The 70,736-nt window shown below is 42.2% G+C and overlaps 6 protein-coding genes across 8 annotated transcripts; 3 read left to right on the forward strand and 3 right to left on the reverse strand.

Moving 5' to 3' along the window:
• The first annotated feature begins 14,489 nt into the window (after nucleotides 1–14,489).
• nr2c2ap (nuclear receptor 2C2-associated protein) lies at nucleotides 14,490–16,527 on the forward strand. Its single transcript, XM_079158316.1, has 5 exons — nucleotides 14,490–14,533; nucleotides 14,733–14,823; nucleotides 15,322–15,427; nucleotides 15,584–15,651; nucleotides 16,390–16,527. Exons 1-5 carry the CDS (start codon nucleotides 14,496–14,498, stop codon nucleotides 16,510–16,512), a joined length of 426 nt encoding a protein of 141 aa, XP_079014442.1. The 5' UTR covers nucleotides 14,490–14,495; the 3' UTR covers nucleotides 16,513–16,527.
• A 280-nt stretch (nucleotides 16,528–16,807) lies between these two features.
• rfxank (regulatory factor X-associated ankyrin-containing protein) lies at nucleotides 16,808–19,416 on the reverse strand. Its single transcript, XM_079158315.1, has 9 exons — nucleotides 19,219–19,416; nucleotides 19,012–19,116; nucleotides 18,803–18,913; nucleotides 18,040–18,105; nucleotides 17,832–17,932; nucleotides 17,612–17,737; nucleotides 17,422–17,488; nucleotides 17,270–17,350; nucleotides 16,808–17,163 (listed from the first exon to the last, which is right to left on the reverse strand). The coding sequence occupies exons 2-9, from the start codon at nucleotides 19,109–19,111 to the stop codon at nucleotides 17,111–17,113; spliced, it is 705 nt and encodes a 234-aa protein (XP_079014441.1). The 5' UTR covers nucleotides 19,112–19,116; nucleotides 19,219–19,416; the 3' UTR covers nucleotides 16,808–17,110.
• An 86-nt stretch (nucleotides 19,417–19,502) lies between these two features.
• borcs8 (BLOC-1 related complex subunit 8) lies at nucleotides 19,503–24,038 on the forward strand. 3 transcript variants are annotated; one of them, XM_079157726.1, is made up of 6 exons: nucleotides 19,503–19,643; nucleotides 19,855–19,967; nucleotides 20,679–20,743; nucleotides 20,834–20,941; nucleotides 21,755–21,846; nucleotides 23,291–24,038. In XM_079157726.1, the coding sequence occupies exons 1-5, from the start codon at nucleotides 19,607–19,609 to the stop codon at nucleotides 21,822–21,824; spliced, it is 393 nt and encodes a 130-aa protein (XP_079013852.1). In that variant the 5' UTR covers nucleotides 19,503–19,606; the 3' UTR covers nucleotides 21,825–21,846; nucleotides 23,291–24,038. The 3 variants fall into 3 exon arrangements, with proteins under 3 accessions (XP_079013852.1, XP_079013853.1, XP_079013854.1); XM_079157727.1 differs by having other exon boundaries at nucleotides 21,782–21,846; XM_079157728.1 differs by lacking the exon at nucleotides 23,291–24,038 and having other exon boundaries at nucleotides 21,782–22,420.
• Nucleotides 22,460–25,694, reverse strand: tmem221 (transmembrane protein 221; the record flags this gene model as incomplete). The annotated part of the gene is made up of 3 exons (XM_079157725.1): nucleotides 22,460–23,004; nucleotides 23,853–23,938; nucleotides 25,393–25,694. The coding sequence occupies 3 exons, from the start codon at nucleotides 25,692–25,694 to the stop codon at nucleotides 22,460–22,462; spliced, it is 933 nt and encodes a 310-aa protein (XP_079013851.1).
• Nucleotides 25,695–30,172: 4,478 nt separating this feature from the next.
• On the forward strand, nucleotides 30,173–40,115 carry mef2b (myocyte enhancer factor 2b; the record flags this gene model as incomplete). The annotated part of the gene is made up of 9 exons (XM_079158360.1): nucleotides 30,173–30,271; nucleotides 33,988–34,068; nucleotides 36,169–36,372; nucleotides 36,579–36,707; nucleotides 36,932–37,121; nucleotides 37,951–38,099; nucleotides 38,240–38,354; nucleotides 38,835–38,946; nucleotides 39,803–40,115. The coding sequence occupies exons 2-9, from the start codon at nucleotides 34,015–34,017 to the stop codon at nucleotides 40,113–40,115; spliced, it is 1,266 nt and encodes a 421-aa protein (XP_079014486.1). The 5' UTR covers nucleotides 30,173–30,271; nucleotides 33,988–34,014.
• A 4,573-nt stretch (nucleotides 40,116–44,688) lies between these two features.
• Nucleotides 44,689–50,578, reverse strand: tmem161a (transmembrane protein 161A). Its single transcript, XM_079158318.1, has 11 exons — nucleotides 50,497–50,578; nucleotides 49,822–49,925; nucleotides 49,644–49,727; nucleotides 49,308–49,399; nucleotides 48,953–49,109; nucleotides 48,440–48,655; nucleotides 48,123–48,266; nucleotides 47,890–48,003; nucleotides 47,570–47,744; nucleotides 47,337–47,433; nucleotides 44,689–46,716 (listed from the first exon to the last, which is right to left on the reverse strand). Exons 1-11 carry the CDS (start codon nucleotides 50,497–50,499, stop codon nucleotides 46,412–46,414), a joined length of 1,491 nt encoding a protein of 496 aa, XP_079014444.1. The 5' UTR covers nucleotides 50,500–50,578; the 3' UTR covers nucleotides 44,689–46,411.
• Between the last annotated feature and the right edge of the window lie 20,158 nt (nucleotides 50,579–70,736).

Raw genomic sequence — 70,736 nt, forward strand, 5'->3', positions numbered from 1 at the left:
TAAGGGCCCAGTTGTTATTGTCGTTTCATTTGATCAAATTCGACCAATGTTAGCGTCAAGAGAATTCAAATAATTGACTACTGTGATATGATCTCTGTGTCTTTAATATTGTGGCTACTCTTTTGTAACTTTTATCCTAAAAGCACAATGTTAAAATTCAAAATGAGGAGCTTTTTGCATGTTTAATGGTTCAAGAACACAATCACACACAATGCGTCTAAGAATCTGTTAATTTTCCTTCCATAGCTCACAGCTGTGCTACGTGAATGTGTGTGTGTGTACGTCATGCAGGAGACAAATAAATAAAAAGGTAATTGAGGCTTGAATTGTTTTTCCTTAAAAGCTGCTGCTATAGAAAAGCCCTGCAGCCCTGAGTCCTTCATAAGTGTTAGTAGAACCACTAACACAATGTGACGATGTACGGGGCTGTGAAAGACTTTCTACAAACTACATCACAAATATTAACTTCAGGAAATATTTGCGCCTTCTGGACAAATGCTGAATAACAACAATGTTGATAACTGATTCGTTGTTAGTCATTAATTAAAGCAACAAAAATGCCAAACATTCTCCGGTTCCAGCTTCTCAAATGTGTAAAATAGTTTCTTCGCTCTGTTTTCTATGAGTGCAAACTGAATATCTGAACAAAAGATACAAAGACATTAGAAGACGTCACCTTGAGCTTGAGAGTTCGATGTTTTACCCACAGGTAAGTCTCCCAAATACTCCTTTGAGCCTAAATGTTCGTATCAATCCGATAACTGTAGCCTAATTATAACTAATACTATATCTAATATGAAAGGTATACTACTGGTAACTATTGTAGTTTTCTTACGCAACTACTGGACAAACTGTTATTTTATGTAACAAATGTACTTATTTTAACCCAAACCACCATCTTTTCCTGACAGAGCATTCATTTGAAAAGAGACTTTGCATGTAACGAGCGGAAACGGACACGGCGTCCAAAACTGACGTGGCACCAAACCCGGAGCGTCATAGCTTGAAGCGTAGGACCGCTGACCGAACGGCGGTTTTGACTTGAGTTGGAAGTGAGAATGTGTTGTTGCGCGTCATCCCTCATCTCTCTCTGTTGCCTCATGTCTTGCCAGCTCTCGTCGATCACTATCTAATTAAAGCAAAAATGGCCCAAAAGCTCTTTGAATTCAATTACTTTCCCGCCTTGTATGAAGCCATTGTTCATGCCTCAGTCTGTTACACAGAACGAAGAGCGGTTCTTGGAAATGACGTACCTTCACGGTGTTTTTCTGCATCACAAAAACAAACACACCTGTCTGCATTTGAAGGCAACGCACGCACGAGGACGAGCGGGACGCTGGAAATCTGTGTCTCTTAAGTGAGATTTGTTCTGCGTCTGAGATAAGCGAGCACCATTCAGCTTACTGGCCCTCGTAAGGTTTTTACAGGGTGTACATGAGCGGAGGGAAATGGCCTGTGGTTTAGGTGATGTGGAGAGGAGATAAGAGACGTGAGCCAAAAGAATGCCATTACTTTCCTCCGGGAGCCAATCATTTGACAGAGTTCATTGAACATCAACATAATAAAATGTCTGCTGTTCGGTAGTTACTGTTTTTATGGCATTTTGGTGCTGTGTGATGGTGAAGAGAGAGAGAGACACAGCAGAGATATGAGAGCGAGGGAGGACATGACAGGAAGCTGGTATTTGAGCTCTTTACAACAGAACTTCGTGTGATGCTCGTCTTCTTCTTTTTGGATCCTTCGGGAGTTTTCGCAAAACGTTATCACCGGCGCTATCATCGTTCCAGTTTACAACCGCTCTCTGTGTCGCAATGACCATTTACGTGTTAGTGAGCTGGCTTTAATATTAAGGCACACACATAGACGTGCTTCCCTCTGAACTACAGCATGAAGCTCAGGGTCTGCAGAGATGAAACTGCAAATCCAATTTCCCTTTATAATCTTATTCGCTGGCGAAGAACGTGGAGTCTGGGATGGTGATGTCTGCGGCTTACTGGGGACTAAGCACATTCTTCACTGCTTCCTGCAGATGTGAGGTACATCAAGTTATTTCTTCTTCTTTTTATCAATTTACCACATCCACCATCTGGTAAATGGGCCGTGGCTGGCAAATAAAGCAGTTTATTTTCATTTGACTGAGTTGGGAACTTATTTCTACAGATAGAGAGAGAACCATATTTCACCAGCAGATCTCAGTCCTGCTTGACGTTGATGTATTACTTTGGTCTCGAGCATTCCCGTTCACTTCTCCGGTAATTGCATTTAGATTCCAGCACCTGCATACTGGAAGAAAAATCTGAAATGTGAACAAACCAGAAAAATACAATTATCCCGTTTTTTGAAAATGTGCCCGAGGGGGCTCATATAAGATAATCCCGTCTGAGACGGTGTTTGATTGCAGGAGAGTGACACTGATAGAGCTCACGTCGACACAGATCATTCATCGTGAGCTGTGCTCGAGGAGAACATCCGTGGAAATCCAGTCTTCACTGTTATATACGTACACTGTAGATGTGTTCCTTCAACCTCTGCCAATCTAATCTAACAGAAAGAAACGTCACGCGTCGAGCAATAACAAGCCGAGAAGTATCTGTAGGAGTGCAAATCACAATTATTTTGATTATTTACTGTAATTACTTAATTTCTAAATAAGGCAAATTAAAATACTCTTCACTTATGTAAGCAAGAGGAGCACAAAGATCCAAACCCACCACCACAACATGTTGGGTGTAAATGTTGTGGTTGCAGCGCGAGTACTCCTGACAGTGAAACGCGCAGCCAACTGGATTCAACGCAACGCAAAGAGACGCACACGCCGTGGTGAAAGTAATGAGCCGCTCTCTCGTTGATCATTTCCACTCACACTCTAGATGACAGTCTGGACCCTTTTGTTTTTTAGCACTTAGAAATCCTCTTCCAGCTTCATTTAGAGAGAGAGAGAGGGAACAAAAACACACACGACAGAACACAGGTTTCCACTTAGAGAGAGGAGCAGAACCACATCACAGAAAACAAGCAAGAATCACGCCTGAATGTTGGAGCGTCGCGGTGTAATGCAGCGTAATTAGTACACGTGTGTACATACTGTGTACAGACTGTGTACATCGTGTGCTTTCAGATGAAACCTGAGCAGAGCTCACTTCAACTGACTTGCACACATCAGAATCACTGTGCTAAGTGAATGCAATAAAGGAGTTTTAGTAGACGTGGGCACACAGATGAATCACATTCTAAAACATAGAATTTGAAAATGGCACCCGCCTTCAAGATGCATGTTTGTCATTATCAGTACGCATAAAGATAAAGATCTGCAGCTTTTACTCTAAATGCATTTTAAATGGAGCATTATTCATCTCTAGTGGTTGTGGTAAACAAATAAACAAATACTGAAGCTACAAAATGTGTCCTTTGATGACGAATGGCCGACTGACCGCGGACATAAAGTGACCGCCTGAGCTGATTGAACATTTCTAAAGTAGAAAAATTCACGAGTATTCCCGCAGGAATATCCATTTGCTCCTTCATATTCTGTAAACGAGTGGTGCATTAGTGTGATCAAAGACTAAACAGCGGAATAAACTCTCTGTTCTGCTTTGTAATGACTGACAGCAGCAAAATACAGCTAAACAACCTGACCTGCCTTCTCAAATAGAGATGCGAAGCCTTTAATGTGGCATCTAACGGCCATATTAATCTTATTCCGTCTGCTTTCCTGTCACTGTCGGGTACCGCGCCACGCAGCAGGCGTTTTTTTATAAGAAACCATAAGTGACGTAGAAGGCTGCAAATGAGTTCTACTTGGCCAAGCAATTAAGTGAACGGAGCGTCCCTCTGCGCTCCTGAACGCCTCACTGCACCAGTAACTAGGTTAGTTGTGCTGCTCGTGCAGTACAGTAGATCTCTGCAGGACGGCCTGAGATGGATTGATCTCTCTCGGTCTCTGTTGGCCAATCGCAGAGCTCTGCAGGTGGCCTCACCTGATCGTGAATGATGGCCCAAGAGTTGCTGCTAGCCAGCTCTGCTGGGGATATATACGGACGAGGGGGTTGCTTTTCCCTCTCAGGGTGATGATCTAGCTGGTAGGACAGTCAGGGATCCTCTGGAAGTCTGATTTAAAAGACGTGGAGTCTACGGCTATGACTTATCTATGAAATCATCTCTTACAATCTTAGAAATGATAAAAGATTGATGATAGAATAATGCAAACTCATGCAGATAAAAAGCCCTTTACGTCATTGTGAAGCTACTAGAAGTTAAACATTTCATGTTTTAGTCCGTTTTACCTTCACAATGCAGCACTGCATTTGAAGAGACGATGCTAGCACCGTTAGCCAGCATTTAGCCGTTATTTTGGGCTCCCATTCATCGTTTTTAAACCCCGCCTTCCCATTCATTATATATCCAACTCTCTCAACACACATTTACAAACCATTGCTTCTAGCCAGACTTTCACAAACCTAAACCTTCTTAGCCCAAAACAAGCTGGCAAGCACACTAACTTTAGCAAATAAACCAAACATGCTAACAAATGTAACACTCTACAACAGTTTGGAACAAGTTGGGATGAAAGCAACGTCACGTATCGAACCTGCATGTGACGTGACATCATAACCGAGCGCAGCCTGTTCAAAACACTCACGTCTATAAATCACTATTTGAACATTAATATGATCCTGAACTGTCTATCAGGGAGCTCTGATAGACAGTCTAGTAGTTGATTCTCAGCTAAAGGAAAAAAGGAGAAACACAAGATTTTACTTTTCTCTCTCATATCTCCCGCGTGCTTTGAATTACTGGAAAATTGGTCAACTGTTTTCCAGGTTTTCCAGTACAGTGCTGGAGCTTGATTACTTTTATAAAGGGTGTCATTCCTCCTTTTATCGCAGAGGGATTTTCCACCCCTACCTGGTCTGTTTGGTATCACATAGGAATGAGCAATCAGACTGCACTGGCACCACGTGTGCTCGTGGAAATGAACACCGCTGCCTGCTCACTTGCACATGCTCCAGGTCATTTTTATCACAACCTTCATGAGCGACATCTCCCGAACAGTTGCGTAATGTGCAACGCTCCTCCAATTTAAAAATGTGCTTCCTTTGTGAACACGTTCAAATGGAAGCACTCTCCTCCACTAGCTTAAACATTAAAAGGACCTAACGGAGACAGAGAGAAGGAGGGAGAGAGAGGGGGAAGATAGGGAGAGAGATGGAAGGAGGGAGGGAGGGAGGAGGGGACAAGAGGGAGCTGTTGAGTGTCTGCTGATGGGCTAACTCAATTTCAGGGAACACAATGGAGCCAGAGGCTGATTTCCAAAAGGTAAATTGTCATTCTGAGCAGTACGGCACCTGTCTGGTGAGTTCATCTCCCGTGCGGCGGGTGTACTAGGGGGAGGAGGCCGGGACCAGAGGAAGAGGTCCACATTATGAAGGAGGAGGAGGAGGAGGAGGAGGAGGAGGAGGAGGGGGGGATTCAAAGTGAAACTGTTTGAAATGCGTTTAAAATGCATTGAAAGGCTCTTATGGCTGCCATTGGAATTCATTCAGAGAGACGCTCAATTGGTTTTGACCGGATTGAGTGGGTGAACGAGTGAATCGACCCAGACAATGATGCTGTTGCCTCGGCGACGAGGACCGAGGACCCCGATCCCCAGGACTTCTGCCGCCAGTCCTTGTACTCTCAACCCCCAACACACACACACACACACACACACACACCCATCCTCCACCTCTATTATTTCTCCATCTTTCAGACTGTGGGTGTACCCCCCCCCCCCTTCCATGCAGCGCTCCAATTACAAAGCTGTCTGCACAGATTAGAGAGGCAGCCCATGTGACAGCAGCTAAACACTTCAACATGCACGCACACAAACGGTGCCGCTGTGCAAAGCAAACGGGACATCTTCTCACCCCATCAGCCTGAAGACGTGTGCACACGTATATACGTCCTCCTGACTGCGCCGCTCTGTAACAACTCACCCGACACTCGCGGCGACGCGTACGTCTGTCAGCACAACACACCTGACCCCATCGACTGCACACACACACCTACACACACACAACAAGCAGGTGTTTGCCGCTGCTGTGTGTCACATCTGGGAAGAAACAACAAGCGGTAATGAGAACGGGAGCTCCTAATTGAAGGTGCCATCTTTTTTTTTTTTTATTGTTGTAGAAACAATTTGCCAGACTACGCGCGACGTAGCTGTGAACGGTTTTCCAGCTCTGACCTCTGACCTCGCAGGTGCTCCGATGCTGAGACGCGGCGTCAACAGAGCGAGCTAATCTTCTCTGTCCCCCTCATTCCCTCTCCTGTGTCTTATCTGCTGCATGTGTGAGTTACTGTCTGGTGCTCGAGTAAAACTATTTACCTCATTTGCCCCTCAATTTCTTTAACTCCGTACTTCTATGTTTAATAAATCGTAAACGCAGGGAAAGCTTAATGCTTCTGTTATCGGTTCAGAAGGAGGTAATCTTTCATTCCTTTTTTGAATTAGTGTGGTGTTATTATTGCAAAAGGAATAGCTTTCCATGAAATATATTATACAGACATTTAAAGTTGATGTAACTTATACGCTACTTTCTCTTTTTAACATGCCTTAAATTCCTTGTATACCTGAACAGCTGCCAGGGCTGTGTATTGGCAGGAATCTGGCAATTCAATAAAATCGATACAGTATCGAAAAAAATAACATTGCGATACTTTCGATATTTTCTTACACCCCTAATGTGTGTTTTCTCGAGGCGTTTCATTTACCAACTGACTCATTTCTGTGGTCCTCTGATCGGGTGATTCATCTTGCATCTATCAATGTATGTGGAACTACAGTGATGCGTGTTCATTTCCTAAAAGTTTTGTCTGAAAAGTTGCATTAAACCCGTATTCATTATGTATTTTTTGTTGCCACTTGGAAACAGAGCAACATGCTGTAAACACAACATGACAGTCATCACCTTATTAACTTGTTAAGGGGCTAACATGTTAGGTTGCTAACACGTTCAGCCCAAATATCAGCATTCATTCTGTCATGTTTCATTCCGTCATGTTTCATTTTGTCATGTTTCATTCCGTCATGTTTCATTTTGTCATGTTTCATTCCGTCATGTTTCATTCTGTCATGTTTCATTCCGTCATGTTTCATTCTGTCATGTTCCATTCCGACATGTTTCATTTTGTCATGTTTCATTCCGTCATGTTTCATTTTGTCATGTTTCATTTTGTCATGTTTTATTCCGTCATGTTTCATTCCGTCATGTTTCATTTTGTCATGTTTCATTCCGTCATGTTTCATTCTGTCATGTTTCATTCCGTCATGTTTCATTCTGTCATGTTCCATTCCGACATGTTTCATTTTGTCATGTTTCATTCCGTCATGTTTCATTTTGTCATGTTTCATTTTGTCATGTTTTATTCCGTCATGTTTCATTCCGTCATGTTTCATTTTGTCATGTTTTATTCCGTCATGTTTCATTCCGTCATGTTTCATTTTGTCATGTTTCATTCCGTCATGTTTCATTCCGTCATGTTTCATTCCGTCATGTTTCATTTTGTCATGTTTCATTCCGTCATGTTTCATTCCGTCATGTTTCATTTTGTCATGTTTCATTCTGTCATGTTTCATTCTGTCATGTTTCATTCTGTCATGTTTCATTCCGACATGTTTCATTTTGTCATGTTTCATTCCGTCAGGTTTCATTTTGTCATGTTTCATTCCGTCATGTTTCATTTTGTCATGTTTCATTCCGTCATGTTTCATTCCGTCATGTTTCATTCCGTCATGTTTCATTTTGTCATGTTTCATTCCGTCATGTTTCATTCCATCATGTTTCATTCTGTCATGTTTCATTCTGTCATATTTCATTCTGTCATGTTTCATTCCGACATGTTTCATTTTGTCATGTTTCATTCCGTCATGTTTCATTTTGTCATGTTTCATTCCGTCATGTTTCATTTTGTCATGTTTCATTCCGTCATGTTTCATTCCGTCATGTTTCATTCTGTTGGTCGTGCTTTGTTTTGATCTCTAACTCCTGAGGTAAACATCGTGCTCTTTAGCATCTAAATGCTTCACTGGCTCGTATCTCATTTAGTCTGCCTGATGTTTAAATGCTGGGCAGGTAGCACACGACCGGCTAATCAGACCTTTTATTGTTGAAAACAGCTCAAAAAGAATCAGTTAAGCTGCAGGACGTGAAATCAAAACAAAGAGCTGAAAAACACTCTAACACTTTGTCGTGATAGAAACAGAAGAGTTGGGTGACAGCTGTCTGAGAGCCAGTGACATATATATGAGCAACGCCTTTCAGTTAAGCACACAACATTCATTTTGTCCCACAGTTATAGAGTGTGTGGGTCTTTTGAACATGATAAAATGTATCTCTATCTGCTCTATGGAGCTTTATTATAGAACAAGTAGGCCAAAGCATCTTTATTGTTTGTATCATGTATTTAGTCATAATGATATGAGGTGTTTAAAAGGATTCATGGACAATTTATTGTCATTATGCAACACAGGGTTGCACAACGAAATGCAGTTGTAGCCCATTTGCTACACCAGAAAAACATGACAAACAACAAAGTAGTGTGTTCTTAGTAGTGTTGGCTACAACTGCGTTTTGTTGTGCAACCCTGTGTTGTATAATGATAATAAATTGTCCTTGAATGCTTAGTAACACGGCTCAACAATAACTCTTAAAAGTTGTTGCCAGGCATCAGCTTTTGGTTGCCGATAATGAAAATATGGTTACCACTTTTTTACCACCTTATATTTTGAGCAATTACAATACTATGCAGTTGTTCTATTAGATAATTAAAAGATATTAAATAAAAACAGGATATTTTGCCTCCAAAGACCAATTTCCTCCTCGTTTTTTGTTGAGATTCATTTGGTTCTTTGTCAGTTTAATATATTTGCACATTGGTTGCACATTTCTCAAAACGGCAACCTGGCAGCTGTTACTGCCGAGCCCTGTATAATATGAAACAGCCTAAGATATGTCTTGTAGCCTTCATGTTATGACAAAATGTTGGATTCAAATATTTAAAAAATAAAATAAAACAAAGTGTGTGTGTGTGTGGGGTCTATATTTACATGATGCACAATATGAGTGTATTCATGCATTATTATAAAGCATTATTTTTGCATTTTTACAGAAAAATAACCACAACATACCAGTATGTATTAGCATGAAGTGAGCGACTACTCTTTATACTGCTGCTATAGACATACAACCTCAGTTTCACAGTAGCTGGAAGCCTTTTTTATTCTGTTGTAAGTATGGTTGTTTCAATCTCTCTCTCTCTCTCTCTCTCTCACACACACACACACACGCAAACACACACACACACACAGTTTTGATTTTTCTTCCTGTGAAGTTCCATCCGCAGAAAACAGAATCTCGAGAAAAAGCTTTTAGGCGGAAATTGAGTGAATAATTAAAAGCGTGTACCTCAGCTTGTTGCTAAGACAAGTGACTTGTACATTATCACTAATGGTGCAAGTGGAGACTGTTAACAGTCTGATTCAGCTTCTCCCGGTGGTGGACCTGATTTATAATCAGCAGATAAATAAAGTTAAAGGGATCTGCACTCTGGGGTTCTGCCTCATCTGACATCAAGCATTTAGGAAATCTAAACAACATCGTCAGCCGCCCCCTCACCCTCACCGTCAATGATCCAGTGTGACATGGAGAACAACAGCTGACTACAGGTGTTGAGTGATCTCTGACGGTGTACAGTGCGTTGCCTCGTCTTACCTTGAGGAAACCGGGGGGGAGGAGGGTCGGCGATGCGCTGCTCTGATGCTTGGCTGCTCATGTTCACGAGGTGTGTTGCTGCGAATAAAGTGGGACAAGGCGATTAAGAGGATGGGCGGTGGGGTCAAGCGTGCAGCTGCTCCGGCCCGCTGGAATACAAAGTACGAGGATTAGCCCTCCGCCTCGTCCAGACGGCTGGAGCTGAGGAGAGCTGAAAGCTTGATGTGTAAGACCTCAAAGAACATGTCTTCAATGCCGCTGCTACTCTATGTAACACGCGTGTAATTGCAAAAAAAAAATCACACCTTTGACAATTTGTCTGCTTTTGTTCTAGTTCAATAACCTGAAAAGGAGTTCCCTCAACCGTGAGATCCCCCCCCCTCATGATAAATCCCTGCGACCTCGCCAGTAAAATGATACGCTCTGGCTCTGCGAGCGGCCTCCTGTGAGAGGCCTGCTCGTGCACCGGTCGTTACCCGAAGGCACCGTTTCCCCCCGCTCGGTTCATCGGAGGCCTGGGCGCGACCGTTTGTGGCGGCTGAGAGGGGCGAGCGAGGCATGTCCTGCGGGCCTCCAACCACATCATGAGCAAGCAGGGGATTCGGAGTGCTCGAGCGTGAAGCAGCCGCGGCCACACTTCATGATCCCTGCCCACAGTCGGGGATGCAAAGCTCCGGGGGGGGGGGCAAAAGAATTGCATTTCCTACATGCTGTGTTCAGCTATACAATATAGGAGTGGGCAGAGACCTGCATTTGCAGCCTGTTTCCTTCAGGCAGCACAAGTATCGTGTTGCTATATCTCATCTTTGTAAACAAGTTCTTAATAATTCACACCAATATATGAAGCTGGTGGTCTGTATTTGCTTGTGACATCCTATTTGCTCGGATACAAAGTGTATTCTCTCTGTGGTTCTGCAGGCAAAGTGCGTCCAACCTCTCGGACACAACGCTAAGTAATTACGCTCCAGTCGTCCATCAATCTCTCAGTAATTTAAAGCTGTGAAAGCATGCATGTCCACCTACTGCCTGGGAGAACAACACGAAACCAAGAGGAGAGCGGACTCACACAAACAGAGCCGCAGACAGCCAATCAGATCCGAGTGAATAAATGACACGAGATTGAGCTTTGTAATTAAGGCAGCGGAGCATGTTGTGCATTACGCTCTGCTTTTTAGCGATTTAATGAGAGAAAGCTCGCTCAAACTGGAACATTTCAACGTGCAGATGAGCGAGGAGCTCTGCCAAAGAAAAAACGGCTCAAGATCCCACGTTGATTGCTGCAGCGGTCGGCAGATGAGCCTCACGTTTCTGCCCATTTCCTGCTTTATTAAATCAAGTTGCACCCCAAAGAACGCCAAATGTTGTCTTCCAACACTAAATGATTTACGAGCACCGAGCGGCATCTTGTCGTTCTAATTTCCGACGTTCTCTACCCAGTTTGGAAAAGATGCTGCCTGTGGCCTGAGGCGTTTGAGCGTGTGTTAAATCATTAACCACAGCTAAGTGAGACATGTAACAGGTACAACTTCCAACAACCAAACTTCACAAGTTCATTGTGTCTTTGTTTAAGCCTCGAGGCGCGCCACCGGTGACTAGACCAACTACTTTCACACCAACTGACTCCCCAGTGGCCCTGGAAAGTTTCATTTTTCCCAGGCGGGCTTCTCCGAAATCAAACTAAACTACAAAGGAACTAAAAAGTTCCAGTAAAGTCACAGAGTCCGTTTGTCTCGTGGACCAAAAAAGGAGACAGCTCAATGTGCTCAATGTGCTCAATGTGCTCAATGTGCTCAATGTGCCGTGGTGCTGTGGTGCTGCCCCCAGCCAGAGAGCTGTGTCCCTCCACTGACAGCATCGCAGGCATTAATCACCAAACTCATTAAGACAATCTGCACAAGTGCCCACAGCTCATAAACTGTGGAATAGACCACTGTGACTCCTTTACCTCCGGAAGCATCCGCTTATTTACTTCTCCATCCAGCCAACCCACCCCTGCACCCACTTCACACGACACGGGGCCGTACGTCTGTTCATCTCCATCATCTCTATTCACGGAGACAGACGTTGGTTCTCTTCAGGTATCTGTGAACAATAGAGGAAAGCCCTCGTTTTTTTTTCAATAACGTTGGTGAGGAATTGCACTGAAATTGCCACCAAGGGTAACGCAGGGGAAAACAAATTGATTCCTAACACTTCTCTCGAGAAGAACACGCTCTTATTATGAATAAGAAATGAGCAATACATCTGTCAAGAGTGACCCTCATTCTGTTGCCCGGGCCTGAGAGGATCGCTGGAGGCAAACTGCAGATAGTGTAGCCTTAATGCTCAGGACAGCTCGCACAATAGGAACCAACTAGAATGGACACATTTTTTTCTCGTTGCTCCATCATCCAGGTTCAATGTGCGTATACGTTTCCAATGAAACAATATCTAATGGTCACATTGAGGCCATGAAAATGATTTTCAGCTCACACAGACTCTCCCAAAGCTCCATTAAATGGAACACTACTGGTGCAATCTGTTGCCATTACAACTTAAATGACATTACGTTTTGTTGATAATTAATACATAGCTTTTATCATTTTGAAGAGGCTCTTGGTAATAAGTGAGGGAGATGTTGCTCTGGAGAAACTGCTGCAGAGACTCAAGGAAAGGCAAAGAGGTTTTCGTTTAAATAAGACCAGTGTGTCTTTATTGACATAAACCTCTGAAAAGTAAAATAGCGACGCCATTCTCTCAGGGTTGACTGGTGCGGACTCAGACTTTTACATCCTTTGTACCTGATGGAAACTGAGTCACTGCAGCGAGATCCAAAAGCCAGCTGGGGTTAAGCTTAAAGTTAGGTTTACTCACCACTAATCCAGCGTCTCATGGGACAAAACCCCCGAAACTGAGGTGACAAAAAACACAAGAGAGCAACGGCAACCGGTGCGGTGAAAACGTGACAAAGGCGGCTGATTTAAGCCGTATCAGTGGCCGAGGTGAAGATAATCCGCTAACAAGCTCAGCGGGGAAGAAAGGACAGAAATGTCTCACCGTGACAAAGTTGACAGAGACTATTTAGAACGGAGACGTGAACAAAACCGGCTTTTCCACGAGACAACAAAAGTAATCATTGGAGACAAGTAATCAAATCCGTAGTGACAACGGCGACGAGCAAGGCCTGTAGCTTTAGGATTTTGTACCTGTGTGCGTGTGAACTCGACGTACATGAAGAAACTCAACACAGTGGTATAGAAACCTCACCAGCAACCAGCTTTTTGGCGGCGCAATTGCAAAGCAGACGTACCAGCGCACAAACATAAATGTTCACGACAGCGTTCGCCGACAATAACGTTAATATTGCTGTTGCCTGGTAGCTGTGTCCGTATGTTTTGAGGGGCAGGTGTGGTAACTTCCTGTGGTCTCCATTGTTTACCCGCCAATCACTCGACGGTGTCGAGCCATTCCTTTATTGAGCACAAAGAGAGCTAATGTGGGTTCTTAGTAGGATTGCTGTGCTCCTTTTGCAGCCCACCTTGGCCTCATTAGCAGCCCACGTGGGTTAAACACACCTGGGACCTTTATGGAGCCAGCACACAAGTCCCCCATGTGAGGCCCTCGTGGAGAGGTTTGGCAGCTGGAGCGTCCAAAATGGCAACGGGCCAGAATGTGAGGCACCTGGCAAATTAATTGTTGAGCCAGCGATTCTGATTAACAACTCTACAACACTCCCAACGACATACATCACGGCCACTCACATGTACGGTTTAAATCACAATCTAATACTCAATCAGACTTGACAAGGGGGACCGTAAAAAACAAAAACCTGCAGTATGAACCAACGTTGTGACATCAGTGCAAGGCTCACAAAGTCAAAGTGTGTGTGTGTGTGTGTGTGTGTGTGTGTGTGTGTGTGTGTGTGTGTGTGTGTGGTGCTGATTATGGGAGGGGTAAGGGGGCCAATCCAGTCATCCCCGGCCCCCTGCGCAATTTTCATGGAGGCTGGGTTTCATCAGGTTTTGTATTTTAGACCTATTGATTACCTGCAGTGAGGGGCACTGTGACAAAACCTCAGCAGGAGTTCTCTATCTGCAATAAACCATGCACACACACACACACACACACACACATTGGGTCTGCTGTGTTATGTCTTTCCCTGGTTATGAAAGAGAGATACAGAAATATGCTCACTATTAAAGGCAATGCTGGTAATGGTTTCTTTGATGGGATTATCCAATGTGCTGTGATTCAGCTCAATATACTCACAGCTTTATCTTAACACACATGTAACATTTGAATATGGATTTTCTCTCTATCATTCTGTGTGCTTCACTTGAAGTTTGCAAACGTGGAAGCAGATCGGCTCACCTATTGTTGGGCTCAGTATCTCCAGTCCTCTCTTCCTAATCGATTCTTTTCTCCCCCTGACCTTTGTGTCTCCTGTCGACAGGCGCGCAGGGCTAAATACAATAAATGCTAAGGAGAACAGCGCGTAGCACCTTACTAGCCAGCCTTTGGGCACACATAGTAGCAAGAGTCGAATTAAATTTAGTGTTTAATGCTCTTAAATATTCATTACGATCTGCCGACCGGGACACTTGAAGAAGATGAGAAGACTACCACCGTCATTCAACAATTTGGACGGTACGTGACTTCCATCTAGTGGCGGGAACAGAAACAAGCCGCCCGTTAACGACACTGTCGTAAAAAAAAGAAAAGTACAGAGTTGCTTTACGGCGATTTATAATTAAAAAATTCGACATGGCATCCTCATTGATTTGCAGCGAAACTCAAAGCAGGTAAAAATAAAGAATGATGTTTATTCATTAAGACGTAGTTAATGGACTTAACGCTCGTGTTTTAAACGGCTGTCTCTCATTAATACAACACAACACGACTCGTAGATGTTCTGCTGTAACACTATGTCAGCCTCCCTTTTAGCTAGTAGATGTGTGAACTGACAAATGGGATTTCTTTGGGGATTGTTTCCTGTTTCAGGGTGAGTTCAGTGATCAACAGAGACGTGAAGCAGTATGGAAAGAAGTACATGTTCGACAGCAACGAAGAGACGTGCTGGAACTCAGACCAGGTAGAACTACTGCTGTATCATAGTACACGTATTGTACTTTCCTACGTTCATTTCAAGTACTTTAATGCTCTCTTCACCGGTCTTCTAAAGTTCTCTTAGTATTTTTACAGTTAATATACAAGAAACCGCCATGCAATAGTTTTATACGAACAGGAAATGATAATAATAATTTCTGCAACTTTAGAATTCTTCAACTCATAGTCTATTCTTAAACCTTCTCCAGATGTGCACAATGTTTGTTTTTGTTTTAAAAAATGTACTAGTTGTTCCTGAATCTTGTTTCACCACCGTCCACAATTTGTATTAGTATTTTGCAGCTCCTTTTTTCCTGCATTGCATTGTGGGAGACTAGTGTGCATGGACAGCACGCTCAAAAATTAAACATTTGTTAGTATGCACAATAGCTGATTAACACTTATTTAGTCATATTTCCCATGTGAACACACTAGATATTCAAAACCTGATTAAAACTCTGCATCCGCATCATGTCTTTGACAGGGTGAATGTCAGTGGGTGTCTCTGGAGTTCCCCCAATCGGTCAAGGTGTCTGAGTTAAAGGTCCAGTTCCAGGGAGGCTTCTCAGCAAAAACATGCAGACTAGAAGGTAAAACTCACATGTTCTCCGACTGTAAGCCTCATCACAAATACGTTTCCTGATGTGATTATCCATCGCCCTCTCGTTTCAGTGTTTGTTTCTATTACAGACAAGGTGTCAGGTGTGGGAAGATAAGGTGAATGATTCTCCTCTTGTTTCTGGCAGGTTGCCCAAAAAATGGAGCGTTTACAGAGATCAGCCAGTTTTATCCAGAGGACGACAACTCTCTTCAGATATCCTTCTCTCTTACTGTGCAGCATTTGATTGATAACCCTGGAAAGGATTTTTATTATTTAATGCAAAATAGGGGAGTAACATTTAAAAAATGTAAACCTTTTATTTTCCACAACACAACATTATTTACCAGTAATCAATGTAGCTATATTTAAAGGTACAGTGTGTAGGATTAAGGGGGATCTATTAGCAGAAATATATTATGCATAACTGTGTTTAATCACCTGAAACTAAGAATCATAGAATGATCTCTGGCTCTCCAGAGGGCCTTTTGTGTTTTGTACGTTCCCTGCCGGCCACTGTAGTTTTCCGACACACTTTGAAAGGGAGGGGTGAGCGGAGGGGTGTTCAGTTGGTTGCAATCTGCCACCTCACCACTAGAGGCCACTAAATCCTACACACTGGTCCTTTTTAAACTATTCAATCAACTGCATTGATCATAATTCACAAACGCTGATCATGTGTTCCAAAAATAATCTTTAGGCTGAAGAAAACCACTATCAGACCAGTTTAACCAGATAGTCGGTATAATAGTAAATGCTATTCTGCTTTTATACGTTTAAACTCAGCCTGTCATCACCAGGGTTGTTACAGCAGCCGTACCTGTCACTCTACAAATAGCAGCGTGTTTCCTGTGTAAAGCTGTAGATGGTTCATAATAAGTATCGGACAATATTTGTCCTGGACATGCTTTTTCATTATCGCCATGCTTATCTTGTTCTTAACTCCACACCCACAGCTTTCCCATACAGGAGGCCTCTGCAGTGGACAAAGTAAAAATAAAGTTTGAGAATAGTGCCGACTTTTTTGGGAGGATAATTGTTTACTCCTTGGACGTCCTGGGAGAAAGAGCCTCGTGACCATTTTGTTTTTGTTTTTACATTCTGCTCGTGAGAGAGGAAATGACTCCTGAGTAAAGTACAGGATGCACGACGGTGTGGTGGCACTTAAGGGAAACACGTCATCTGTGCTGCCACCTCCATGAACTGATGTGAATGTGGCCTTTTTTGGTATGGATGCTCTCAGGGATCTGTCGAGCCATCTCACTCCACGAACGCAGATTTAATGAGTTTCTTGTGATTATTAAGAGCACTTGGAATCATGCTCCCTGTACTTATATTTTGCCTTTTGAGTTGAAGTGCCATTCCAGTGGAACACAGTATAAAAATACATTTTTATTAAAAACCTGTTCACATTCCTTTTTTTGTTGCCTTTCAGCCAAACAAACTGCATTTTAGTCCTTAGTACGTTTTTGTACATTACATACAATGGAAAGCATACAAATGGAATAAACTATAAAGTAAATATAGATTCCCCAGTGTCAATGTCTCTGCATATGCACCGATCTATTACAGTGCCTTGTTATTGGGACTGGGGTCTTGGTCATCTCACCACCGACGATCGCTGGTTGTCTGAGATCAACTGCGTCCGGCTGCTCTTTCCAGTTTTAAACTAGTGTCACGTCGGTGACTTGTAGAGTTTCAGGATATGGTCCTCCAGCACTTTCTGAACTAAGGAAACAAAAGAAATGAACATGTGGATTCAGCAAGACAATTTTACAGTAACCTTTTATGAAAAGAAAAACCTATTTGTCAGGTATAATAAGACAAGACATACTCTTTTTGTGTCCAAGGGCTACAGCCAAGGCCATCGGGCTGTACCCAGAGTCGGACTCAATCGTCATGTCTGCCCCTTTGGCTGAAAGAGAGGACAATAATTAAAGCATTGAAACAGAACTGAACAGGACACATCATAGACACGCAATGTACCTAAAAGTGCTTCTACACATTTGATGTGGTTCCCTCGCACGGCATAAAGAAGAGGAGTTCCACCGTTCTGAGAAAAATAAATAAAACAAAACATGGATCACGTTGTAGTTATATTTGACTGTCAATGCTATAACGTATTCATCTTGTGGACCTGTGATGACATGTCAGATGTAAAAGAAAGTCAATGTACCCAGTCAAAGGCATCAATGTCCACTCCATGTCTGAGAAGAGACTCCACAATGTCCACATAGCCTCCAGAGCTGGCCAGTGTCAGGGCGCTCTCTCGCTCTCTCGCAATGGTTTTGGGGTCTGCACCCTAAAGAAAAAAAATTGTGTTTAAAATCCCATAAACAGAGTGAGAGAGAGCATTCTGACACGTCTCTCTTGACGGCAGTCGCTCACTTTCTAACCTTTTCCAAGAGGAAATCCACCACCGCTTTCTCTCCGAACGCCGCGGCCCACATGAGCGGCGTGAAGCCACGCTCGTCCTGTTTGCTCAGCAGCGAACCGTCTGCAAATATCAAACGGGTCACGGCGCATCAGTGGGAATTTTTTTTGAGATTTAAAGCCCGACATTTGCATTCTGTTATACTGCTGGGTGACATCCAGATCTCTCACCTTTAGTCAGGTGTACAGCCACTTGTGAAACCTCGCCTTGAGCTGCCAACTGGTGGATGGACAGAGCTGGTGGAAAGAAAAATGTATTTGACTTCATCTGCTCAAGACAGTATTGGAGAGTAAACTGTATTTTACAGTAGCTTGCTGGTATTTCAACAACATTCATATTTGCATAGTGAATCAAGTTGTTTATTAAATTGTGTAGTTAACTACTGAAACTGCAAACAATTCTGGGCCATAATAGGAAAGGAATTATTTTTTTCTCTACTGTAATTGGACCCCCTTTTATTTCAATGCATTTGTCAGGGAGTCACCGCGCCATACTTGACCTTTCACCTTTGTGCAGTTATAAAGTCACAAGATGTCACAAAACTGACGAATAAGACAACAGGGCCCATATTTTTTTTTTTAGACCAGTGCTCAAGTCGGTCTAGAAAGGGGCAAATTAAATATATTTAGTGGGGTATTTTATTTATTATTTTGGTTTATGCATGACCTGTGAACAAGTGTGCACACAAATAAAATCACTTTAGCTTTTAAATTAGATTTTTTTTTTTTTTTTTTACAAAGTAGTTTAAACTGCTTTTTCTCAGTAGCTTTAGATAACAAAACTAGATGTATTACTACGGTAGCTTTGCTGTAGCTAAACTTCTTGTAGTTTGAAGTAATTAGTAGTTTCCCCAACACTGCTAAATACCATGACTGCTTGTGTTGCACACAATTTCACGTACTTTGCCACCAGAGCATCTCTGCCTGTACTCACCGTCTAGTGTTGCTGGGCGCATTGTAACCTCGTTCCCACGCTGCTTGTTGGTCAGAGTGGTTGGGTGGATGAACAAACCCTCTTCATCCACATCCATGTTTTCTGGAGACACTGTCCCAAGAAGACGAACCACAAACATGTCAGTGAAAGCAGTTCCAAACATCGGGTAACACATGTATATTAAAAGTGTTTTAAAAAGGCACGGATACCATTGGACCCCTCGTCTCTGGAGTCGGATGGACAAACATTAGCCTTAGATGACTGAACATGTTGGCCATCGGCAGCCTCTTCATCACCTCTGGCCTCCATGATCACTGCAACACAAACACGACACGAACTACTAAATAACCTGGTTCTCCCCTTAAGGAAAAAGTAGATAAAAGTACTTTAAAACGCCAGTTGCATTGTCCACTCACCACATAGAGCCACACAGTCTAATTTGCGCCAACTTCCTTTTGGCAAAACTGAAAGTAAATTGTTTCGAGTTGCACGACGGGTGTGTTGATGGCCATGGAAGTGTACCGAGGTACGCTAACGTTACTTATCGCTCAGTTAATTTGCTATTTAGTTAATATATTATTTTAACAAAAGAAACACGATTTGATTCGTCCCGTGTAACGTATCACAGCGTTCGGCACGATTTTCGAGGAAGAACTGATTTCTCATAATCGATTTTTCCGCCCGGAATATTATCGTGTGACACATGACAACAACAACACGGAAGAAGACAGAATCAGCTGACACGAGTCGCGTACAACTGCATTGTGTTGTTATTATTTCTGACTGATATAACCTGCCTGCACTATGGAGGACCAGGAGATGCAACTGAAAGTGAGACGAGGTAAACAAATGAATCGGCGAACAACTTACCTCATTGTTAGCTTGCAGCGCTGCAGTTAAGCTAGTAGCTAGCTTGTTAGCCGCTAAGCTACCGCTATAACGCCAGGATTGTGTTTACATCGTTGTTTGTCCATGTCCCATGATGCTGGGCGTTGTTTGTGTCATTTTTCTAACATGGGTCGTGTATTGTCTGCACGTCTTTGACCACACAGTGTCTGACAAATTCACGGAGAGCATGTACGTGCTGGCTAACGAGCCGTCAGTGGCTCTCTACAGACTGCAGGAACACGTCAGAAGGTCGCTGCCTGAGCTGGTGCAACACAAGGTAGTCATCCTGTGACATGTTGTTGGACAAAAAACTAAATAAAAAGCAAGTTAAAGGGGAAAAACAAACCAAAAAAAGTGCACAATATTCTATTACATTAGACACTGAGTAACATTACTTTAGACTCTGCTGCTGTTAATCACACCACTCTCACTTTATCATGTAATTTGTCTCCAAATGCTCTTCTATAGTTTTATTTTCTATTCTTATTTTAGTATATGCACCTCCTATTATTTATTTATATCACTTCCTCTCATTATCTGTATTTATTAATACCATCGCTCCCCAAAAACATAGTTGAACAACTCATCCACACCCTCATTTCCTCCAGCCTAGACTGCTGTAATCCATTAAATACTCGCCTAACGATGCAGCAGTTGCTACAGTTGGTGCAGAATGAAGCAGCAAAACTTCTCCCAAACACTCAACGTAGGGAACGTATCACTCTGGTCCTGCAGACGAATTACACTGGCCCCCCACTCGTGACCGTGTTCAGTTAAAGATTCTATAGATTATTTATAAATCCTGTTATGGTATGGCTGCGCTTTACATTTCAAAACTTTTAACCCCTTATTCTGTTCTGAGACCTCTCGGATCAGAGAATCAAAGAGTCTGGCATTTGTATATTTTTTCCAACTCTGAATGTTGTTGTTATACATTTTCCAGAATATTTGATGGTTGTATTTTAATTTTTTGCAATTCCTCACACAGACTGACATGCAGAGCTGGGAGGAGCAGAGTCAAGGAGCCATCTACTCTGTAGAGTATGCATGCAGGTGAGGAGAGGCCTACATTTCTGCTGTCAAGTCATGCCTGTTAACACTTTCGTTGATCTGTTGTTGTTGTTGTTGTTGTTGTTTCTGCAGTGCTGTGAAGAGCATGACGAACAGCAGCCTGTACTTCAAAAACATTGACGCCCTCCTCCGTCAAGCCATCAGCATGAAGGAACAGATTAGCAACTCTCAAGGACGCAGGTAGGAGGCAGCAGTGAACATCAGTGAGACCCGGTGTGTTACGAAGTGTAGGGAGGGGAACTATGAAAGCAACAAAATGTTCCAATTTAGATGTAGACCAACATTTGTACAGCGGCACAGTCAGTTCTCGTGGCTGATATCTAGCTCACCTCTTCCATATACGACACATTGTTATAGCTGCTTCATAGGAATGCACCTCCATTTTTCTAATCTGTAACCTTGAGGTTCCTGTGGGTATAATCCATTTGAAAAGGTTAATTGGGAAGTAATGGAACATCTATCAATGCCCTCATCTCTTAAGTGTTAGGGTTATACTTGTGCCTGTTGAGGGACAGTCATCATTAGAAGTCGTTTTTGAACACAATTATTGGTCCAAATGAAAAATAATCATTGACATAATTATTTGAACAAGCCAGATAATTCAAGGATATTATTTTTTTTGGGCCACACCACCCACCCCAAAAGTGTCAAAGATCCTCTTGTACTTTCACAGTTTCCCAAATCTCTGCATTATTAACTTAAAGTGAGAGACAAAAGTGACTCGGTTCTTTGTATTCATTCTTTGCAGCACATCATAGCTTTGTTCATATTATAACCTTTGTTTCAGTTTGTTTTATTTAATACGTAATAATATTTTGTATCAGTTCATATTTTGGGACATCAGCAAATATATAATTTTCTTTCAGTTTATGCCACTTTAATAGCCCAATAACTGCAAAATATTTATTCTTTTGTGGTTAATTGGAGCTTCATGTTTTCAGTTTTATTTGTCTTTGCTGTCTTTTTATTTCCCCCACTGACACCTGCATGAAGCTTACATGATGTGACCCCCTCTCCCAGTCCCCTTGTCTCTGCTCCACATGCCCCTTCCACTTCCTCATGACCTCTGGACTGAGGTGTCCAAGGTTAGTATTTCCTCCAGACGATAATAATAATAATCACATTCAGGCCTGTATTATGTGTTCGTTTACAGAAATGACTGAAATGTGCATTTAAAGGACATTTAAAGCTTTTGTAAACATTATTTTAATCTCCTTTTTAGGTCTTGAAAAACATCCTGCTTTCAATCTGAATTATATTTTCTAAAGTGTATTAATTGGTTGATATGAAATATTGAACAAAACATAACAAAAACTGCACATTGTGCACAAATATTTGGCAAAAAGCCACCATATACAGCAGGAGAAAGTATTCACATTATTACAATTAAAGCTATACGTTTTCCAGATTGATACTTGGGCAACACTGGTGAGTTTGAAATCAAGCTCATTCACCAAAACACTACATATTATTCAAGAGTTGTGCTCAATATGCTTTTTTCATCAAATTACAAATTCTTTATAATCCGAACAGGAAGAATCAGTTGATAAATGTTCAGTTAGGATGAACATACTGAGTAAAAAGGTACAAACTGACAGTTCTACATCTGTTTGAATCCGCACTTGTGTAAGCGGTCCTCTTGTGCTTGATGCTTAAAGGTCAGCAGTGTCTTTAACCACAAGCTCAGCTGCCTTCATGTCAAACAAGAGTAGAGTCTTTCGCGGAAATCCCTGACTTGCGTGCGAGGACGCTCCTCATCTCATTGTTGACCCCGTTCCAGGGTTTAGCCTGGGCCTGCAGTAGACCAGATTCAGTAGACAGGGTCCTGTGCATTCGGGAGCCACTGCCTCCGCTGCTGTAGCCGTCTTTATCGCTGGCGTGGCCCTGCGAGCCTCCGGCAGGAGAGTACTGCTGCTGCTGGTACTGCTGCTGTCTCGGGTTGCCATACTGAGGGTAGGAGATCGGCTGCTGGAGGTGAGACTGGCTGCGGTGCATCCGCGGTTTGTCCACGCCAATCTTGAGCTCGCGGTGTCGGGAGACGGGCGTGTTGCTGCCGCCGCCGCCGTGGTCGTTCTGGAAGAGGGTGTCGAGGTGGTCGCTGTGATGGTGCTTGGCACCGCGAGAAGCTTTGACCAGAGTGTGGATCACAATGACCAGTAAGACGAAGATCCCAGAGGAGAGTACGCAAGCGCTCGCCATGCCCGTCTCCACCTCAAATATGAGGAGCATAAAGATGGACATAGCTGCAGAGGAAAAGAAGGAAACGGAGGATTGATATACACAGAAACACTAAATCAATATTAATCTATTATTTGGTTCATCTGCAAAGAGCCTAATTACTTTCAAACAAAAGTTATTTTTTTACTTGCATCTTGATTTGCTGCTAGTTTTTTGCTACATTTGTATTTTCACATTACTTGCTGCACATCCAAGAAAATGGATGCTTTAAAAAAGTGTGTTTTAATGTTGTTGGAATGTCATTTAAAGGCTGGCTATTCTTAGCTAAGTTGTTCTTGTGTTTATCTGCAGGAAAAGGACCATGGAGTCAGGCATGCTGAAGGAAGGGGGCGAAAAGCACAGCGCTGGGATGTGACGCGGCTTCCTGAGTCGGTGGCGTTGCTTCTACGGCCCCCTTTCTCTGCTACCTCTTGATTGAGGCTGAAGTGGGCGTCATAAAGGCGACGCCTCCTCATCACAATGGAGTGACTGCCTCCAGTGCCCCCCCCCCCCCCCCCCTAGTACAAGCCGCTCAGTGGAACAGAGCAACACAGCGCTGCCAGGTTCAGCATTAACAACACTTAAGTCATGGACGCTGCTCAAAGAATGCATTGTTCTCTCGGACTCGCTGGACAGACCAGAGAGAAAGCAGCAGTGCCCCGGGTGTTTAAAATCCACTGCACTGCCGGTGTTTGGGACACTAGTCTTCAAGCCTTTGTGAATTTGTTTGTGAAAGGCTTACAAGTACCCTGCATGCAAATTATAAGACACACTTGCACAAGGAAAACATACATATGTGCGCTAGAAGGCAATAAGAGGTGCAACAGAATCGGGCAACACAATCTTTACAAAGATGTTTTTCCTTTTTTCTTACCTGCCAAGTAGACAGAAACCCCGAGGCAGAACAGTCCAATAGCCACGTGTCGCACAGCTCTGCTATCTAAAAGGAACCAGTCTGCTCTGTGGAAACAAATGTTGTGCGTTCAATATTGTGGCTCGGGCATGTTTACACTGTTACTTTGATATTCTCATCTGTGCATAAATAAAGACAAATTCAGGCAACAATTTCTGTGTTGACAATTTTCTTTTGTGTCGGTTCATTACAACTTCTTTACTATACAATCCAACTTTCCTTGGTCCTTTCTTTTTTTTTTTGTCCTAAAACATTTTATTATTGTTTATCTGGGTATGTTTAAATGAAAAGCTCATTAGTATTCACATTTTCTTGGAATGTACCCGTCTGTCAGTGGGGAGGTCCTGGGGTATGCTGCTGGATTTGTAAACCGACGTGGGAAAGGGCCAGCTAGAGGCCGTGCGCTGGGTGAATAATGAGAGGAAGGCCATTGTTTCGATGGGATTCATAGGGTTTGAGAGGTGGGGGTCGGCCAACCGCATTGCAGTACGGGCCTCTGCACTCCGACACATAAGGAAGGCCCTTTTATACTTCTGAAACTGTGTTTTCTGTTAATGGAACTTAATGCAGTCCACCAGGATCTGCTGTGGTTTACAGAGAACAATTAAAGAAGATTGTGTGGGCGCAGGAAGAAACACTGACTAAATAAATTAATTGTTATTTCCACTTTCAGCTGCACTGACTCTAGGGCCATTTAATAATTATTACCGTCCTTAAAGCATGATGTTTTAGTGGGGCATTTAATACATTCTGGGGGTTTATTTGAGGCTGTACTATGTGGTGGTTTTGTTTTGCTCTGTGATATTAAGTTTGCTCATTTTCATATATGGATGAACACAATACAAACTACAGCCTCAAAAATTTGAATAAAGTTGGATTAGCATTCCTCCAACATAGTGTCAACATTTCACATTTAAGTAGGATTTATTAGGTTGTAGGATTTGCATTACATAACACGGGGGTTATATTTCTGTTATTACTTCACTTGAACAAGTAGTTAAAGTGAAATAATAAAAAGTTATGTAGCCACAGTGGCCACAAATTACACTTACAGGATACTATTAATGCTAAAATGTAGAGTATTGTAAGACAAGTAAACTTAAGTGTTGACCAATATTTGCTAATTAGCCACCGAAGCTAGCTCACTGTTAGCACAACACCACATGAATTAAGCAATGGTCGGTTTTAAATGCTTATAAATTCAAACTTTGTGTTTGTTTGTTAGAGAAATGTTGTGTTTTCTTTTAAAATGTACATTGTCTTGCCCCAAAGGTCGCTTTTCAGTATAACAGTTGATTTACAGCCGCGTATTAATATAGCAATTAACTACAATTCGACCACAGGTGAGTTTACGCCTTCAAAACTGACCGGAACTAGCTGTTTCTGAACTATTTTAATGAACAAGTGAGTGAAGCGGCTGAAAGTGACGCCGCAGGTGTTTTTTGTTGTTGTTGTTTTTGAACTTGCGGTAGAAGAGATGCGTTACATGCAGACTAAATACCTTTCAGTGTCCTGCTCTCCTCTGCAGACCTCTGTGGAGAAGTAGCCGTGGAGGAGACAGACCACCACAGAGCTTAAATTAAGGGTGAGGGACAGAGCCGAGAGGACCGTGGAGACGGGCAGCAGGACGGCCCAGATCTGAGCCGGTACGAGCGAGGAGGTGGACGGGGGGGACTCCTTCACGGCCGTCTGTTGAGACTGAAGCTGGAAAATCAAAATGACCGATAAAACAGACATGATGGCCGATAGAATCCCCAGTAAAGACAGAACTATCAGACACCGCTGGCTGTACTTGAGCGTCATCTTTATCCTGAATTAAAACAAAACAAAAAGTTTCTCCTTCCCGGGTCGGACTCTTTGATTAAAACTTCTCCGGTGGTGCAAAACTCCCAAAAAGTAGCGCTGGCATTGCAGTGTGAATTTAGAAAGTTTCCCCCTCGGTCCCGTCGGGATGAATAGTGTTTTCCTCCCCAACATGCAGCAGTTTGCCTGTTGTGCTAGAGCGCCCTGCTGCTCAGTCTGAGCATGTGATGTGCTTTAAATCCCCAGATTAAAAACTTCGCAACAACAATGGACTTTTTTTCTTCTTCTCCTGGATCCTCGGAAACAATGCGTGGACGCGCTCCTGCATTGGAGAGAGGCAGAGCTGCACTGACTGCACTCAAAACACCGTGACAGGACAAACAAAGGGCATGGAAACAGTGCAGCACCACTATACACAAAATCACAACGCGTTGTCCTAATTCAATTATAGAAATACAGAAATTATACTAAATGCATCAACTTCTAGGGCCTATTCTCCAAAAACATGTCCATATTGTATTTCCTGTGCTAATAGATTAGCCTACTTCCTGTGATATGATCCTTTTATCCTCATAAAGTGATTAAAGGATTATATAGTAGGCTACTTTTCAACAGGCCATTTGATTGTCTTCTTACCAAATACAAAAAGAAACAACCGACATAATAAAATAAAGCAAAATCAAATGTGAATCCTGCAGTTATTTCCTGTGCAAGGTGAGACTACGGCAGGTGTGCATTACAGCTATAACTTTTGAGGAATTTGCAGCAGCGGCCGCCTCAGCTGAGCCCCTCTTCATTGTAGAATACAACCTTTTATTCCTCGTGCAGCTCCTCGGACTCTTTGAATCTAATTAGCTTTGCCATGGAAACATGCACAGTTTACCTGGGATGCTCTTTTTATTTGTTTACCATTGCATCCTATACTTATTTGTGTTATTGCCACTGCAAACATGTTATAACAGAAGTCACATGTGCAGTGTCTGCCTTATTTCTTGGAATTAACATTTAATATTAACTTTGTGTAGACTTCACGTACGCTGGACCGCAAACACCTCGACTTCTAGTCTGTGACTTGTGTTACAGAGGCCTTATTGTTCTGTGAGAGGTTGGGGTTTGATGGGGGAGAGGGAGGGGGGTGTTAGTAAAGGTGTAGCCCTTATTCTGTTGAGATGTAGATAAGACTGTAGCTATAAAGGTACACAATGTGAACAATTGCTCTCACACATGTACACTGACCATGGAGGCTATTTCTGAATTCGACAGCCTCACCACATGCTCTGAAAGGGCCGCGGCTGATCTTGTCGAAAGCAGAAGTGAGAAGTTTCAGGAAAATGAAGAAAAAAAAAAAGAAAGAAAATGGACTCGATACAGAAAGTTCTCAAAGTCACCTTAATCTCTCTCTCTCTACTCTACTCTGGCTCCGTGCCTTTGGTGTTGTATCAGTAATATGGTTGTAATTCAGCCTTCGGTGCTCCGGCTTGATGGAGCTCCCACAGTGTTTAGAGTAAATGCACGAAGAAGAACACACTTGCACTGAGGAAAGCTATAATTTCCCCTTTGGCTGCAGGTGATTAGCTGTATTTACAGATGGGGGTTGGCACTATACTCTCTGTCAGATTGACGGAGCCCACGCAGATGAATCCTGGAGGTAAAGGCTGTGGCAGTCTGCGGGGATGTTGCTGACTATTGCATCAGATGCAGAGTTGAGTTTACCTCTCGGGGATCTCTAATTGTGTGTGTGCTGACGTGTTTGTCTGCGTGTGTGTGTGTGTGTGTGTGTGTGTGTTGATGTCCACACTTCCACAGATGATGTGTGCTATTAAATTTGTCCCTGCATTATATTTAGGAGTGCATTGTGTCACATCCCAAAAATAGTCAATAATGCAGCTCATGCAGTGATTCAGTTATTACCTCTAAATATATCTATTAAGCTGACAGCATGTCTGTTTTCCACTAGTGTCTTCACTTTGCTTTAGAGCAATGTATTCCTCCATTTTTTTTTTTCACTTCACCTCCATTCACTTTCGTTAGTGACACCCAAATAAACTCTCTCTATATAATATCAACAGCAGATCTACGGTGAGCTAAGCAGCAGTTTGGACATGAGGAAATATTGTATACGAGTCGTAATTAGGATTAATTTGTGTGTTTTTTAATTGACGCGCACAGCAGGTGAACACAATAATAATTGTATGCAATCTCATATGGCAGCCTTGCCCCCCCCCCCCCCCTCCCCTTTGAAGCTTCAATGTTTGTTGAGACTATCAGAGTAGTTGATTGAACTCAGGTTATTTTCGGAGGCTGTAACTTGCAGCGGTGTTGTAACAAATTAAAGCCTATTGTTAGGTGTTCCTGTAATTTTGTCCGACACATAGGCCTGTATGTGCAGAGGTGGACTGAATTACTATTATAGTTTCAGTTCACGGCCTCAGAAACGCTTCAGTTTAACAACCAAATTATACGGGAATGCATCCTGACTGATCTCAACAAAACAGCAGAATTTAACTGATGTAGGGGAGAGACACCTGTCATATACTGTCGAAACTGAGGCAATAAACATGTATATATATATTTATATGACACCTAATTAATCTGTGGGAATTTGGTCAATTGTCGAGGGACACTTCAGCAGCGTGAATGTCAGCCCACATACTTAAACCTTGAAGGTCTATTGAACCAGAGGCCACTCTGATGTGCAGATATTCCTCTAATGCACAACACTGCATTTTTAGATCTAATGATACTTAACACAACAAGAAATCATTGATCCGATGATCCATTATTGAAAAGTGCGTGTTGTTCAGAACGTGTTGTTGGAAAATGAGATGCAAAAAGTGGTTTTGTACCATTAATTGCTTTTAAAATACTCATAAATTGTGTCAATAAAATACAGATTGCGGCTTTATGTGGAAAAATACCAAAAAAACAAAAACAGATCTCACATGATTAAGACCATAATTTCCACAGAGAATGTGTCTTAAGGGCAAGGGTTCTCATCCTGGGGATTGAGGCCCTCATATGGGGTCGTGAGAGGAATCTAAGGGGTCATGAGATTATTAAATGAAAAAGCAAAGTTCTGATGCACAAAATGACATTCATTTGTCGTCCTCTCTCTCATCTTAACAGCCTAAAGGGGGAAATCCTTCTGACGTACTGACAACCTGTGATTAAACTTTACTGTCTCCTCATGAGCTACGAAGGGTTGTTGCGTTACTCGCAACAAGTGGTAACAATTCCAGAGAAGAAATACTGTGACTGGATGAGTATTTTAGTCTCACCACAATCCTCAATCATTCCTATGGATTTGTTTTACTTCCTTCACATCAACAGTTTCACTTTCTGCCACCTGGAACCCTCCTCAGACTTTCACCTGCTGAAACCAAAGACTAAAAACACTTCTCTGAACCCTCTGATAGGAGAAGGTAGTTTAACTTATTGTTTTATTGACTGAGTGTTTGGACTGTATTTATTGTTTTGTTATTCTTGACATACTAGGTCATTATTTTGAGATGCTTAGTTTCTAGGGTTCTTTTTAGAGATACTTAGTCATTATTTTGAGATACTAAGTCAAAATAGTGACAAAGTTTCTCATTATTTTGAGATGCTAACCTATTTTTCTGGGATCATAACTCATTATTTTGAGATACTAAGTCAAAATAGTGACAAATGTTCTCATTATGTTCAGATTATAAGTCATTATATTGCGATATGTCAAAAAATGTAGAAAGTTTCTAATTATTTTAAGATACAAAGTCATTATTTTTAAGTACTAAGTCAAAATACTGAGAACGTTTCTCATTATTTGAGATGCTAAGTCATTCATTTGAGATACTAAATCATTATTTTGAGATACATCAAAATATTTAGAAAGTTTCTCATTATTTTGAGACGCTAACTATTTTTTTTGAGATACAAAGTAATTATTTTGAGATACAAAGTAATTGTTTTGAGATACGATGTATTTATTTTGAAGTATCTCAATTGAGATACAGATTTAGCGATATAAATCAAAACAGTGAGATAGTTTATCATTATAATGGAAATAGGAAATAGACTTCCATAATAATTCTACACAAAATCAACTACTAACTATCTACTAACTCTCTATACTTTAAGAAAAACAGGTTCCTTGAGACACCATCTTACCAAATGGTTGGTGCCTGCTAATAACGCGGGTCTTTTTAGTAGCCCTACTACACACACTGATTATAAAATAAAAGAGTGTAACTGGTGCTGTGAACTCGCTGACAGGCTGGATAGACTGGTGCGTTTGAAGGCGGATGGGAGGTGGAGTAGCTCGTCCAATGGCGCGGCCGAGGAGGAGGAGGAGGAGGAGGAGGAGGAGGAGGAGGCGGTGTATGATGACAGAGAGAGAGGCGGCTGTTGGAAAGCAGCGCTCCTGATTCTCAACCATCCGCTACCAAAGCGCACCAGGTGAATATCTGCACATCAGCGCGACACCAGAAGAACACAAGGCAACACTCCATTTAGACATCTGTGTTCTATTTTGTATTTCCTGTTTGTTTGGTCTCGATACAGCGGGTGAAACTCCGGAGAGAGAATTACATCGACAGCAGGTGAGATGTTTGTTTTTCTTTCTTGTTTTTCTGCGTTGAGTATTTTTAGGATCTGTGTTGTTGAGGCTTTCTGTGTGGACACTTTAAGGAGAAAGCTGTGTTTAACGTACCTGTTTCCGTGTCATTGAACGCAGCCTATAGATGAGGCTATATTAGACAGGGATGCTTGGCAACTCGGGGACAGACGGGCTATTCTTAAACGGTCTATTTGGATTGACGTCAGCAAATTAGTAGGCCTAATTATCCGCTAACATTTTTTTCAAGCCATGTATTTTTACATTTTTATTTTTATTTTTAGCCTCCAATGGTGTGCCGTGCAAAATGAATCCTTTGGATATAGACACATCTCATGACTCTCTCTCTCTCTCTCCATCTTTCTCATCCGGTCAACCTGTTGCATTTTCATTCTTCACTGCTGAGGCTCGTTCAAGATGTGCACTGTGAGCTCATGTATGAGATTATTTAAGATAAAGACGAGTGTAACGCGTGCTGTGTTTCATTCAAAAGAGCAGAAGAAGTAGGAGAAGTTTCCTCCTGTCAGTTCACATTAAGGTGTGTCTCATCTTCACATTGTCTCACAGTCAAGGGGACCAACTTTATTTAAAGTCATCAAAAAGTCTCCTTTTATATATTCCGCTCATGCCTATAGGCGACTATTGCTATTCTGGCTATATCGAGGCAATTCAATTATCTGCTGTTAAAATTAGACAAATATTTCCTCACCATTACTCTGCAAAGGTCCGGTGAACCGCGTGAACTGTCTGACCCTGAAGATGACACACACACATTTATTTATCTTGTTATATTGATGCGTTGATGTAAAAAAAAAAAAAAATGAACACAAACCTCAGTAAGAAAAGAAGAGTAACTCCTTCCTCTTTTTAATATATGTTACAGTTTTGGTCACACCTTTGGTTTCGGAGAATTTCTTCAATGGTTTATGCAGAACATTTGTTCCGGGTTTCACATTTTGTCTTAACACGAGACTTTGATGCGACTAAAATGACTTAAACAGCGAAACCGAGGGGCTGCTCGCCCGGCCCGGTGAGGTGTCATCCACACGGCTGCAGAGCTGCTGCTGCTGTTACAGTTCACCACATCGCTGTAGTGTCAGTCAGTCACACAGTTTATCTGTCGACTGCTTTCATCGTACAATCAATACATGTGTGAAACATTGTATTTCACAGAAGCAGGAAGATAATGACACAGAAACATCGGCTACTAAATGGATTGTTGTTGCAGTATTTTACTGATTAATCTGTCAATTGTGTTTAGCCATATTGAACAACCAAACGGTCCTGAGTGTGATTGGCTGTTATAGGAATCCATCACATAGGAAGCCATAAGCTTCTCTGCTCACACATGTTCGGCATGTTTTTGCAACATTATCAAGCCATCATGCTCTAAATGACTCATGGAAAGAAAACCATCCAAGCAGAACCCCCAATACTCTACCGATGTCCTACTTATTTCCCTTCTCATTCATGCGTACAGTTGGCCGCAGCAAGAGAAACCCAGCGGTGCAATAGATTCATTTGAACTTATTAAATGATCTTGTCTGTCGATGCATAAGCTTCTAGTCTTTCCTCTGCGTGTTCATTGTTGTCCCAGTGAGGTCTCCGGTGATTGGCCACACAGCTCCCAGGGTATGTCAGCGATCAGGGCTAACCGCGTGCCGCTGAGCTCACTTGTTTCCAACGCGACGCCTCTGGGAAGGCGTCTGACAAAGGGCGCCGTCGTTCCCCATAGAAGCCTGAGACCCAGGGGCGAGAGTGCATGTGTGCAATTACTGCGCTATTACAGGACACACAGTGAATCCGTTTTACATTCATATCTTATCGTAGTACTTTTGATGCTCGCTGAGAGGTATCAAATGAAAAAAATACATTTTATTGTGCACGTTTTCTGAGCGACAACATGTTCAGGAGTTGACCGTAGCGATGAAAGGTCACAGGCAGCAGTATGTGCGTCCTGATGCATTCGCAGACCTCAAACGGCAGTTGTCGTGTGGGAAAACATCCAGAATTAGCTGATGTGTGAAGCACAGCCAGGCCTTTTCCTGCCTGTCTCAGGCCTTCAGGGCCTTTTTCGACAAACCTACTAAACCACATAGACTTCGATAGCTATAACTCCACACCGTTTGGCTTGAGGTGTAGCTATATTTACCCAGCCGCTCAGTGCGTTTTAACACGGTGCTGCTAGTCGTCGTTTGGTTGTATCTGAGAAGAAAGGAACTTTCTGTAAAACCCCTGAGATAAAGATCTGTCTGCCCTGTTTAGAACACATGTCCCACTTCCCTCTGTTCTCGCCATCAACATGTCTTGATGTGCGGATAAATGGCCTCGCTTGAGTGACAGATCAGCTTGATCTAGAGTGAGTTGAATTGTTTGTGGTGTGGCTGGAGGTGTTAGTTACACAGACCAATGCTGGTTTCTGTGGTCCTTTACTTTTAAGCAAGAGCTATTTGTCCGCAGTGTGGCTTGTTTTAAAGTCGCGACAGCAGCAGCAGCAGCAGCGGCGGCGGCTTCATCTGCAGCTGTCGGCGTCGAGGTGTGTCTTGTCTCTGCAGCACAGTGGACATCACAGGACTTTATAAGGTAATGATGATAGCAAAGAGGTGGATTCCTCCAGAAATGCCCCAGATGCCTGTGTGCCAAGCTCACGTCGAGGGACAGCGGGCACTTTAGGGGTCGTGGGAACACAGGAGTCATATCCGCTAAGGCACCATCAGGAGGGCCGGGGGACTAAAAATAGAGAAGTCCGATACATGTCCAGTATTGAGGGGAAAAACCAGTGAAAAGTTCTCCGAGCTTTGGAGAAGCACCGTTTGGTCGGAGGAGTCAAACCACCACTCAACGTAGTCGTATGACTGATAGTGGAGCGTAAAATGGAAATATCTATGCATGCACTTAAATTAGTGTTTTACTTAGTTTGCATCAAAGTCACTTCACGGCTGTCACCCATAATGCATTTTTTTGCATTTTCTTTTCTCTATAGTGTTCATCTCTATACGGTCGTGCAGGGTCAGGGACCGCAGCGGGGGTTTTCTAGAACAAGAAAAAAAAAAGCGGGTTTTCAAAAGTGGACATTCTCAAGCCGACCACAATCCATCCATGTCTTGCTTTATTTCTCTGACCTGGCTGTGCATGAGAGAGGAGTGGGTGGCTTTTAGCTACAGCCGTCTTTCAAAAACACACCGTTTTCCCTTTTTACTGTTTGGTTTTAGCTGTTGCCTGCCGAACCTTTAAAAGGAGCTATCGACTGTATTTTTAACCCCGTCTCTCGGGGCCGTGCGGTGCAGTCGAGCACTGAGCCGCTGGCCCTGGGGTGACCCAGACTGTGGGTGTCAGACTGTGTGGACTGCTGGCCCGGCAAGGGCCGCTCTAACTTTAGACCGCATCGCCTCATGGTGGTAAAAATAAACAACCCTGCCCTTCCTAAGGAGGAAAAGAGACTTGAGTCATTTAAACCAAATGCATGACATTTTCCCACCAGAATCATTTGAACGTGAAGACGAGTGTTATTGAATCGTCGCACTGTTTTGCATTTGCACGAGAAGAAGCCGTTAGCTCAGTGGCTAATGGGAACAAATGTGACACTCAACAAAACTTTTGCATTTCCTTTGAAATAGAGATGGAATGTGTTTAATATCACTGCAGCGGTATGAGTGCAAAAACATATTGTATTCTGTAACATTGTTACATTTTATTTCACAGGTGTCAGAGTGTCAGACAGCAGAAAAAATGGGAAGAAAGAAAATACAAATATCTCGTATTCTGGACCAGAGGAATAGACAGGTGGGCAATATTTCATTTATTGTTTTCATTTATTTCTGCACGTTTACTTGGGCCATGTATCGGCAACAATCTGGAGATACAGGGGTCACAATATATTGCAATATATTGTGATACTGTCAGCAAGGTGAGATATTGCGGCCGTCCTCAACCAAAGACATTCTGAGTCGACTAACACTACTCGAGCAATCGACAAATCTGTAAATCTTTCTCCACAAATAATCACACAGAAAGCTCTGTCTTGTGTTTACCAGAGATGTGCTCATACGTTTCTTGGAAATAAGTAATTCAGCATGAATAAGCATAAAAACGGACTACCAAGACGACTGATTAGTCAACTAAACGACTAAGAGGAGGCAGAAAACTGTCATAATATAAAGAACACACCACCATATGCAATAAATCTGAGTAAGAACAGTGATCTGCATTTGCATTTATCAGTCTCTGTAACATCCAATAGCACTACATTTTGTGCAGTATGAGCCGCTATCTTTGCGTATGAATTAAAAGAATCAATAGAGTGTTTTTGAGAATCAATACAGTCTCTCAAAACACGACATCGCGATACTCTACTGTCGACTGACAACAATAAAGTCCGGGGTTCAATCCCCGGTCTGTGCAGGAGTTTGCATGAACTCACGTGGGTTTCCCGCCACCACTAAAACATGTAAAACATGTTGCGTCAGTGAGGGCATCCGTCATAATGCAAAATCTCTTATCAAATGTGACGATCGTAAAAATCAGATTTCCATACCGGACTTACAACAAGACGGAGATAGATGCTCTGCTGTGGCGAAAATATTTGTAAATTCATAGATATTAGTGATGTAATTGTCACATAGTGTGTAGACAAGGCTGAGAGTCCAGTAATGCATAGGACACACAAACACACACTGATTTGGATATAACAATACGTTTCGTACATCGTGCAGCAGGGACTCAGCATGAGGGGTTAATGTGTGTGGGGAAGATGTCTTCATGCTACAACACTGTGGAGGAAATATCACATTTTGATATCTAGACATCTACATTTTACAGTAATTGCTCCATTTTCTCACTTGCATATTGAGGGCCAACTCTGAGCCAAATAGGTGTAAAAGCAGCATTGGGTGAGACTTGAGCGTTAGAGCGGAAGGTTTGCTGTGAATTTAACAAAATGTGAAAGATCGAACAGTGAAAGGGAGATTTTCTTTGGTGTTCCAAAAGGTCAGTAATGGCACTCAGGCGCTTTCACACTGAACAAAATGGACCGAGCACTTTAACAGAGCGAGGAAATATGGTTAAAGCTTAAAAAGAAGACGTGTTTGACAGTATACAGTAGAGGAAGTCCTCTATCAGTTTGATGGACGATGGATCCGATAAAGCAGATTATATATACAGAGCAGTGTTGAACGTCAATTTACCGCCAGAAGTTACATATATTTTACTGGGTCACCACAGACTGAGGTAATGACAGTGACATACTGTATCGTGACAGAAATGTTCACACCATGCTCGTAACCTATTAATATGCTAATCAGCATCAATCATACACACAAGAAATCAGAAGAAGAAGAAACGCGTATTAAACTGTGCTGGCAGATGCGATTTGTTTTCTCATATCTGATCTTCAGGACTGAATGTTTTTTGGTGATAAGGTTTGTTTTTTTGGGGACTTTTTCCTTATCTGTGTTGAGGGTGTGAGGATAGACAGTGTTCTATGCTGCACAGATTGCAAAGGCTTCTGGGAGAAACTTGTGATTTTAGGCTGTTTAAATGTAGCGGACTGTCAACGCTGTTAGTATTTGCAAGCAATCAGTTAGGATTTGTGTGTTTTTCTCTTCCAATAAAAAAAAAAACAACAAAGATTTTATTTTCAACTCAACCTTTAGCAGTAATATTTTTAATCTGGATACACAAAAAAAAATTATAATAGGCCGATTATGTGGCAACTACAACACACTTTGACTTTATTTATTCCCGTTATTCATTCCTGCAGAAATATTTGAACGAGTTCATACCAAAACATTTTTTACATATTTGACTTTTAGATTGATTTAAGATTTAAATATTCCTTTAACTCTATCCGATCACACAAACCTCTGTGCGTATGTGTTTTTTTAGGTGACTTTCACCAAACGCAAGTTCGGTCTGATGAAGAAGGCGTACGAGCTGAGCGTGCTGTGCGACTGCGAGATCGCCCTCATCATCTTCAACAGCACCAACCGTCTGTTCCAGTACGCCAGCACAGACATGGACAAAGTGCTGCTCAAGTACACCGAGTACAGCGAGCCACACGAGAGTCGCACCAACACGGACATACTGGAGGTGCTGTGCACGCTGCTATTTAAGGAAATGACAGTGAATCATGATTTAGTGTTCACGAAATAGCTCATTATTTCAGAGCAGGAAGCATTCACATGAAATTGAGGTTGCAAGATTGTTGTATTTTGCATGAAAATCCTTCACATGTTTCTAAATCTTCCATCATCGTCGTGGGTAATTTTCCACGTGTACTTTCTGTTCTGTATCAGACTCTGCGCAGGAAAGGCCTCGGTCTGGACAACGCGGAGATCGACAGTGAGGAGAGCATGCAGGTGGCTGCAGAAAAGTATCCTCTCAGCGAGGGCATGGATCTCTCGTTGGCTCGCCAACGCTTCTACGTCAGTCCACACACACCTCTGCTGTCGCACCTCCACCACACACACACACACAAGCACAAGCACACACACACACACCTGGAGTTGATGTGTTTTAAATGTGGATTCTTCTAATTCTCATGACTTTAATGAATTGAAAGAGCTTTAAATGACCAGATATTTCTTCCCTTCCGGACAGTTTCTGCACTTTAATTCTGTTGTTATTTCACTCGGGTTTTACTCTTCAGGCTCCATCCCTCCTCTCACCGGAGGCCCAGTTCCTGGTGTCTGCAGGCTGTGAGAACGGCTTCCCCAACTCCTCCGGACCTGGCATGGCGTCCCACAGACCTCAGGCCTTTAAGTCTCTGAGCTCCAGACCCGGCACTGCCAGCCCTGCTGCTCCACATGCACACACTGCATTCATGTCTCCACACTCAGGTGAGCAGAACTGGATGAAACGGAGTCATTTTACTTACCAAAAGAAAGATTTGCCAGACTTTTTCACATGTCATATGATAATGGCATTACATTACAACTCTCTAGTGAATGGTAAATCGCTTTTCAGAGACACCAGCGGTTTGCAACTGTTCATTTACAAGTTGGCAATATTTCACAGAAGGTTACCATCGGTTGCCTTATTGAGCAATGAACACATTTCAGCCTTGAAAATAGATGCGAAGCATTTAGTCTGATAATCCATTAAAAGCTCGCTAAATGCTCGCTGCACAACTCACATGTGCACTTTCAACCTTCTGTGCAGCTGGCTGTGAACTCACAGGAAGTGTGTGCGTACGTGCGTGTGTGCGTGCGTGTGTGTGTGTGTGCGCGCATTAATCCACACATGCAGTCGGTCTGTTTTGTGAAACTGGCCCTCCACCAGTGTGAACAGCGGCTGTCACCAGTTCTGTAGTTTCTGTACAGAACGTATCACACCTGCCAGTGTTTTACTGCTCACTGATGTTATTAGACACTAATCATTGACAGCCTTTGTGATTTTATTATTGTTGACTCTGATTTTTGTGATCAGTTCAAAATGGATTCTGTCAGGTCAACAGTGCAATCATAAATGCGTTGTTCTATAAGGATCGGATACCAAATCAAGGGCCAACCTAAAAGAAGAAGTTTGTTTTTTTATCACACTTGTGCACAGAAACCGAGCGAGGTGAAAGAAAAAAAGTATCACAGAGAATAAATTATTCCTCCGTGAGTGAAACAAGCTCACATCTCTTTTCACTTCCCACTCCTCTCTCTTTTTTTTGCCGCGAAGGTATCGGCTACTCCGTGTTCTCCCACGGCAACCTGAATCGAGCTCTGGAGATGAAGAGCCCTCCTCCTCTGAACCTGGGCAGTGAGAACCTGCGGGGGGATGCCGCTAATCAGGGCATGGGGGCCTCACGTGCGAACCACAACTCCGCTGTAAGTCACTATCCAGTGTGAGCTGCTTTCAAATGTGTCACACTCCGCACATGATATTACATTAATATTGTATGCATGCAATGATGTAACTCTATCACTACAAACAACTGTTTGACTGTTTCTCCTTCCCTGTTCATCAGAGGGGTGTCTTGTACCAGGGCCTGCACAGCAGCAGCTCCATGGTAGCCATGGGCAAGGCCGGCCTGCTGGGTCCCGGCCTGGGAGGCTACGGCCTCCCCTCTCCTGGAGCCTCTGGTGCGTCTATCATCTGTCCAGTGGTGGTTGCTTTCTTGCTGAGAGTTAGATGAGAGGATTGATCGATACCACTCTCATGTCCGTCTGTTACGAATAAAGCAGCAGCTGATTAGCTTAGCTTAGCTTAGCTTAGCACAAAGGCTGTAAACAGGGGGAATGAGCTAGCCTGGGTCTGAACCAGCACATATACATAAACCGAGGAGCCAAAAGGACAGGTTGTGGTTTTACCAGTAGAGCTAGGCTAGCTGTTTCCCCCTGTTTCCAGTCTTTATGCTAAGCTAAGCTAAGCTAACCAGCTGCTGGTTCATGTTTATAGTACAGACATGAGAATGTTTTCTTCCAACTCTCTGCAAGAAAGTAAACTTTTTGAACTATGGTCTTATAGTGAAGACAATCTATCCTATCATTCACTGATTCTGGTTTATTAAAATCTTTGTGTCTTCTTCTTTTTCATCTTTTGATTAATATCTCTCTCTCCAGAGTACAGCCAACCTGGTTTTTATCACTCTGTTAGTCTACAACGAGGAGCAGTGAACCCCTGGCAGCAAGCACAGCCGCCTCAGGACTCCCATGGGCCTCATATAAGCCCAGGGTGAGGATATTAATGCGTGATGTGGTACCTCTGTGAGGATGAATTATGGCACAAAGTTGAATCTGCACTCTAGTCTTTGCTCTGCAAGGATTTCTTTATTCACTCTTGTTCTGCAACGTCGTCATCAGGCGCACACAAACACACACATTTCATATACATATCACAATATGATGCAATTGTCAGCATCAGATATGCCAAACAAAATGATAAACAGTGAGACAGAGCAATGGGAAGAGAAAAATAGAAAATACATAAAAAAATTAAAAATTAAAAAAAAGAAAAGGATTGGAAAAATAACAGAATTTGTTTTTCAAGAAATAAATATTAAAGAAAAGAAAAAAAGAAAGAAAGAAAAAAGATTAATTAAACAACAACATTAAAAAATATTATATTTACTGATAATAATAAAATAATCATAAAAAATAAAAGTTAAATATGATTAAATACATTCAAAATAAATAAAATAAAAGATAAAAAATAATTTAAAGTAGAATCAAAGAAAATGAGAGAAAGGATATATTAAATAACAATAAAGGAAAACAAGTATGAAAAAAAGTGAAAAGGAAATAAAGTTTATTAAATTATTATTATTAAGTCTGTAAAGATTTTCTTAATTAAATATGGAGCCACACGTTCATGTTCTCGGGTTACATCTGGTTCTTCTACTGGTTTTATTTTCTCTTTAAATGAAAGATATGTTAGAAGCCATTCTGTAACTGTTTATTCGATCAAAACAGCCTTTTTTTTAAAATTGCATTTAAGTACATAACATTGTTGTCAAGCTGCACCATATGAACTTAAGGCATGACATGACACTGACGATGTTCAAACATTTCTCTTGTCTTGTTGTTTCCAGGATGTCCAGTGGAGGGTGCTCCTTCCCCTCCCAATCCTGCTCCTCAAACTCTCCAAACATGCCCTCCCTCAACCTCAGCATCAAATTGGAGCGTAGCTCTCCGGAGCACATGTCCTCACCCGTCTCCCCTCCTCTCCACCACCTCAGGCAGCACTCTCCAATGAGCAACCCCGATTCGGCTCGCCAAACCCCTCCAGAAGCCTGTCCGGCCAATGAGACGAAGGACTTTCCCAAAGCCGGCTACCAGCAGGGCGAAGAGGAAGGAGGGCAGCCGATCAGGCAGTTGGAGATAAGTGATGGGTGGCAGAGATAGCTGGCTGCTGCAGTCTAACACCATCTCCCATTCAATCAGCTATCCTCCATCAAAACCAGTCCTCTCTTACACACACACAAACACACACACACACACACACACACACACACACACACACACAGGTATATAACACAGAAGATAGCGAGATGGGTGTCGATTTGTCCCCATCATCCCAGAGAGGAATGCCTCTCTTTGTCTCCTCACACAGAGCTGGTCTCTCCTGGGCGAAGGAGAATTTATCCCTCGATTGATCCCACGAGGAGACGAGATGCGTAGACATTTTCTTTTTGTTTGGTTAGGTTTAGATTTCTGTGTGGAGCTCATGTGAATTCAAAAATACAATTTGAAATGTGTTGGTTTTTTAGTTCTCTTAGCTGCAGCAGCACATCGGGACCAGCTGAATTCCTCCAAAGCAGCAAAACCATCTAAGTACATATTTGTTTCTCCCAGACGTCTTCAGTGTTTGACTGAGGTTTGGTGTGAAAATTGGAAAACGCTGTAAAATTACCTTTCACTGTGTTTGTGTAAATGTTACAGTGAAAAGTAAAGTGCAGTTGGAAAATGACTCATCACACCAGCCAGATTAAACCACTTAGTCTGTGTGTAGAGTAAACCTTTACACCTTATGCCCCTCTTGTTATATAAGCTTTAATGTTTTAGCCTTTAGCCCAGAATCACTGACTTGGTCCACATAAAAACAGTTGTCCCCCATCACTGGAGCCTTGGCCTTTTTTCAAATACACTTGGATATTTTAAAGGAGTAATTCAAATGTTTTCAAGTCTGTTTTAAAACAACATTCTGTTCCCATGTTCACTGACAGATTGAAATTATTCTTCATGTCCGTGAAAAAATCCCTTCAAAATTATATTCTAATGTAAAGAAATAGTGGAAATAAATCCACAGTCTGCAGTCTATAATTCAGCTAATTGTAGGCTTCAGTCGTTTGAATCGGTCAAATCAAGTTATCTTTGAAATGTTGTGTTTTTAGTACAGAATTACTACTTCGTGTTTGCCCGCACGGTGTTTCACTGCATTGGTGGAGGCGTGGAAGCATTACTGAACAGGCCTACTGGGCACAGGCCCAGAGGCCCAAAGTGTCAGGGGCCCTCCTGGCCTTCACCTACTAAATGTTTTTTAAGGAGACAGGTGCCAACCAGGAAGAGACTCAAAATGACCACAAAAAAACATAAAACTAAGAAATGCAAAACAGCGAGAACACAAAGAGACTCACAAAGGACTACGAAAAGGGGCAAAACAACCACAAAGAGACACAAAATGACCACACAAGAAGTCAAACAACTATAGTAACTCTGTGTTCCTTGGCAGGTGGTGGGGGCCTTTTGCATGTCTGTTCCCAGGTTGTCTCATAATCTGCCCATCGGTGGAGGGATAGCCAAGTCTAATTCATGTTTAGAGCACAATCTCATACTGAAGGAAGGCACATGGCTTTAGTAGTTTATACTAAAAATACTGGTATTTTGCCACATCTCAACGTGATTTGTCTCAGATTGGTTTAAGCGTCATATAAACTCCAGATTAGTATAAAAATGCATTTTCACACAGAAGGACAACTGTGAATGTTGTCGTGTCCCCCCCCCCCCCTCCACACACACACACACGTTTTACTGTACATTGGACATTAATAGATGTTTTTAAGACAGACTTACAATGAAATATGAACCTATCCTTTAAAAGTCTGGGCGTCAGTGTCTCTCAGGGACTTGGATGATGTTTTTCTTGGGAAGTTTAAAAATGGCTTATTTCTATCTTTATTTGTGAGATTGTAATTGTGGATAAGCTAAGCTTTTGTCGTATTTTTCCTCCAAATAATGCTATTTTCTATTTTTTACTTTACCCCGTCAATAAGGTTATGGCAGTCTACAACTAAAGACCAAAGTGTTTGAATATCGTCTCTATGCATTGCAATCAAATGCTGCAACAGCCAAAGACATGATGCGTTTGTCTGTATCGGGTCTAATTTAATTTAATGATATTAATCATTTGAAGGGCTTTATTTAGTAGCTGCTTATTGAAGGTAGAATTGAGCTTTACTGACATCATTGTCTTATCTTATGATATTTAGAAATATATGAGTCACCGTGTAATGAATGAGTCTAAATATTCATATTTCATTAAACACACACACACACACACATTTTTTTTATCGAGGAATGTTTTCATTATTTCTGTAAATGTGCTTTGCACTGTATTTTTGTGCACTGGATTTATGTTCATTTTAGTTTTGCATATTTTGTTCTGCGGGTTTGAATGAACTTCCACTTGTTGTCCACAAGGGGTCATTTTATTTCACAAAAATGTCGTATTTTAAATATGAAGATGCAGAGCAGGGAAGACCAGCCTTAACTATTGGTGATTCATTATCTAATGAATGCATCTCTATGGCAGGACACAGGTCCAGAGGTTCACCCTGAAGACATGCAACCGACACATCACCACAAACTGCAGAGAGTCTTTGCAGACGTCTTCAAGCTCAAGTGCTGCTGTGGAATTAGCTCTTTCTTTTCATTTTTTTTAATGCATTTATGTGGATTAATATCAGCATGAGGAACCAAATGATCAGTATTCTGATGTTTTTTGGAGGGTTGAGTTTTTATATGTTTGCTGAATGCTTCACTAACAGAACAAAGACAGATTTCTATTTGACATTTGTTGTGATTCCTTTTAAATAAAAAACGGTTTGATTTGTACGTTTGCCTTGCTCTGCTTTTTATTTTCCCTTGCTTTAAAGAAACGTGTCTGTTTTTTTTCTTGTACATTCCAATCTGAAGACAGATAAAATGCTATCCGCTGTGTGGCTATCAAGCTTTCATGTGTCCATTTATTTAGTCTTATCCACCTCCGCTCCATCTTTCTGAACACACTCATTATCATGTCTGGCCCCTGTCAGGCAGCGCACCACGCAGCCACCAAACGAGAGCAACAAGAATGGGCCACTTAAAAGCCTGGGGACCTTTACGTCTTCAGATTTTTAAAAAAACATTCGGCACCAAAAAAAAAAAGGCTCCACAGCTGGTTGTCTCACAGTAACTCTGCCAGTATCCTACAACTATAGCATTCACACTCCGAGCAGAGCCCGGCTCCACCTCTGTCGTCTCTGCTCCCTGAATGAAAAGAGGCTCTCACTGGGGTCATGTCTGGTCTGCTCCCCCGAGACCAGGCCGGCCCCGTCTGTAGGGCATGTCTGGGTCCTACACATGCACCGACTTAACCGACTTGGCCCCTCTGCAGTCCACAGCTCAGCCTGTTGGGGGGGAAGGGGGGTGGGGGGGGGGGGGAGGCCTCCTGCACAGATGCACATAGTTAATGTGATTATATAGATACATCAACCTTTGTCACCTTTCAGTTCGTCAGGCCGCGCGCTCTCACAGACCTGTCTGAGGCTCAGAGAGGAGCAAAGATCCTCCTGTACGTCCCCCGAACAGGAGAAACTCAAACTCAGCTCCTCAGTCATGATGTCGTACAGTAACAGAAACATTTTCGCTGGACATTTTTTGGCACACTTTAATTTGCGCCCATGCCTATAATGTATATGGACTTACTTATAATGCATTATAATCTGTTTATAGTACAGAATAAAAGCACTCAATAATATTCACAATGCTTTACGACAGAAATCAAAACACATAAAGCATTTTCAAATTCATTATAAGGTCAAGTTTAATAATTTAATAATTTTTTTAATACACTACTATACATTTTTAATGACATGTCACAACATGCTTTAAAATGTGGTTGTTAAACAGCATTAAGAATATTTATGAGTGCATAATTATACAGTTGTAAAAGCAGATTATAACAGGAGCATGTTTAAAATGCATTATAGACAGAAAGTGTTATATTAATGTAATGCTATTGATACACGACATCCCAAAGCTGAATCTCAAAGATAATAGATGGGATGTCAGATTATTAACCGGAGCTCCCGAATGTCTTCACTTGACTTTGCGATTGTTGACGTCCTCCAGTGAAGCTCGTTCCAGCACTTTTAAGAAGACAGCCAAGTGGCCGTCCCTCCCTAAACTGGAGAACCTTTGTGGCTTTCGATCGGACGTGGAAGTCAAATGATATCGCCAATAAATCATTTCGACTTTCAGACAAAGAGCCTCTCCCGCCTCGCTCTGGTGAAAAGGTCACGTTCCTGAACTGTTGATAGACGACTGGCATGTAAATCTAAATGTTTTGATAACGTCACGAAGCTTCTAAATCGAGTTTGAATGTTTTTAGGCCGCACTGACAAATGGAAAAGATTTGGGATATTTCCAGAAAAATACCAGTTCGTTACCAAGTTGAGCCAAATATTTCTTCCCAAGCCTCTGAGGGACATCAGGTTCATAGTTATTATCAGCGATTAAAAATGATCCTCTCGGGAGGTCGGGGGTCAGAGAGCAGGACCCAGCACGGCGGCGAGACAATCCATTGTCATGCACGAGGCCCTTTGTCCATTGGAGCACCGACTTTTTAAAAAGGAAATGATTCAATCAGCAGCATCTCCCACGCTCCTCGGAGGGAAAGCAGAATTAAGTGGGAACATCAAGCTGACATGAGTCTGAAAATAATAAATGTTTTATTGAGCCACACAAACAAAAAACAATTCAGGTTACAGCCAAACGTTTGCACACCATGCATTCAGAAAATCAAAAAGAAAAAAAAGCAACATTTTCATATGAAGTTCACAGTAAAATGATTTCAGAGCATTCAATTCAAATATCTAAAAATCAGAAATTGCCACAAAACAATACAAAAATGTTCAGAATAAAAGCATCTGTATTATTTCTAAATAACCAAAGTTATTCGAGGCAATGTTTCATAAATAAATAAATAAAATCCACGGACGCAAAACTCATTCAAAGTAGGCTTTGATTAAACGCACATGTATTATAATAATAATAATAATAATAATAATTGGCAATGAAAACAGCAAAAAACTAAAAGCTGATGAAGCTAATTAAGACACTGCAACTAAAAGTGTTGCCAGCGAGTAGTGTTTGAAAAAAAAACAAAGGAAAAAACAAACAGAAATGGGTTTGGAGTGTTAATTTCATCTATTAACAGATTCTATTCATTCTAAACACTTATGATTAGGGAGAAAGGAGATTTTAAGATTGACTCAAAATCCCTGAGCTCCCAGGCACTTAGGAATACTGAAGGAAAGTCTTCAGTTGTTGGCCGACACACAGACAGAAACCACAGCCGGACTCACGTCCAACACGATGGATCTAAGCCTTACTACACATTTGCAATCAACACGTTACAGCAGAAAAAACATAACAAAAAAACCATTTAGCACTCTTGAATCGGTTCTTTACGGGGGACAATGAGTCCCTCATAACAATATGACGTCTTAGCTACACAGGGAGGAAGTACGAACACTTACCCTGGTACCAATCAAACATCTTAAATGCAGCATTTAACAATGTTCTATTCAGAACTATTCAGGTAACATTGGCATAGATACGTCCAAAAAAGGTTAATGTTGAAATAGCGTGAAGATGTCTGGGGGCCTGTATCGTGAAGTGACATTAGTGGGTTAGCTGGATGTCTTTGGGCTTAACTCCCGTTGATCAGACAGAATCAGAGAAGGCTAACTTCAGAGGATCAGATCAAATGCAAGTGGATCACTCATAAAGTCAAAGCTTTTCTAGAATACTGAACATGTCGAAAATACCTAAACCTTACACTTATCTATAGCCATAAAAGGAAATTATTCCACTATTTCTAAAAGCTTCTTGTGCTATATAACTTGTGTGATTATACTGAATATCACCTTTTAACACCACAACAAGCTAATTTCCCCTGTGGGACTATCTCTGAGTCACAATAAGTGGTCCTCTCGCGGTTCTTTTGATAAACTGAGCCAGACAATAACCAGCTTTGTGATACCGGTTATCAAAGATCGCTGATGTTAGACTCAGTGACGCCGGGTAACCCAAAGAGAGCCAGACTAAGTAGATGTTGCTTTGTGATACAGACCCCAGGTCTCTCGGTGCTATGGATACCAGTAGCCTGCTGGTCACAAAAAAAAAAAAAGCCATGAGGGCAACAAGGTAGTCAATATTGCAACAACAACCGTGTCCATCGCCTGTCTCCTCTCAAAAAAAAAAGAAAAAAAAAAACTTGACCAAACCTTCCGTTACAGCCACGCGGTGCATTCTATCAGTAGCTGTGTGTTGTGATTAAATGTCTCCTTAGCTGCTTTTGTGCTGTTGCAAAGAAAACCTGCAGGCAGCAGAGGGCTGGAGCTGCATCGCAGTTTGAACACTATAGTCTCCCTCAGTTAGTTCTGCATGAGGTACTGGTGGAAGTAGATACCAAACAGAGAGCTGATGACCTGGCAGGCGGCCACCCACCACGTCATGAAGGATAAGAGACCTCTGAAGAAGAGCGGAGTGAGGACGGACCGCAGCGCCGTGAAGGCCTCCGACAGGCGAGCCACCGTGGCCTGGATGTCCTCCTCCATGTCTTCCATCCCCTCTTCGTCTTCATCGAAACCGCCGGGCAGCACGGGGGCCGCGGTGGGCATCACCAGCGCTGGTGTCACCCCGGGGGCCCGCTCTACACCGGGGGCCCAGGAGAAGTCCCCTACAAGATCGGTAGAGATCAGGCAATATTTAGAGTTTACAGCTCAACTTGACCCTCAAAGGAAACTATTTATTGTGATGTTTCACCGTCACTTGACATTTACAATGGATGGGTCGAATATTTAACTCCACTGTCGCTGCAAATGTCTCAGTGCGACATTAAAAGGAATAGCTTGACATCTTGGGAAATTTGCTTTCACACTCTTATATCTGTCTTGTAAATATATAGCGACAGCTAGCAGCTCGTTAGCTATCCAGGTTAGAAATAACAAGCCTGGCTCTGCGTAGGTAACACAATCTGCAAACTCATCTAAAGATCACTAGTCAACATATTATGTCTCGTTTGTTCAATCCAAGGTTATATGCTGGACTATTTTTGGCTAGAAGCAGCAGCTGTTTCACCATTTCCAGAGTTTATGCTACGCTAAGCTAGCTGGCTACTGCTTCATATTTAACAGACAGATATGAAAGTGGTATTGATCTAATACCACTTTCATATCTAACTAATTAAACATATTTCACGAAATGTCCAACTATTCCCAGAAATGTATATTTTGCAATAAAGATCCAGAGTGGTCTCTCCCTCTGATGCAGTGGTCATGATGGTGGTATTTTACTTACCCAGTGCCTTGAGTGCCAGTGTGGAGAAGAGGATGAGAAAAACAGGAACCAGATACTGAAGAGTAATAACCGTCAGGTAGCAGAAGATACGAGTGACCTGAAAAACAGCATATTTATTCTCAGTTCACGGTTGGGGAGTTTTCCCTTTTCTAATTCCAGTAAACCTTCTCTTTATGTAAAAACTTCTGGATTCAAAAGGTTTTCCGAGCTCGAGTCCCTCATGAATATCTGACCTTTCTCTGAATGTCAATAGCAGCGATACGTCCCGCCTCCTTCTTCATCTGCTCCACCCACTTCTGAGCCAGGTTGAGGTAGGCCTGCAGGTGGTAGCGAGTCAGTAACAGCCGCAGCACACACGACCCCACGATGATCCACAGGCGCAGGCAGTCAAATGTTTCACTGGAAACTCTGCAAGCGGGAGATTTCGAGAGGATCAGGAAAAAGTCAAATGTGCCATTTGGAGGACATCTTGCATTAGTGGCAATTGTTTCTGTCTTGAGAATTAGGGATTAGTTGGAGTGGATAAAATAAGCAAATATATACGTGCACTCACATCGTTACTGAGGTCTTTCCCATAGGTGCATTGGCCAGGAAGTCCCTTGCGATGGGTTTCACCCACAGAATCAACACAATGACTGGAGAGAGGAAACTCATGTGCAGCAGAATCCTGCAGGAAACATTAAAGACATCTGAGAAAGCAAAATACTGCTAACGCAATGTTTGTCAATCAGACATGGAATATTTGTTGGAGTTGCTTGTTGCGGTGGTAAATGCATCAGTTCTTACTGGATGAGTGGTCGGCCTGAGTTCATCTGTACGGCATCTAGATGTGTCTGAGCCAATCGCAGGCCGGGGAACGCCAGGAGAGCACCAATGTAAGCACAGAAGGCAGCCAGACCGAGCTTCACGGTTAGCTTGGTCACTGGGATTCTGAAGGGAGTCAAAACAACAAATGTTAGGGTGCGTCTAACACAAATATTTGTCAAGTAAAGTCTCTGTGTGACTCATGCATGGTACTTCACCAAGGAGGTGTCTCTTATCGCATGATGCAACGTCAAGCAGTACTAAACTAACAACTTGTCTTTGCAGGAACAGATACTTACGACCAGTCGGCGTAGCCCTGCTGTTTGGCAAAGACTTCCATGTTGTCAAAGAGGTTGGAAAAGCCCGACTCCAGGCCGAACTCCAGGTAGTCCTCTCTGACCACAAGAACCAGCATGGCCACGAGCAGAGACAGGAAGCCAAAGGCAAGGCACACCGAGCGCTCGCCGCCCTCCTCAGAGAGGAAGTAGTGGCTCATGAGAGTGTGAAGCGTCTTTCTGAGGGTTGTGGGTTAAATCAAAATAACCAAGAGGAAAAGTAGCATTCATGTATTAGCCCACTGTGTCTTAGTTTATTGACTAGTTTTAAAATATCAAAAGTATTTTTAATATAACTTTTAAACTTTCATACGTCCTGATAAGATGTCACACTTTTGCTAATGTGACTTAATCAATGCATCATGTTTTTTTTTCTTTTTCTTTAAAAAGTTAGAGACTGCAGCTGTAGAAATAAGCTAATTCTGCTCAACTATTTACAGACATATGTAACAAGGTGACTTCACAGTTGAAGGATACACACTGAAGAGGACAGTCAAGACACACCAGATGGCTCCAAGATTGACCTCTTTGCTGGCATCCACCATACTGCAATAACCCTCAGTGAACAGGAAGACGACGGTTGCATAGACGGCAAAATCTATCAGCCACTGGTACTCCAGGAAGAAACGCAGCACTGAAGGTAGAAACAAGACAACAATACATTAATAGGCTCAGAATCTATATCAAAACTATGATCCATGATTTCTGTTGAAGCAGGGGCTATGACAAAAATGTAAATACTGTAAATGCATTGCGAGTCAATAGCGGAGCTTGAGCGGTGTTTGTACATGACCAATGTCACTTTGATGTGGGTAAAGTAGCGTTTACTTACCGAGCGCGTCAAGAGTGTTGACTGGAGCTTTCTCCAGGTGAAGGTCAATGTCTTTGGGCACAGTGAGAGGCTTACTCTCCCCGTTCTGTCTCCTAGAAATGAAACAAAGACAACACACGACCACGTTAAATCTGCTGTTATTGAGTTATAAAAGTGGCCTCTTTCTAGAAGTACAGTCCAGCGCTGGCAACACAAAGGCATTACTCTTTATCTTTATTTCTGAGAGTGCACAGATCGAGAAATAAGATTTGTTTTTAAAGACAATTTCTTCCTCTAGGCAGCTTTACGTTGTTGTGACTCCCTTCTTTATCATCAGACCTGTCCCCCAACTCCCACCTGTCTCTCCTGGTCGGTTTGGGCATCTGCTTCCCCGCCAGTGCACACAGCTCTCCCTCCGACGGGTGTTTGAACCGGAACAAGCTGAAAGGAACGACAGACACATGTATGTATGCATGCATACAGAGCACAATCACATTATGAGTTTGTATAACCTGATTGTAAGGGGTTATTCTACCTGCCATTGCAGACGAGCCAGCGTGCAAAAGAGCAATGTGGAGCCATCCTCTGCATGATGCTGGCAGCCAGCAAGCTGACCACCAGCTGGATTCCCATCAGCGCCTGTCAGAGCAAACACACATGTCCAAGTATTAGATCCAACTCTAAAAACACCCTTTTAGGACATGAAAACAGCTAATGTTATGTGTCAGTAAGTACTGCGTCAGAGAGTATGCGGGCCTTGTCTACAGTTGTGACAGTCAGTCAAGACCGTATTTCAAGTTGACTCGGCATAAATGACCTAATAAAGTTTAAAGAACAGGCAGCTTTCAGAGTAAAGGCAGAGTAAAGGTGAATCAAATCACAGGCTGCGGTAGAAGTAAAGTCGCATACCATTCTAAAAACAGCTAACAGTGAAAAATACATTAACTAAATTCAACAACATTAAACATAGGATGTGTTGAAAGCTCGTGCAAAATGAATGAAAGTTAGCAAATGGCTATGGTGCTAAATTTAGTTCAACTTCGCCACCTGTCAGCGCTGCTGCAAACGTTAGCTAGCTAGCTAGCATTAGCACACTAGCTCTCGTGGTGACCAAATATAGGCAAAAATAGCTCAAATGCGATTTTTTACATCAGGCTGTTAAGACTGGTGACTTCATTCATGGTGTGTTGGTGTGTGTGAATTAACTTACCATCTCTACCCTCGAAAGAAAGACGTGGTTAAGACCAGAACAGCTGCTGCCGAGAGCTTCTACACATGCAGGAAAGTCTTGACAGCTGAACCAACTGGCAGGTGAAACTGCTGAATGTCCCGGATGTAATAGTGGAGCCGGGCGCTGCCTTCGAGTGCTCCCCCGGAAGTCTGTAAATTGGAAGACTTGTAATTTCCTACCAGCACAACAACGTGTGCTACTGTTTCATAACATGTATCGCACTGCTGCGGGTTAAAAGTGACGTTTCACATTGAAAACAGGAGTTAAGATACAATATTAAACTACAGCAGCAGTCAGTGAACGCGTTACCGTCCTCTGTACTGCTGTCTGTCAGGTTAACGTGAAATCATATCACATTTCTGAGAGTGACCAATTTATTCATGCCACGTTTGAAAGCTTTTGGTAACACGTGTTGACTTGTGAAGTGACATTTTAAATGCAGGACAATTATTTAGAGTATTAAAATAAATAATCGGCCTAATAGAAGCCTAACTAATAGTATCCTACGTTTTCTGTTGCTAACACCCACGTGCCCGTCATGTTTTGGAATGACAGTATTAACTATGTTGATCTTTTGGGCCTTGTTTTTATAGGCTTTTGCAAATAAAGCAGCACATTAAAAGGACACGTTAACATCTCTCTTAACAGTTGACTTACTGCACAGCCGCCATTTTTAAGATAGGGAGAAGAGAGGAGTTGATAAAAAAAAAAAATACTCATGCAATCAGAATCAGAACCGTTTATTGCCAAGTATGTTACACATACAAGGAATTTGACTTGGTGACTGGTGCATAACAATAAACAATGAACAATAATCTAGGTTCCTTTCATTTATTCCTGCACTCTCAGCAATTAGCTAATCTTTACAAGCAGCATTACATTTAGTTTGCCCCGTTTTGCATCTGTATTTTTGTTTAATATTCCCCTAAAAGGATGGAAGAATTGACCATTATTCAAACATAAGGAAGTAAAAGACAGCCATGTCTTCTGCTGTCTGTTGTAAAGATGCATATACATTATTTATCTGAAAAGCATGAGGCTTAAACAGATATATGATTTTATTTGGCATTAAGGTATACGACTGCAATGAACATGGCATTCAACATATCATTAGGCTATAGCAGCCACAGAGAAAAATAAGTGCTTTCATTGACTCGTAGTAACACAGACTGAAAAATATTATTATGATATTTAAAATAGTATTAAATGCATTGTTTTTCCACATTATTACTGTTGGACATACAAAGTTTGTCTGACAAATATAGAGCAGACAAGTGTACAAGTTAAGACATATTCTCTTCCAAATAAAGAAAACATGGGGGAAAAGCAGCCTATTAATGTATCCAGCTGAGCAGCTTTAATTTCACCAACAGGCTCCCACTCCTCATCTCTAATTAAAATGTAAAATGTTGCCCGTCTTAGTTCCTTGTTCTTCCTCAATACCCCTGAACACCTCCGCGAGATCCTCCTAATGATAATCTCCACGTTTCATGCTTCCTCCAACATGTATCTGAACATTTCATTGGATGGAAACAAACATTATGCAAATGGTGAAGCTTAAAGTCTCAGATATGCTCCTCTTACTCTCTACTTTGGCATTAAAACACACAGACACCAGAGAGGGGAGCCAGAGGAACCGGGGATTTTAGTGTAATCGTGAACTAAAGTGTTATTTTTCCATTTAGATGAATAAAAATAAGGAAATACTTAATAATACCAACGTCGTTATCTTCAAACCTGTAGACAAAGTATATCTCTTTATAATTTGTTTGATGTATTATGTTGTTTGATCTCTTAGCCTCAGATTATTATCAACCATGAGGTGTTTGGGAAGGGCGACAGCTCTGGGTGCACTGATGCATCCTCCGTGTGTGGTATGCTTGGTCACTCAGGATGGGAATGATTGTCCACACACACACACACTGGCCTGCACATGCATTATAATGTCAGCTCATCCACTGTGAAGCGGAGGCCCGTGTGCCTCCAGCAGTGCCGGGTGTTTCCAGCAGCACGCCCTCCAAAAGATGTCTTTCCAAAAAGCCATTCACCACATTCAAATCCGTGTTTAGCATGTGCGTTCATGTTATTTGGGTGGTCCGCAGAAGTTGATTGAATTCCCACTTTTCTGCTAATTGGCGGCACCCCGTCTGCTGAAGATGTGTCTGATCCTTTGCCCCCGTGAATTTGCGCACAACAGCATGACATTTCAATGAGAGCTGTGAATTCGATCAAATGGAGCTTTGTGCGACGAAGCAGCAGCATCTCCGGAGGGCATGTATGTGTATGCGCCAGCGGGCAGATGTCTGTAAACATGAATCACACAAAGTTAGTTGTTCAACTCGATATCAAACTCTGTGTGGTTGAGCTATACACCCTGAGGCAATTAGTCAATGACATTCTGAGCAATGGAGCGATCACATTTTAATTACAATTTCTTTTTTGCATATTACCTTAAAATCAATAAAGGTGCATGTTTCTGCATCTCTTGCTACTGCTGAGATATACACAGTATGTAGGACCAGACGTGCTTGAAAGTCATTGTTTGCCAGTTCAAGTCAATGAACTGTACCATCACTCCCTTATCTGTTAGAATACAGTATCAACCCAACAAGCCCAATTAGTCCACCAAACACAGGACTTTCAACCACGAGACATGGTGTTCGACATCACGTGTCCCAAAGTATTGTTTTGGTTTTGTTTCCTAAACCTAACTTTCGTTTTGCAATATAATGTCGTCCCGAAAAAGAAGTTGTTCCGAGCGACAGCAAAAAGACGGACAATTTTTGTCCCTGTACTCAAAACCAATGGATCTGTGAGGAGCGTACAAGTCAAGTCTTACGTTTTTGAGGGCCAAGTCCAAGTCAAGTCTCAGGTCTTTGAGGCCTAGGTCCAAGTCAAGTCTTTGAGAGGCAAGTCTAAGTCAAGTCTCAGGTCTTTGACCTAGAGTTCAAGTCAAGTTTCAAGTCTTTGACGGGCAAGTCCAAGTCTAGTCTTAAGTCTTTAGGGGGCAAGTCTCAAGTCTTTAAGGGTCAAGTCCAAGTCTCAAGTCTTTAAGGGTCAAGTCCAAGTCTCAAGTCTTTAAGGGTCAAGTCCAAGTCTCAAGTCTTTGAGCTAGAGTCCAAATCAAGTCTCAAGTCATGTAGGGGCAAGTCCAGGTCAAGTCTTAAGTCTTTGAGGGGCAAGTCCAAGTCAAGTCACCAGTCAATGTGTGACTTAACTGCAGTCTCAAGTCCTAGTCCGTATCTCTGGTATTGACCGATATGATGAACCAGAACATTTGAGAACTTGATGACCGGTTACATGTGGATAATGCAACATAAAGAGATGCGTGTTGTTTCATTCGCCGCCATAACATCTTCACCTTTTTTTAACGCCAACATTTGACATCAATCACAAGCAGCGAAAATATACAGAAACACATTTAACATTCTGTACATTTGCCCAACATCTCCGACATTAAGCTGTCAGTCACACTGTGAGAATAAATGTCTCTCTCTCTGGGTGGAAAAACACTTCCATAATCATCATCTTTGACACAAATGCTAATCCCTCTGCCATGTTAGCCATCTGTGGCTGAAGTGGCGGGGCAGAAATTACTGAGGAAAATGGACACAAATAAAATGCTAATTCTCCACGGGCTACAAGTGGATCCCCTCCCTCTGCTCAGCTCGGGGGGCCTCTCGGTTCCCACACCACTTCCCTGTGTCTCTCCCAGGGTGCTGCTGGGATACCGGCGGCTGCTTCGGAGCCCGCAGCGGGGATGCGGCCCTCCGATTGGCCCGTCTTTGTTTGCCCCCGTGCATGGCATTCATCGGCCGATTTGAATATATGCAAATGTTGCAATGGTGCCCCGTCAAAGAAGACTCCCACCACCACCACCACCGTGTTTCTTTTTCCCCGTCTCCCTTCATTTTCCCCGCTCTTTTCCTTTTTGTCTCTCCCCTAACTGCTGCAGATAGCTGTGGGAACCGTCTACAGAGGGCCAGATCTGCTTTGTCACAGGGATTTATTTAGTAGTGAGACTCATGACTGTTAATTACCCAGGCACACTGTATATCATAAGGAGGAGAGAATAAATGATGCACTGCTTCAACCTGGTCGCTCGTTAATGTCTGTGCTGTACACAGTTGTAAGCGTGAGATGTGTTGGTGCGGACGCATGCAAGCAAATACTGTACATATTTTGCTGGTTACAATAACAACTTTGCATGTTGTGTATATATATATATATATATATATAGTATATATATTGTTGGTTCAAACTTGCAGTCCAAGTTTGTACTGTAAAAAAAAAGACACAGACAAAATATGAAGATGTAGCTGAGTCATATTTTGACTCTATAACATCAACGATGACTCTGTTCGTGAATTGATCGTGAGCCAAAATGCACAATACCAGGACTCTTCATCTGAAGTAACCAAATGGAATGCGGCCATCATTCATGTGATCGTTTATACCTGCGCTCCTCCTGCTGTGACACTTCATAATGTCTTCCGTGAAAAATGCCTCTAATAATAATAATCTCGCCCGCAGCAAGACCATTAACGCATCACAGTAGAACTCGTGCTCTGCATTTATTTTACATTTCCTTGGCTCGTCTACTTTTTCGGGGGTCCAGATTCGAGCAGAGGAGAATTATCTCGGCCGGGCTCTGCTGTCATGTGTTAAAGCCGTTGCTCGGGCTCGTCCTCACACAGATCCGGGATTTGGTTGGCATGAATCGTTGCACACTTAAAGCTACTGTAATTACGCAAATCTATGCTGCTAATCGTATTTCACCGAGTGTTTGTAACGTAGAGGATCCCGTGGGTGATCCGGCATGCACAGATGGGGGGATGTACATGCTCACACAAAGACAAACGCAGGTGTCATTTGGCACGTTTGCTCTTGTTTTGCACTATTTTCTTTAAACTCACTGTGTCAGATGAAAATCTGTTGACACAGAAATGTTCATTTACACTAAAAGAACGACATATTAGACACGTCTCTAACATGGACTTGCAGTCCTCTTTACACAAACTCTTAACTCATTTATCTTTTTTAAAAATCTTAAACTCATTTATCTTTTTCTTCATCTACATCCCCACCTTTGTGCTGGATGTATATATTCAGCTTTTATTCAAAGGAAATATTTGTAATAATGGCTTTTATGTGGCTCACCGCATGCTTCATGAAAGGAAGAAGCCTTTTCTATTGTGTCTTTCCACCCTGACACTGCATGCTGTAAAGAGGCCGCACCAGTGTCCATCTGTAAGAAGCTCTTTACCTGCAGTGTATTAAAAAGAGAAACACCCTTTTTCCAGTGGATAAAAATAAATGTTTTGTAATAATTTAACTAATTGTAAAGGTTTAAAAAATGAACATATACATGCCTACATTCATTTATTCATTACTAGTCAAATACATTTTGTCCTTTTTCTCATTTTGTCCAGAAATGTTGTTTGTCATAAACGAAAAAACCCCCTTTGTGTGGGAACTTGATACATTCATTTTGTTCTCATTGATCAGCTATATGTGTAACTGTGTTACAGTGGAACCGGCCTCCCACCTCCCCCCCAATGAATTAGCTCTGTGCATTAACGTGTTTTGAATGACAATCGTGCGCACTAGGCACTGAGCTTGAACTTGACCGGCGGAATTGCCTGGGAAAAGAGGCGCGACTTTGGCCCTTTGGTCCCCTCCTTTATGGAGAGGAGGCTGTTAAGACTGATGTCAGCGCTCATTTGCATGAACTTCAGCCTGTTCCTAATTAAACCAGGAGAGCAGTGAGAGCGCCGGTCTGTTTTCACATGGCAGGGAATGAACCAACATCTCGCTCTCTCTCTCTCTCTCACGAACACTCTGAGCATCAGAAGAAGCTGCTGCAATGTAAGTTGATGTTTTCTTCAGTTGGAACTGTGTCTTAAATTGGGTTTGATTTAATTTATTTTTAAATAATTTTCAAATGTTTGTGTTTGTGCTGGATCTACAGATTTAATCGATTTTTTGCAAATTCCTTGTAGATTTAATTTAGTCTTTCTGTTCAAAGTGAGGCTTGTTCATGTTGGAATGAAGTTCACATGACACCTGCAGTCAGTCTCTTGCCCGAAGGCCTGAATGTGTAAGAAATGTGCACGCGTGGCATCTTTGGTCTCTTTCATGAGTCTGGAGGTTTTATTCTTTATTGATACATCGAAGTGCTGCTCTATTGAAAGCTTGTGCATTAGGCAAACTGAGTGTATCTGCAGTACAGTATGTCGTCAAGTCAGCCGAATGCAGGAGGCTGTAAGTGCTCCTTACTCACCTGTTTGAGAGTCGAACTGACTCCTTCATTCGTTTTTTTTTGTGGGAATTGGATTAACAGCACAGTGACTCTTGAGGTATCATATAATGTGAAAACAATGCATTTTTTGTAATATTTGTTGCCATTTCTTTATAAGCTGCCTACCATAAGGAAAGCTTTTTTTTTTATTCCTAATGAGAAATGCTTCCATCATGCTGCTGTGTCTGCAGCACTAAAGGAAACCAATGGGGCTTTACATTCTTATGAACATATCAACTGATCTGTGTAATGTTTCTCCACCAGCACAAATACCAGCAAGGAACAGATTTAGGGAGTTTTAGTATAGATGCTGCTGCTGCTCTTGATATGCAGTTCAACCTTTCTGATAAATGATGCGGCACTTATAAATGTTTAGTCCTCACAAGGATTTCCTGCAGATAAGACGATACTGTACCTGAATAATACACATCTGTGGAATCTATAATATTAGCTTTTACCAATATGTGTTTTGGATTTCAATATTTTAAAATCCTTTGTAATGCCACCACAGTACATGCCACCTCTACCACTACAAAGTGGTAACTTATTACAATGAGCTGCTATTAGGTGATGACTTGGGGACATGACAGAGTGAAGGATAAATATTTGCACCCTGCTGGTCCTCATGTGTGACCTCTGACACCTTTCAGGTCAAGCCTCTTTGAAGAGCGGCCATTACAATTCCCAGAAGTGGCCACTTCAATTGGTCAGTTATTAACGACTGAGCCCAACAGGGCTCTCTGCTCTCTGTGTGGTCACGCATGATGACCACACAGTCAAACACATCTGACAGAAATGGATGAATTTAAGGCGGAAGCTTGTTTGATCTGGGAGAGTCAGGATCTCATGTGTTTCTGCCTGTGTGTGTGTGTGTGTGTGTGTGTGTGTGTGTGTGTGGGCAGTGTTTTAAAGTGTCAACTAATTCAATTATATATATATATATATATATATATATATATATATATATATATATATATATATATATAATTGAAACTATTCAACAAATATGAAAATGTGAGTTATGTGAGTTGAAAAAGTTATTGAGGCCATTTCTTCTCGTGAACATTATGGTTACATATCAGATAATATGAGTATTTTAGAGATTTAACAACTGGAGAATATTTTAGAAAATATGAACAAAAATTCTGCAAATCACTTAATAAATGACTGAGTGAATAACTGCAATGATGTGTTCAATATATAAATACTCTTCTCTCGTTTGAAGGTCTTACAAAGGGAGAGGACCAATACTTCAGATTTATACTAAAGCAGAAATCAAACAACACAGAATAATAATATTAATAGTAATTCAGAAGTTAATGAGCAGCAATGATCTTTATTCAGTAAAAGTCCATTTGCGCTGGATTGGCTTTGATCGTTTGGTTGGCAGCCTGTATTCGGCTGATCTGCGTTTCATTGATTTTAAAGACCAAAATAAAAAACTTAAACATGTTATTTATAATGTATTTGACAAAGAAAAAGGTATTTATTGCGCATACTTTGTATAACTGTGTAATTTCCGCTGAAGTATATCTTTTCTCTGTTGCTGCTAAAATTATTTTACTTCTGTGTAATTAATCGGCCACATAAACAAATATCTATTTAAAGTAATTTAAAAAATAGGCTTTTAATTCCAAAGATATTGAATTATATAATGATGAACAAATGAACAAATGAAGCCAAATTATATTAAGGTAAGAACGCACCTTTTCTTTTCAGTAACTCAGAATTAAACCACAGGATTTATTGACGATGCGATTTTAAAGATATTTAAAGACTTCATTTCAGTTTTAAACTGAAAAACAAAATCTTCGAGAAACTTTAATGTTTTGGAGCCTTTGAGGAATTTGTTTGGAACAGTATACACTCCTGTATATTCATATTCCTGTGTCATACTTTTCATAAAGAGAAACGCAGTAGCAACTAATAGACACAACAATTCCTCCGCTATCTTTATGAATCTAAAACACCCCATAATATTATTACACGTTCTATTACAGCTCTAAGAGAGAGAGAGAGAGAGACTGTTACTAATGATAGCCTGTTGTTTAAATAATGTTCTCATTATACTGTTGTGTAGCCTCACATATTTACCTCTCCGTGTGCTTCGGTATTTTAAGGTGAATCACGTTTTTTTTCTGCAGATTTGTGCGATTATAGAATGATTTCTTCTATTTCCACCATCACGCGGGCCTGTACTTGGTAATTATTCGATAATATCCACATATGTAAGGACCTTAATAGCAACAACATATTGATCTTCATGCCCCACACTATCTCACTCATTATCGGTTCGGACTTTTCTAAATTCATCAGCGTTTCATTTCGTTTTAATACATTTAGAACATTTAGGAGAGGCCACTTCCTGCATCAGAAACACGATCACTTAACTGTGAAGTTAGAGAGTTTTAACATGTTCGACTGCATTCATTTTAGAGGCTGCGTTTCTATAATGTTGTTGTGATCCGGTTTTATGTCGCTTTATGGAGGAATATTCAGTGTGTAGTTTGGATTTAGGCCAAACAGACCTGCAGGCCTGAGCTGCAGTGTTGCGTATCGGCCGCTAAGTGTCGCTGTTTCCCTCGGATGGGCTGAACGTTCTCTGAGATGTTTGATTATGATCATCCCCTCGTGTTCTGCGATGTGGAGTTTCTTGAGGAGGCTGAGTGTGTTGCTGTTACTTCCCATGATGAGCTTTGTGTTGTTTTGGAGAAGTTTCGTCGGCCCAGCTCGTCCTTCGTGACAAAGCTGTTTGAATGTGAAGGCCTATTAATAATAAGGCCCACTGCAGGCTGCCGTTCATTTATCAGGTCGTCCAAAAAATGATCGTTGTTTGAGTGTGGACGAATAACAGGACTCTCTTGTCTATGTTAGTATAATTAGAGCTTCACTAACAGCTTGTTGGTCATTTCATTTAAAAATTAAATGTAGATCTTTAGATAGAAAATATAATTGATATCATATTTCTGTAGTATTATTTTGTAGATCAAGTGAACCTTCACTTTTATTAGTAAGTTTAAGTGTATCCTTAATTTATTAATTCCATGTGTCAGATTGGATTCTACAGTTCCAACCAAGTGGAGACTCTAGTCCTAATGATAATAATATTAATAATAACGATAACAATAACAGTAACAACAATAATAATAATAAAACAACAATAATAATAGTAATGCTTCGTATGCTGCCTTAAAACATTGAATTAAAGAAAGTAGAATAAAGACAAATTGTGACCTGTATTTATTCTTGGATGGTCTGTAAGGTCATTTATTTATTGTAATAATCGTTTGCACAAAAGAAAACAGCTTCCAATTGATAAGGATTATTGTTCCTTATATAAAATGTACCCTAGTCCAGTTTTTACTAAATACATACTTCTACTAAATTGTCATCTGGAGACACACACAAGCACAATACACACTCTTTTTCTTTATATTTAGAAATTCATTTTAGAGTGAGAATTGTTTTATTTATTATTTCTTCACAAAATAATGCAACAAAACAAAGATCTTAAGAATCCATCAGCAGTCACAAACTAGATATACAACACAAATCAGTGTTATTGAGAGCACGAACGAGCCTCTGCCGTGATTCCCTCACGCAGGCGCATTGGAGAACATATTTGGAATGACCTATCCTCGCGCCTGACGTCAGCGCGTACACAATTATGAATGACTAGTTTTGTTGCACGCAGTGTTGACTCTCCTCATGGTGCCTGTAGTATGTAGGTCTGTTTTACTGACTTTCAGATTCAGTAGCTTTTACTCTGTTTATCGCTGAACATTTGGCACTTGTTTATCCACCGTGCGCTCCGTTACGCACAGAGAGGAATGGAGACGTCGCACCACGTAAAAGCAACGTGACCCACACGAGCTCTATAGGGATCCAAGCTGCTGCTTCTCCTGGCGCTGCTGAGGCTGCGGCAACAGCATCGCACACTCCGCTGCTGCGTGCTGCGCTTTCAACGTTCCCATCTCTCACAAATCTTTTTCACTTTTACGCATTTTTCCCCCTTGATGCCTGAACGTGAGGACACTACAATTTTGAAATGTACAGTCGTTGCTGCTGCTGGTTAGTAGCTCGTTCTGGCTCCGTCTTTCCTGCAAGCTGTTGACTCAGGTGCTTCAGTCGAGCAAGGTGCAGGTTTGGAGATCGCTGCTCAGTGGAGGTCTCTCTCCTGCTGGCTTCACTGCACAAAACGGACTCTCTTTCCGGTGCCACGAGGACCTCACTGTGCAGCTGACTGTGGGGAGACAGGGGGAGGATGGAGCGTGCTGGGGGATGAGGAGTGTAGGTATCTTCTTTGGCACATTTGTGATAACACCTTCATTCAAGCTGAAATATGCTTTAACACCACGTGGCGTCGAGCTAAGTCTTATTTTGGTGCACTCGTCCCTCCACCAGACAAAATCCAAAATGTTGGGTTCTGCTGTGTCCCTCTCCCCAAGAAGGTCCTCAGTGGTGCCTTTCCTCCCACCCCCTTCCTGCACCGACGTGCAGCCAACGGAGGCTGCGGCCGTGAGCTGCACGTGCACGTCGCTCCCCACGTCTATCAAATGTTGCCAAAAAAAACGACGATGGGTGCAACTAAAGAGGGAGACGCGTCAATTCAAACAGAACAATGGACACCAGTTCACAATGGTCAATGCATAAGTGCTGCGAAATGTGTTTTGGTTTCTGTCCACGTCGTCCATAGCAGCCGGTGCGTGCGTGTGTGTGTATGTGTGTGTGTGAGAGAGAGAGAGAGAGAGAGAGAGAGAGAGAGAGGGAGAGGGAGAGGGAGGGGAGGGGACCATTGACGCAGCAGCTCCGCGCACACTGTCATCCGAGGCTGGGGAGGAGATGTTGGGATGCGGGAGAGGATGCTGGCAGCAGTGACGCCCCGGCCTCGGCTTGTCTCTGCTCACTGAAGCGAAAGTAATGCCTTTCATTTCATTTTTAAAAACACACTTGTGTGGGTCGGATCAACTCATTGAGCAGGTTTACTCAGTCAGCGAAGGCGTGCAACGTTTGGGTTTCTCCCTGGACTCCTGGCTCTGATAGTTTGGTTACACTTGCGTTAAAAATACTGCGTGGACTTGAACCGGAGGTGCGGGATTTATTCAAAGTTTATGGCTTGTAAGTATGATTTTTTTGTTGTTGTATGCATTATTTATGGAGTCAAGACGAGGACATATAAATGCGGATGCTTGACTATTTGTTATATAGCCTAAAAGCCTAATCATAGTAGTAAAATACAACTATAATCAGACAACATTCCCTTGACATCATGGTTGAAGTAAAACAGAAAATTGCACTTTGATTGAAATAGTGAACCCTAAAGTGGTGAGTGGCAGCAGGCTGCTCCTTCCCATATTAGCGGGAGCATCCATTGAGCGGTGATGAGGCGGGCTGAGTGGCCCCAGAGCTGCGTTTGTAAAGCAAACAGTTGTGTGATTGTTAGCAGAGCCTGGGAAAATGTCCCCTTGGCTGGGAGGTGGAGGGACTTGACGCCAGAGCCTCTTGTTAAAAAAAGACTTGTGTGCTCCCAGACAGCATTGTGATGCTAATGAGCACCAGCACGTTGTTGAACTTGATGTTGACTTTTTTTCTTTCTTTCTTTCTTTCTTTCTTTGGACGATTTTTTTTTTCTTTCTCTTGTGTTTTTTTTTTCTTGGTCACTTGTTTGTGGGAAAATCCTCTCCGGGGCTTCAGTGTGAAATTAATGAATCAGGTCTGTGCAGTTAACTACAATAGAGAGCCATTAAAAACCCACACAGCCACTTTTATTGTTTTTTGTTGTTTGTTTAGTGTTTGATGATAAAGTTTATTTCGTAAAACATGTTCTAAAAAGAGAGACGAGACACTTACTGGGATTCTTTTTTACTGATTTCACATTTTAATGGATACACGATTTCTTTCTCCAAAACCAAAATGAACAGTTACGTCAAATTATTGCATATTTAAATACCTGAGATTTTATTTTATAAATAATTGTAATGTTTGAATATAAAATATGTGACTGGTTTGTCATTGAAATTATTTTAATTTAATTTATAAACAAAATATTCGAGCAGAATTATCGCATTTTTAAAGCATTACAACACGCAGTTTCTTTCTTTCTTTAATACAGTGCAACAGGTGTAGGCTTCCTGAAAACAGAATTTCCAGAACTGGACTGGACTTAAAACACATCATTTCTCATGCCACATAAAATCAAACATGCAACATATTCCTTCTAAAGCTGTCTTATGAAATGTAACTTAAATTGACTTCAGCACACACAATTTAGCAGTGAATATACCTATAATATATAACTAATACCATCGTAAGAACTATAATCATCAGATGTAAAATTCGGATGACATCCATCTTTTATTTAAATATGTGCTAAAGTCAAATTGAGTCTGTTAAATATGCCAGTTAAAGCAAAAATTAGGGTTAAGAAGAAAATCATATTTTTTGCTTCTCGAAGTCTGTTTGCAGATTGTGAAAATCATTCTCTTTGGGATTTCATAATTTGATTAAAAAATAGTTTAAACGGGAAAGTGTCACTGTAGGTGAACTGCTGTGCTCCATGTGGTCTGTTGAACGCGGTAGTTTGACTCCGATCAGAATATGACAATTATTTTCCTACGTTACCGTTACTCGCTCCTATTTTCTAATTGCATTTTTATTAAATTGCATAAGATTCCAGTAGGTGTGTCTCTGCCTGAACAAACCCAGACTGTTTAAGTGTTTGTTTCTTCACCCTCCGATTTGAATACAGCGCCGTGAATTCATTGAATTCGTTTCAGCACCAAGGACAGAGACTGTACTCCTCCCCAGCGGTGCTGAAATAGAGTCTCTGTACAGTTTTCTCTCATTTTCTTTTTAAATCGAGCACTTTTCTCCAGCATGGTTTAGTCACTGCTTGTGCATCTTTGTTTTTTTAGATATTGTTTGGAAGTTTGTCAATGACAGCAACAAACGAGAGAGAAAAAAATCCTTCATTTTCCGGAGTGTTTAGCAAAAAGCTTTACAAAAACCATATGGAAGGTGAATTAATTAGTCTATTGAGTGACTCACGTTTGGCTTTTATCATTGAAATGTCTTAGACAAATAGGAGCAAAGAAGAAGACATTGAACACCACATGCGCAGACTGCAATAGAATAGAATAGAATAGAAAAGTCTAAGTCAGTTACACACCTTAATGTACGTATGACAGGATGTGACGCAGTCAGGGGGCGTGTTCACATGAATTCACGTGAGGCTGGTGGGAGGGAGAGCTGAGAGCTACTGAGGTTTAATTTACAGTACAATTATGTTTTCAGCAAAGGCAGAGCAAAATAATCAGAAAAGCACACACGCACACACACACACACACACACACACACACACACACACACACACACACACACACACACACACACACACACACACACACAGACTCTAAAACAGTTGCTTTGACCTTAACAGCAGCCACTATTCCTTCTACTTAATTCACACATCAAACACATTTGAAAATGAACCATATTTTAATAAATATTTCTCTTCAACTAATCATCTTATTTACAGTAGTAGTCTGTATATATATATTTTGAGAAAAAAATAAAATGACATTTCTATCATGCATTTTATGTTTCTAAAACAACGACGTCTTCATTATGGATTTATTGAGGATGGGGATCTTATTTTGAAAAGATGAAACATTTTTCCCGTGATAAATTTACTTTTTTTTTCTCCCCTGAAATTCTTCCTCCGCCAAAGAAACAGCTTTTATTCGCAGGCCTACAGAAAACTGCCTGATTAAAATTCAAATTAGAAACCAGTAATACACACGAGCATTGCCGAATATACGAGAGGCTCATTGTTAAGCATTTGGAACATTGGTGCCATCTCTTATTGTAGATAAAAATGCATAATTTTGAAGAAAAGGTTAGCATGCAGTGTGAATAGTAGGCTACAGGGCTCTATTTAACATGTGCAGCTAAAGGCGACACGCTAACGCACCATAGGCGTATGTTACTGTAAAGCAGTAGCAAAAGGCTGTGATGTGGTCCAGATGTTGTTACGCGTATTAGTGCTTTAGTCAGTCTTTGCATTGTGCTCGTTAGACTGATACATCGCTAATTAAAAACACAAATGTGGCGCTTTTTAAGACTCTTTTTAAGACTATACAAAAACATATACAAAATGATAGAATAAAACAATTCGTTTTGATAGAAAATGAAGAGGATTTATGAATAAAAAGTATACAATATACTAGTAACTGCAAAGCATTGTGCTGCTCTGTGCCGTATAACCTGCAGGTTGCAATGTACCTTTGCTCAGGGCTCGTGACTCACTGCTTGCTCAGTGTTTCTGTTTGGGGACGAACTTTTCTGTCCTTATTCATTGGGGTAGGCTGTGCAGCTGAAAGACGGATGGTTCATTGTCACCGATTCCTTAAACACGGCCAGCTGTGTGATGTACTGCCCGAGGCCTATCCAGTCAGGTGACAGTGCAGTTGCACACTGTTGCACTCTGTACCTGCATGTAGGACGAAGCTGTTATTATTGATCTGATCTGAATAGCGTTACTGCGCGGCGGTGATTGAAACGTGGTGCACGATGGATGTTTAGTTGGATCACAGAAATATGAAATGATTCCTCACTTTGTTTGAGGAGCTCTGGAGACCCCCCTCGGTGGATTCTGCAGCCCTCATGGGACCCCATACTAAGATCCAGTGACCATTTGTTATGTTTTGTGATGGTGCAAAGCATTTAAAAGCCTGTATCATGATGTCAACACGTTCCCCTGTGAATCTCTTACTGTCCATCCAGTTTGTGTTTTCTCCGCCTGTCTGTTACGTCCAATCCCCACACCGCTGCCGCTCACCCATGTGTGCACGCGCGCCAATGAGCGTGCTTAATTCCGTGGACGCACCGCGCGTCTCCCCATGGCAGTCTGACCCCGAGGCCCCCCGGGCGGCCCTCCGCCTCCTGCGCCCCACATCTGACACTCTGTTAGCCCAGGCGCGTTTCTCCTCACTCTCAGTTCTCCTCGCCTGAGTCCTGCTGCAGTGTTGCTGTTTTTTTTTTTTATCTGACAGCCCGGACTGGACGTTATTCCTTGATTATTCCTCTAAGGATTCACATTCACACGCAAACACCCACGGCGGTGCTGCGCGTGAAATGTGCTTTGTCTTTGCAAATGTGCCGGCATCCCACATGGTGGACGACAGGGAGCATCGCGGCTGGAGAGAGCCGCGAAGAGATGCTCCCATCCCGGGTTGAGTCTCGAAGAATATCGGCCGCATTAAAGCCTTGTGGATTTTTGATTACTTTGTGTTATTTAATAACGAAGCACGGCTGCCCGATTGTGGAAACTGTCGTTTCAAACCGACTGAATATGTGAGTATGCTGCATGTTTATTCTCAATTCAAGGACTTGTGTCGCCGAGGATGAGCTATTTAATACAACATGCAGCTTCAGCAGCATTTAAGAGCAATTTATTGAGGAGAGAGTGCAGTTTAAACGCCCTGCTTTATGTTTCCTTTAATATCATGTGAGTTGCACGCTCGTGCCAGCGTTTAGAAGGATGTTTTGAAAGATGTCAAATCACAGTATTTTTTATCGTGATTCTTATCTGTGAGCTGCATTTTTTGTACTTCTTCCTGCAGTCAAATGTCGTTTTAAACGCTTAGCGTTAGAGCTGTCTGCAAGATGCATATTTATGGAGCATAATAACATATTTTGGTGATGACAAAGGATTATGAGGGCTAACTTGCACCCCCCCCCTGTCAACTTGTCAGAATGCCATCAACTAATCCAAAGTACACAGTGACATCCAGTGAGGCTGGACTTCTTCCACTAGATCATGTTGTTGACATTTAGCTGGAAGCCGCTCTACTGTACGCTGTATAGGCCTGTTGATAGTTTGTCATGCTTTCAAACAATTCATGGATTCATTCACTCAACGCGGAAACTGTGGTGCATGCTCTGAACTGGGTCGATGCGAGCTGGCATTTAAAACAACAATGAGCTGGTGTCTCGTGGTTGTGGGCCACTGTGATCTTTTCGGGAGACAGTGGAAGTGACACTGTCATCTCCATGGAGCTCAAACATGGACGGTAAACGTCGGAATCCCTGTTACCCGCGTGTTCGTGGATGGCAGGTGAATGTGTCATCCTGCAGCTGGATGACTTCACCCCGCAGATGCACGTCGGGACTTCGGGGTCTTGGTGGAGGAAGTTCACCACTACTATTAAAAGAATAGAAATGATGGCGTCAATCATCTGAGAGTGTATGATCACTAGAACGGGCTATTGCTGACGATCTATATGGTGATGGAGGTTATGGTGTTCATCATTACCCATCAGCTATGAGCTGTTGCGAAGCAGGACATTATGTTTTGATAAAATTACGCATTATGCGTAAAGGCAATAATATAAGAAGGTATTACCAATCAGCTGTTGTGTGCATGCACGCAGTTATGTGTGTGTGTGTATTAGAGATAGAGAGACTGATGGACAGGGGGAGCAGAAGAAGAAGACGGAGGAGGAGAGCGAGAGAGAGAGAGAGAGAGAGAGAGAGAGAGAAGGAGGCGTACGCATGCAGGGGGAATGCAATGGCTCCATGTGACCACAACACAAGCAGCTCCGGCGGCGGCGGCAGCGGCCCCTTTAAGAGACGTGGGTTAGTTTTTCTCTTTGGTTATCTAGCTGTATGAGTTTATGTAATATCATAAAGCTAGAGAACCGAATGTATAAACTAATTCTCCAGTCATCACGACGGAACCAGGACCAATGGTGGAGGGTTGCTGCCGGAGCGATGGATGGATGGATGCAGCCCGAAACGGAGGACTGGAAGCCCGCGGCGGCGGCGGCTCGTGCATGGCACCGAGAAACGCCTCCATGCTTCCTTTGGACGTGTACCGGTGCAGAGGAGAACGCTGCCACCCCCCCTAAAAAAACCGGATTCATAGCGATAGATTTCTTTCACAAGGGGATGCGTGGAGTGACAGATAGCAACCCGGAGACAGGCTCCATTCATAGAGTGGTGATGAGGATGAGGAGGAGGAGGAGGAGGAGGGCGACTCGGCAGCGCTGCATCTGCGGTTCCTCTTTACGGAACATACTCGCCTTTGAGCCACACGTTTAGCAGCTTATACATCGCATGTTTTAGTGTTTTATTTCTTTTCTTTGCTGTTGACTGTGTAGTTAGCTGATACTGATAACCAGGAGGTGAGATGAGCACGGGTTGTAGCTGGAAGAGCACCTGATTGGACGACTCCTGGGAGTCACGTGGTGCACCAGTATAGCCCCAACATCCCTCTTGCTGCTGGTCTGTGCATGTAGTAAAATAGTAACATGGGAAAGAGCTGTAACAATCAAAACTAATGCACTTGCTTGTGTCTGCAAAACGCACATTTGTCTCTAAAAAAAGTTGTACTGTGGCACAGACGGAGAGGCTTTTTTGCAGGCAGTGGTGCATCTTTACTGTCCTACAGCTGGATGCAATGAGAAATAATCCCACCATCAGGTGCACTCTCAGGGCCTCTGGTGCTGTACAGCGGGCACACCCGGAGAATGCGGAGTGGGTCATCAAAGGAATGTGTCACAGGCGATGAGGTGAAGGAGAAGACAATATTGTGATTCGCTAGGTGTTCGTCAACGGGATCATCTTCTATCCCTGGATTTAGCTTGATTGATGCGCTTATTAACAGCAGCTTCAGGCCTCATGCACACAGCTGACAGAGCAAAACGATGTCTCACCTCACTGAGGGGACACATCATGCACACCTTGGTATGCTTTTTTCTTTTAACAAATGCATTGCTGCAGTTCACATTTGTTGATAAGCAGGTTTTGTATTTTCTTAGTTCACATGACGAAATGTGTCTAGGTTGCTGACACATATCCTCTCCAATCAAAAGATCTCCGTGACTGATGTATACAGCAGCAGCAAGCCGAGCAGAGATTTCCGAGGCCGTGTTAGGGGAGGGCAGGGTCGGCTGGGTCGCCCAGAGGACCCGGCCGGTTTCTCAGGCCTGCTTTATAATGCTGTTTGGGCTGCACATCATCTCCTTCTTTTGCCCCCCCCCCCCCCCTGCTCCATCCCAGTCGGAGAGGAGCTCCTGTCTGGTTCCAGCGCTGAGTGATAGGTCGCACTCTGAGGGGCGAGCCTGAATTTTAAACCAGCCAATTCTGTGTTAGCTGCTAGACAGCTACAGCGCTGTGTGGCGGTGGCTCGGCTCTGCTCTGCATGGTGGAGAATGTGTAGCAGCAGCAGCACAGAGTAGGCCCCAGCTTACTGCGTCACAGAGCAGGGCAGGTGGAGAAGGAGCTAGCATGGGAATATTTCTCTCCCTTTTGTGGCCGCGAGACTGCGTTGATACATTCTGTGGATATATGCCAACGTTGTGTGTGATCTTCTGACGTGATTATGATATTAATGGCAATTTTAATGGCAATTTTAGACTATCAGAGTGAGCTGTGCTGTTATACTTTTTGTAGTTTAATAGAGCGTGGTGCAAATGAATGTCTTCATCAAGGGAACACAGGATAGGTGTCTGTATTTTAATGTGACAGGAGCAACTAAATGGTAATGGTCCCATTGAGGCAATTTTTCTAATACACAGAAGTGATAAAGGAGATATCGGCACACTCAGATCTATGCAGTGTACACTTTATTACTTTACTTTAATAAAGTGTACACTGCATAGATGTAAGTGTGCGGATATCTCCTTTGATCAGCTTGTGTTTTTATGATACCTCCAGCACCTGAGCTGTTAAGATTCAGCCAGATGGAGCTGCAGTCATCCTGCATACAGAATTTAAACTTGTACTGTTTCAACTGGAATATCCCATATGGTCTTTGTAGTGCTAATCATTTTGGTGCGGTGATTTTTTTAAATAAAATAAATACTTTAAAAATTGTCTTAATGTCACGACTATCCGTGTGCAGAATTTGCAAATCTCTTTTTTTCAAATGCGCATCCCTTCTGATAATTGCAACATTAAGCTAAAGCATTAATAATACAGCATTGTTCCATTTGATTTGACGATGGCGTCTCGTGCCATGCAAACAGACAGCACCACCCTCCCAGCTTTCGCCCGCTCGCAGTAGAAATTAATGCATTGCTGAGGGGTAATAAATGGAGGATATGGGGAGAGCCCTTTGAGATTGAAATGCAGTCTGAGAGGCAGGCTAGACGTCGGTTTTCCCACATTAATATATGTCTGTCTGGGCCCTCTGCACCATCAGGACAGGAGGAGGCCCTCAACACCAGATGGAGCCCAGTCTAGTCTACGTCTAGCCTGCCAACACCTGCTATAAGGCTGCATTACATTTCCTATTGTCTTGCACAGTGATAACACCATTTACACGTCTATTTGAAAACGTCATTCTTTCTCCAGCTTTGATTTATTCTGCGTGCTGTTAGGAATTAACAAACATATTTATAAAAAAAAAAAGAAGTGAGACGAGAGAGAATATGGCTGAAAATGATGTAGAAGGAAGGAAGTGAGAAGATAAGGGAGTAGGAGACGACATGTGTTTATGCATGCTGTGCATTTCTACCCAACCTGTCATGTCTGTAGCTTTTCCTGCTGAAGCGTAGATATGTCAGGATGCCCCCCCCCCCCCCTTCTCTCTTCTTTCACCACTCTTTCTCTCTACTGTATTGATAATGTTGAATATTTTCACGTTGTCGTCCCGTTTGTAGCATATGCTGCGAGGGTTGTTTGTTGTTTGCTTTGTTTGTTGGAACAAAGCAGCCATCCTACACACAGCAGAGCCATTGTTTCGGGTCGCACAGCCCTGCTGCATTTCCAACCATCCTATAGATGTTATCTCGTGTGTGTCACACCTGCCCACTAGATTGCAGAGCTGTGTGTTTGAGTGTGTGTGGACATGTTTTTTTGCACAGTTTCTTCTCTGCATGTGTTAAGTGTGTCCTACTGAGCACAATAGACA

The sequence above is a fragment of the Pholis gunnellus genome (assembly GCF_910591455.1).
Source record: "Pholis gunnellus genome assembly, chromosome: 4".
In the NCBI taxonomy this organism is placed as follows: domain Eukaryota; kingdom Metazoa; phylum Chordata; class Actinopteri; order Perciformes; family Pholidae; genus Pholis; species Pholis gunnellus.

Bases quoted from the DNA above. Each gene is read 5' to 3' on its own strand.
- rfxank (XM_079158315.1), bottom strand. From the start codon at position 19,111: ATGGAGGCCAGAGGTGATGAAGAGGCTGCCGATGGCCAACATGTTCAG. The intron at 18,106-18,802 runs GTGAGTACAGGC...TCTTTCCACCAG, and splicing joins GCGCCCAGCAACACTAGACG to CTCTGTCCATCCACCAGTTG. The intron at 17,351-17,421 runs GTACATTGCGTG...CCTCTCTTTCAG, and splicing joins ATGTGTAGAAGCACTTTTAG to CCAAAGGGGCAGACATGACG.
- nr2c2ap (XM_079158316.1), top strand. From the start codon at position 14,496: ATGGCATCCTCATTGATTTGCAGCGAAACTCAAAGCAG. The intron at 15,428-15,583 runs GTAAAACTCACA...TGTTTCTGGCAG, and splicing joins AAAAACATGCAGACTAGAAG to GTTGCCCAAAAAATGGAGCG. The intron at 15,652-16,389 runs ATATCCTTCTCT...CTCCACACCCAC, and splicing joins AGGACGACAACTCTCTTCAG to AGCTTTCCCATACAGGAGGC.
- tmem161a (XM_079158318.1), bottom strand. The intron at 49,110-49,307 runs GTAAGTAAACGC...TTCTACCTTCAG, and splicing joins CAACACTCTTGACGCGCTCG to TGCTGCGTTTCTTCCTGGAG. The intron at 47,745-47,889 runs GTGAGTGCACGT...TCCCGCTTGCAG, and splicing joins GGAAAGACCTCAGTAACGAT to AGTTTCCAGTGAAACATTTG.
- borcs8 (XM_079157726.1), top strand. From the start codon at position 19,607: ATGGAGGACCAGGAGATGCAACTGAAAGTGAGACGAG. The intron at 19,968-20,678 runs GTAGTCATCCTG...TTCCTCACACAG, and splicing joins CTGAGCTGGTGCAACACAAG to ACTGACATGCAGAGCTGGGA. The intron at 20,942-21,754 runs GTAGGAGGCAGC...ACCTGCATGAAG, and splicing joins AGCAACTCTCAAGGACGCAG to CTTACATGATGTGACCCCCT.